We start from the raw sequence: 71,552 nt of genomic DNA on the forward strand, positions 1-71,552 counted from the left end.
TTTTCAAGAGCCATGCTATGCAGTTTTATTTGAACTAACCTGACTTAAACTGATCTACTATAGTTTCATCCAGAGCACAAACACAAAGCCAGACAGCGATATAGATTTTTTGGTGCTTCCAGTCAGAGCATAGATGATTCACTTCCTTAAATAAAAAAGAAAGCAACCATTTAACAAACCAAGAAATATTTTTGGATTGCAAAAGTGCCTTCTGCTGGATTGATGTAAGAACAAGGAGGTTGCGAGGGTGAGAGTCCTGGCAATAAGGACCACGTGTGGTCAGAGCAGGGTCAGCGGAGCCATGGAGGCCTTTGAAAGCTGTCATGGGGTCAGCCCAGCAAAATCCTCCCGAATTCCGTCCCCTGCCCCTAATTCTGCTCAGGTCAGATGTGATGCTCATCCCCCGTGTGCCCCGATGGCCCCTCTGCTTGAGGTGCAGAGCATCTTCTCTCCGCTCTCGATCAAAACACACCTTAAGTGGCAGGAGGGAGGCCGTGCCGTGATGCGCTTCACGTATGTTTATGTCTGAAAAAGAATAAAATGTCTGTACAGTGCCATTTAAGATGCTGAGAGCTGGCTGGCCTGTGTGACCTTGATGCACAAAATGCCATCTTCACTTTTCCATTTTCCTCCCTTAGTAGGGAATAATTACATTAGTGGGAGATTTCAATCCAAGAGCAACCCGCTCCACTGACATGAGCGGAAATATTCGGGTGGTTTCAGTGGCTTTCGGATCACACTTGGGAGTCCCGAATTCTGCATGATGCTGAGTACCCTTCACCGTGGTTAACTGGGGTTACGCTTCCCATGAGGAGTCTGGGAAGCTCCACAGCTCCTGGGACATCAGCCTCAGCAAAGGGCTGTGAGGGGGTGTTACAGGGGCAGGTGTGACTGCAATGCCGGTAGCCACATGCCTGACTGACCCACGAAAACACACCGGCACAGGTTTTCAGCTCTCTGTACATGCCACTGGTGTGTACTCAGCTGATCAGCGTAAACTGGAATCCTGGCTGTTCTCCCAAATCCGGTGAGACTGAGCAAAGCTAACGCGGCTGCATTTATCCATGCATGACCGTGCCTTTCCTCACGGTACAGACAGGTTTTAATTCTGTCATTTGCTGATGGTGTGGTCCCTAATCAGCACAGAAACAATCTTTATTTACTGGTCCTGCTGAAGTGATGCCTCATACTGATTTGTTAATTATAAGGTTTTTCTGGTGTATCAAGTTTAGTTGTATAAATTGCATAAAAGGGTTATGCAGCAGAAAAGGAGAAAGAAGGGACTGAAAATGCCATTGTTTCAATCCTGCCGCATTTCCAATATGAGCAGTATTTTACCTGGTAAGTGACTGTCTATTATGAACTGTGCTGCATACATTTGTCCCCTCTTAGTACCCATTCAACAAACTAAATGTCTTGCTGTGGGTTAAATACAATGTCTGATCATGCTGTCTCTTAAGAGAAATATATAAATGGGTGGTTATTTCACTGGAAAAAATGATGCACGTTCCCAGGCCATTAGGGAAATACCACCAGCAAAAGTTATATGGTACAAAAAATCTAGGAGCTGGGTTTGCAAGCCAGTGTTCAATCACTGTAGCCTTGAACAGCAGGTTAAAGTCAGGGAGGGCAGTAAATCCAGCCATGGCTCTTTAACCAGTAGAGCCAGAAGCATGGATCTTATGCCAAGAAATAATTTAAAGGTGAGGAAATTAATTTTCAAAGCTTATTCAAAGATAAATAGGAAAAAGACTACTGCAAGTAGAGGTTTCAGCCCTCACACGTTGACAGGGATGGATGTGGCTCTGAACAGGCTCTGGGACCTGTGTACGTGAGAGAGCTGTGCACTGTGCTGAGCACGCCGGCCATCATTCAGCATCCCAGCATGGCTCTGACTTCACACATCTTCATGAGCCTGGGGAGAGAGTCCATGGGAGAGAGATTTTTGGAAAGGGTAAATCTCTCCCATTCCCAAAACAACCCTTAGCCGAAGTAAGTGGGAATAAGCGACATGAAGGCTTCTTCCTCTTTAAAAAAAACCTCTACACTGAGTAAAAGAAGACCATAGGGAAAAGAGGAGTAAAGCAAAATTTAGCCCATCCGAACAGCTGACCCACACCCTGAGGGTTCTGTTCTTTGCTGAAGATAAAGCTTTAAGTTAGTTCTTCCCCTGTGTTTGGGGGGAGGACTTGCACCTTGCAGCCCTAGACAGCATAACACTGTTTGATTTTTTTTTAAAAAGAGCATTAATTGTGGCTGATCTTAAGCTTCAGAAAAGAAGTCCACCCTTGGTCCCACTCACTTCTCAGTTACTCCTGCAAGCTGCAGTTGCAGGTGATGTATAGCTTGGGGTTCAGTACAAGAGGGGAACAGAGGTGTATTTGCCCATAAAGAGCAAACCTAAAAATAAACACGGAGGAAAAGGACCTGGAGACCTGCTCCACTGTCGCTGGGTCATGTATGGAGCCCACAGAACCACAGAATGGCTCAGGTGGCAGGCACCTCTGAAGACCACCTTGTCCAAGCCCCTCTGCTCAAAGCACAGTCAGTGAGAGCAGGTTGCTGAGGGTCATCTCCAATCAAGGTTTTGAAAATTTCCAAGGATGGAGACTCTGCAACCTCTCTATCCCAATGTTTGACCACCCTCTTAGGAACGCAGGCCTGAAAATTACCTCCTGAATCATCACATCTGGTTCCCACATCATATAAGCTCCTTCATCGACTCATACACACAGAATTTGGCTTTGTACAGATCTATTTTTATTACCAAGCTGTTCCACTTCTTCTGATGGCAAGAAATCTTCTTGCTATTTCCAAGTTGAGTGTATTCATAGCCCCTCTGCTCTTGTGACAACGCTGTTGCTAGTTTAGGTAGCTCATCCTGCTCTCTGGTGCTTAACTCCATTGTGCAGCAAAGACCTGCCATGTCCCTCTGTCCCTCCTCCCTGCCCATACATCTGCATCTGACATCCCTTGCTTCCTCCAGCCCAGGAGGAGGACTGCTGGCCGTGGAGCCATTTAGAATGAGCTCCATGTTGGTCTATATGTCCTGGTGCACAGCCTTGTACCTGAGGGCACTGGTCACAGCAACACAAAATTGCCTCATCAAGGACAGTGTGTGTGGCTTTAGGCTAGACTATCTCCTCAGACTCCCTCCTGCCTCCCCGATGAGGATCGTAACTCCTGTAATCCTTGGTCGCAAAGGCTAAGGCCTTTATATATAATTTAATCAGAGTTTTTGCAAGTCCGCTTTGGTTCAAGTGTTTTTTTAAATTTTCTTTCTTTTAATGAGATATTTCCCCTTTTCTCCCAGCAGCTATGGCTATGCTGGAACCTCTTAAAACATCCCTTTGCAGTAAGTCTGAAGACTGGTGCTAGGTATGAATGAAGGCCTTTTGGAAAAGAAAAAAACAATTGATTTAGCTAAACCTCATCACAAGAATTAAGCTCAGTTCTAGCTTCATAAGCACGCACACAGAAAGTGTAATTATTCCTCTGGCAATACATGGAAAATCCTACAGACCTGCAACTGAAACGCAGTGCAAAGCCTGACCACAGAAACAAAGCCGGGGCTGCAATAACCACCGAAGACCAGCAAGGGGAGATGAGGCCACTCCAAATCCCTTTCCTACCGCTTTCCAACCGCTAACGAGTTCCGGATTTGCTTGCTCTTTTCTACAAAAACAAAACCTACGGGTTGCACAAAGACTCCGTCTTGCACAGGCATTTGACAACTAATAGCTAATAAGCAATTGTAAGTTTTGCATGCGGGAAACGCTCCTAGAGCACACAGCGGGTCTTATGTCTGCAATTCTCCTCTCCAAATGATATGGGGTTTTGGAACGTGTGTACGGCCGTACACAGCAGTGCAGGGGTGTGCCACCAAGACACTGTCCCTCCACGGGGAGCAGTCCCTTTGGACACTCGCAGTCACGGCCCCAGCCCCTGGCCCCACATCTCCTCAGCCTGCCCAGGGGTGCAGAAGAGGTTTGGCAGGTCCACGATCCCTTCCCTCATTAGTGCAAATCGCAGTCCCTCATACGCCTGAGCATGTGCATGAGACAAGCACAATAAGGCAAAGAAATACCCAACGAAACCTTTCAAACCTGTCATGAGCTCCTCTGGGTCAAGCAACACCAAAGTGGTGACTGGGCTGTGGGTCAGCTGTCATGGCACACTGCTGGGTGAGCCCGGTGTGAGACGTCACCTGCTAGTGACACATCTTCTCTGTAATTCTGAATGACACCGAGAACAAGCACATAGGCCAAAACCTCTTATGGGTTCAGCCTAGTCACAATTCACGCTGCTCTGTTTCACCCAACTGTGATACCACAAAACAAGCATTAGGGGTCCTACAGGAAAGATGGATGGGACTCTTTGTCAGGGATTGTAATGATAGGACAAGGGGTAACGGTTTCAAAGTGAAAGAGGGTAGGTTTAGAGTGGATATCAGGAAGAAATTCTTTACTGTGAGGGTGGTGAGACACTCGAATGGGTTGCCCAAGGAAGCTGTGGATGCCCCATCCCTGGAAGTGTTCAAGGCCAGGCTGGATGAGGCTTTGAGCAGCCTGGTCTGGTGGGAGGTGTCCCTGCCCATGGCAGAGGGGTTGGAACTAGATGATCTTTAAGGTCCCTTCCAACCCAAACCATTCTATGATTCTATGATTAACAAACCAGCTGTAGATATGATTGTGACCCCTCCATACAGTTTATTCTACCATAGTTGACTAAGGTCTTTGGTATTTTTGCCATCACTGATCACTTATGAGATCTTGCAGGCACTGAGGGGCCTGAATGACTTGATGACAGCCACACAGGAGGCTCGAAGCAGCATAAAGTCTTGAACACAGAGCCTCAACCTTTACGTGCTAATCAAAGGATCCAGATTTGGATCAATCCTTCATACCAGAATTGCACTGTAAAAACATCTAATTCCATGGCAGCTTCCACAATCTTTGTTGTTTGATCGGCACTGATTGTATACATTATTGCAAGACAAAAAAAAGCAATCAGTCAAGGCTATATCTTTGTTCTCTTGCTCACACTGGTATCATTTCATCTCTCTCTCTCAGTGCTTTCATGGCCCTCATAACAATAACATGCGAGCATCTCATAATCTTTAATGTACATGTCTTACAACAGTCCAGCGAGGTGTGACAATGTTATTATTCCCATTAGAAGACTAAGCACCAAGCAACAAATTTTTATATTCACCAAAACTGTTTAAAGCCTTACCCCCCGATAGCTAATTCCCAGGGATAACAAATAAAACACTGTCAGCAAAGTGACATCAGTGGGACTTAATTTCTCAAGCAGAAGTTAGGTGCCTGAATACACTTGTGGTTGTAGATAGACACGACTTCTCCAGGTCTCAGCATGAGGTCTCTGCAGGAGCCAGCACTCAGCCCAATGCCACGTTCCAGGTCAATGTCTTGTCCATAAAACCATTGTTGGGGAGCAGGGTTAGCAAAATGCTCCTGCGTGAAGGGGAGGAGAGGGGATGGGGGGCTTGATGTGCTTCTGGTGACACTCAGGGCTGGAGCCCCGATGAATGAATATTGAATGAATATTGCCAGTGATTTTAGTTAAATCAACTGAAGATCTCTTTTTGCCCAGCTGGCATTCCCACTTGTGTGAAATCTTTGGGGAGCAGAGGAAATGTCAGTATTATCAGCAGTTTTCACTGTTATTTTAAAAAGTCTCCTCCTGCTCTCCCCAGAGTCACACGCTGCCCTGCTGCGCTTGCCGTGTTGCCGCCTTGCTGCCTCACTCTTCTGAGACCATTTGGTTTCAGATGTGAAGCAATTATCCAGACGAAGCAACAGGGGAGGGAGGCACAGGGGGCAGGGAGTGGGTTCAGCACGTCAGACCCGAAACAGGAGTACACCTCCTCACAAATGAAAGGCAGCAGGGTATCCATCTAATGGGACACTAGAGCTACCTTAACCCCCCCCAGCTAAGCACTGTTGTCATGGTTTGCACAAAGTGGCATGGCAGGGTAGCCTGGTATCCGTCTCAATTATTTGTATGGCATCCATGGTAATAGTAACTGAGAAGCCTCATGATCTTTCATGTATTTGTCCATATAGCAGCCAAGGAAAGAGATCTTTATTATGCTCCTTTTTATAGGAAGGAGTACTGAGGATAAACGAGGTTAGGAGTATGTCCCCAGCAATAGATTCAGTACACAGGCAAGTTTGTATTTTCTAAATCAGACACTTATAACTATAATTTCAGGGGTCAGGGTTTTACTTACTGAAAACCTACCCAGTGCTCCAGGTGGAAAATACATTAAGATTTATGCTTGGATGTAATGCCAGTAATGCGAGAAGCATGGAAATACCTTAGTTGGGTAGAAGTTGGAAGAGTCTCCTTTCCAGCAGGCATGCTATTAGTAGAGCCTGTACCGCTACAGCCACCCAAAACACATTAAATCTATTTACACAACCCTAATCCACCTCTGGCTGAATGGAGACAGTAGCTTGCCCAGGACAGAAGTAAAATTTCCAATAAATTGGAGAATTTTTCCCAAAACTTCCAAAACACCCAGACACCTACTGCGTCTCAGCAGAACCAGAAAACCTCCCATCCGCTTGCAGTTGGAGATAAAAAGTCCAAAAGCGTTGCATCAGGTGTTTTGAATTCTCCTTGCTGAATGAAGGCAGATTCTTAGTTATTAAATATTTACTAGATATCTAGTGCAGATCACACATCTGGTCTGAACATTTCCCTTGAAGCTAACCTTGAAGATCGTAAAAATACTTAGGTCTCCTTGACTGAGCTATATTGTTTAAGGTGATAAAATGTGAGCAAAAGGTGTAATTAATGGGCTGGTTTGTTACATGAATATTCCTCCCTGAAATATTATGGTGACATTTCTTGTCTTAATGCCTGAGTGATTTTGTTGAAGTAGTTGACTATTGTCTTATGCATTAATTTGAGGCTGGAGGGGGGAAAAGAAATGTTAAAAAATAAATTTGATTTCCCATTCAGACTCCAAAAGCTTTCTGCAGCGACCTTACCTACTCTCTGAAGACTCTGCAATATGCTGAGGAAAAAACATTCAGTGGGAGTGTCTGGTTTAAATCCAGGCAGCATTCCACTGAGTTTCTAAAAGGTCTTACGAGGAGCAAAACAGATTATAAATAGGGACAGCAAAGTTCTGGATGAATATTTCACAACTATAGCTAATCAATTCTGCACACATAAGATACAAGCAGCTCACCAAGCTGGTGCATGTATAGAATCCAACCCTAATTAACAGTGTGTGAATTTTGGATTACTGAAAAACCATGTGTTGTTAATTTAATAAATCTTCATTAATGTTGCAGGTAGCAGCGACCACCACAAGAACCATTACAAATTGACCTTTTTCAAATCCTCATAATCCTGCACTGGAGAGATATACCTAATTGGGCTCATTAAAAGTAAACATTGATTGACGGGACCACTGGGATCCTTAAAAGGGCCGTGTGGTCAAGAAGAATTGCTGCATTGCTGATCTCCAGAGCAGCAGCCGGTTGTTTGCTGCTTCTGCCATGGTCCACAAAAACAGGAGAAAAACTGCTGATGGCAAGTAGCGCATAAGGCAGCAAGGAAGGTTGTGGGGTTACATTTGCAGGTAAAAGGCCTCTAAATATGGAACATTCCCACAGTCAGGTCACATTCACTTCCATGCGGCTGGTGGGGAAACTACACCGCAAATAAATACGGAGATAAGGGAATTAAGGACCTTTGAACTGTGATTGGCTCTTGTTAAGACTTTGGGGCTGGTTCTCCGATGTTTTATGTTTTGTAAGTCATTAGCACCTGTGTAGGAAAACAAGGGCAAATCAATAGCGCATTACATAGGCACCACTAATTAGATAGCAGTGGGGAATTGGGCCTTGGGAGTTTTCAATTATTTTCTGTTGCAAATGATGTTCAGACACCATTTGGGAAATCATGTTTTGGTCAAACACTATGTATTTTGTTCAGTGTAGGTCAGTGTTATGGAGGTAATCAAATAATATGGATCTTTCTGGGCTTAAAATAATCTATCAATCTCTAATTCTCCATTTTTGAGTCCAAGCCAAAAAAATTTTTCTTGGTTTATTAAATGGCTTGAACATCATCTGGCTGGAACACCCGTGTCATTGTGAATGCTCGGACATTTCCCTGGATATCTAATTCAATGCACGCTTTTCAGTGTGTAGTTTGCCTGCTTTTTAAAGTCAGTCTCCAACACTTTCTTCCATAGAACATGTAAACTTATTTAATCTTTCCGTATTCCAGAGCCACACAGACATGTGCTCTTTAATGACATCAAAAAACCCTACTGCACATCAGGGTAGTTTCATGAACAGTCTACGTAAATGTTCCTAATGTGCAAAAAATGGACAATAGTGTGATCTGGTGTAAATGTCTCAGAGCAGCATCAGGTCGGTTGGATTATCTCCCAGTGAGAGCACACATGAGTGGTTGCTCTGGACCTGCTGATGTGCAGTCACTTGGTCAACTGCCAGAGTTGCTGGTCTGAGCCCTTTGCTTCAGCTATTGCCTTTAGTTCTCCTGCATCAAAAATCTCTTGGGTGACTAGGAGCCCCAAGAGGTTGTCCCAGCTTGTTTCCCCACTGCTTGCTCTGGTTTGTCACAGATGCATGAAACCCAGATGCAGAGGCATTCTCATGCAAGGATTCAGCAGCTCTGCCTCCTCCAGGACAGAAGGCAAACACTCCTGAACAGGCTGCGGTAGAAGCCTGGGAGGCACTTCATGTTTCGTCACAGCTTGCATGCAGTAAAGAAGTGGAAGTGTCAAAAAAGATTAGTGTGTCAGTGGTTAAAATGATTGTGGCATGAAGGGACTGAGGGCTGCTGAAACCAAAATAACAAGAAAGTGCCTCTGAAGGCACTCCTGATGTGTCGTTTTGACAGATGTGCAGCTCCTCATTAACTGTGAGTAACAGGGAAGAGCAGGGTCCTCTGCAACAGCCTCCCTGGCCTGGGACTGGGAGTAGATTTGTATTCAAAAACAGCTGTCTTGGTCAGATCAAGATGCGTTTGTGGCAGTCTGCCACTGCATCATTGCAAACAAAAGGGATGGGGCTCAACGTGCAAACAACACATCTTTTGCAGCTGTAGACCTTAGCGGGACCCAGGCGGGCTGGATATCAGTGACCCTGTGGCCTTCAGCATGAGAATTCAGACTATCCCACTGTTAGAAGGTCTGCACTCTCACTGGAAAATTTCAAGGAGTATTCTCCTGCCAGGAGCTCACAGAGACCCACCGCAGGCACCCGCTGGAGGCCAATATTCTTTGGCTCCCTTTGCTGACGATGGAGAAGAAGAGATTTCTTCAGAAGACAGTTCAGTTCACCCTCTAAACTCAACCTTTTCCTCCCATGCTTGCATGAGGAGCAATAGGAGAAGAGATTTGCACCTTGAGCATGCAGATATACTCCTCTATTCCTGCTTTCTCCAGTCCACCACTCTCCCAAGGATCACGCTTCCAGCCAGCATCCACTTTGGACCAGACTTACCTCTTTCTACTGCTTAGTCTAAGAGCTGCGGGACTGTGAGCTTTTTTTGACAGGGACACCTCTGTATTTCTGTTGCACTTCTGACATGTGGTATACGTCCTTCTCCTGCTTTCCGTAACTCCACCTGCCTGGCAGGTGGGCTCCAGACCGTTCACCAAGAATGCAATAGCCTCGAATGCCAGCGGGGACAACTTCCATTGCTCAGACAAGGAATCTGTGGGAATCTGAAAAGGCAATAGTGCCAAAAAAAATCAAACACAAAGAGGTAAACGTAGTTTGTTATTATTTTCACTTGTGTTTCTGCCTGATTTCTTTGGAGTTAGTTTCCTGACAGAAATAGAGTGAAACCACTATGTTAGATGTGCAGCATAGCCTGTGCAGTGCCTGGACTGCCTGCTGCTTCATATTTATTAATTGAGAAATCCTTGGGCAAATTGCCACTTGAGCCACAACATTGTTGATAAATTCAGCAGTTGCTGGTACTGCAGCAGCATGCAAAGAAGCTGAACGAGACTGATTACACTGTGCAGCTACGTCTGCAGAACGTTGATTGTATGGTTTGCTTCCTAATTAAACATCTAAACATCCGTTTACTGAGGAAAGTGAAATTGAGGAATCATCATTTACAGCAGCCTTGTGTGGAATAAGAGAGCCAATGTGAAAATTCCGGAACCACAAAGACATTGTATTGCCCAAGTCCCCTCCAAAAAGCTGGTTGGAGCTCACATGCAGTTTGGCATAACAAACATATCCTGAACCTTGTCACTCTTACATGAGCAAAAGTGAAATGAAATCAGATGATGAAGAAGCAGTAAAGTGAGCTGCTGGTACAGACTGGGATGGAGCTGTGATGATGAGCAGGAGATGCCACAGCATCATGTCTGCTGGCATCATCACAGGGACTGCTCAGAAAGCAGCAGAGTGACTTTTTGAGATGATGCCTCAGTGGAATGAAAATCTCCATTCCAGTAATTACCCCAGTTGTTCCTGAAGAATTGAGCACAAGAAGCTCACCACTTAGAGGAGGAGAGGCAAGGGGGAGCGAGAATTTCTTTTGTAATGTCTTTTTTCTTGTTCCCTCGTTACCTTGTCGTTCCCTGACGCTGAATCAGATTTGCAAGCATACCCAAACACAGAAATTACCATATGCGCTCAGCAGGATATCTGGGAATGATTTTCCCCATCACAGCTACACAATAGGTTTCATCCTGATCTTCAGCATTTAACAGCATTATTTCTGATGTGAATAATTAAAAATCAAAGTAAAATGGCACTACAGTTTCTTCTGTGGAGGAGATGTGGAAGCTAAAGGGTGTTGCCATGAGAATAAATGACTATAAACTAGCCATCAATAAATTTAAACATAATGATTAGAAGAAGAAAAAGTCTGAAAAAGGTTTCTGATGGATGCTGAGTGCTGAGAGTTAGTAGGCTGTTGTTTCTGTGAGGGCTGCTGCATTTACAAACAAAATTGTATTACGCGATTGCTTGTAACAGGGAACTGGATTTAATGTCTAGTGCATGCTTTTGCTTCTAGGTTACCATTCAGCAGATCTCCAAATTAGTTTCCTCATCATTGATTTTAAGGACTGTCATTTTGAGACAACACAATGGGAGTGTAATGATAGGACAAGGGGTGATGGTTTCAAAGTGAAGGAGGGGAGATTTAGGTTGGATATCAGGAAGAAATTCTTTACTGTGAGGGTGGTGAGGCACTGGAACAGGTTGCCCAGAGAAGCTGTGGATGCCCCATCCCTGGAAGTGTTCAAGGCCAGGCTGGATGGGGCTTTGAGCAGCCTGGTCTGGTGGGAGGTGTCCCTGCCCACGGCAGGGGGGTTGGAACTAGATGATCTTTAAGGTCCCTTCCAACCCAAACCACTCTATGATTCTATGATTCTATGAATATCTGTGAATGCTGTTAATATCCTGTCCTGTCAAAAGGTACTAGGGAAAAAAAAAGTCATAAAAAGTTGGAAAACAAGAGCCAAAACAACCTTTTATTTCACTTTCATTTCACTTCAGTGGATCCCTGTCTTTTTGTTGTTGTTGTTGTTGTGGTTAGTCAACTCAGCTAAGTCACTTGGCACAAGCATGGTATGATTGACAGAAATGGGGTGAGTGAAGGGTTAATGGAGACGAAGGATAAGTAGGACCAACATCACTGATCCCAGGAGCGAGGGGAGACACATTATGGAAGTAGTCTGAGGATGAAGGAGATAGGTCCTGAAGGTGAAGGTGGCAGGTACAGTTAAGGTGAAAAACTGCTCTCCTGTGCCTTCCATCCCATTGGTTGCTGAATATATCAGAAAAGTCCTGAACCACTTAAAATAAAATATAAAAATGACCCAGAACAGACCAAACAAAACTTCAAATTACTTGATAACTTTCTTGGGTAACAGCCAGTTTCTTTGTTCGTTGTGCTCATGGCAAAGAGAGGAGGAGTGCCTTGGCTGGCTGCTGCGGCAGACTGTCATCGTCCCCACCAGCCATCAGAGGTCAGCTACTCATGCCATTCAAGTCCACATTTTAGCTGCATATTTAAAAGCCAGTTTTCCTCCTAGTCTTTCTGAGATCATATTTATTCCAGTCTGGACTAGTAACGGAAACTTTGCATGAGCCATTGTCATGGTTTAACCCCAGCTGGCAGCTAAGTCCCACCTCACTCACTCCCCTACAGTGGTACGGGGAGAAAATCAGAGAGTAAAAGTGAGAAAACGCGTGCGCTGACATAAAGACAGTTCAATAGGTAAAGAAAAAGCCATGCACACAAACAAAGCAAAACATGGGATTCATTCACCACTTCCCATCCTCAGGCAGGTGTTCAGCCATCTCCAGGAAAACAGGGCTCCATCACACGTAATGGTTACTTTGGAAGACAAAAGGCCATCACTCCGAACATCCCCCACTTCCTTCTTCTTCCCCCAGCTTTATATGCTCAGCATGACATCGCTTGGAATGGAATATCCCTTTGGTCAGTTGAGTCAACTGTCCCAGCTGTGTCCTCTCCCAGCTTCTTGTGCATCCTCAGACTACTTGCTGGCGGGGCGATGTGAGGAGCAGAAAAGGCCTTGACTCTGCGTAAGCATTGCTCAGCAGTAACTAAAACATCCCTGTATTATCATCAACACTGTTTCCGGCACAAATCCAAAACATAGTCCCATAGTAGCTACTACGAAGAAAATTAACTCTGTCCCAGCCAAAATCAGCACAGCCACTTCAAGAATAGGTTAGTAACCTCTAGCAGACAATGCCTTATTTAACCACAGAGAAGGAAAACTAGCTTTTCAGTTACACTTTTTTGAGTTGTGTGATTATTCTGTTTTATGTGTGTACTCAAGTTCACGTTTGGGCAAGTTGTTTAAATTAGCAGCTTTCATTGCATTTAACAGCTGAAGCCAGGTGAGGATCTACAGGATTGCTTCTCAAAAGTCCACCTCTTACTTCAGACAAACGATCTAACCTCCATTTTCCATATAGCTCTTCATTAGAAAAAAGGCCACCATATAAACAAGGCACATCATGACAGTGTGTGGTACAACAGACAGTATTTGCAAAATTAAGGGGATGATATAAGCACCAAATGATTAGGACAAGGCACAATCAACACACGGGAAATACATACAGTTTAGCTCCAAATTTAGTGGTGAGAAGAATCTATTGCACATCAGAGATGAAAAGAAATGACAAAAATAATGAAGCAAATTGCATAGTACTGGACTGTTAAATATTATTACACTACCAGGAGCTGAAATAATTAATATTAAAAGTTGATTATATGTGGCTTTCTGTAAATGAAAAGCACATGGTTTAAAGGATACCATAGTCACTTAAAGTTATCAAGTTTATGTAAATAAGGAAAACAGATACAATAGAGTCTCAAGAGCAAGTTTCTCTAAATAAAGCAGGCCACAAATGGTTCAGTAATTCCCAAGGAGCTGGTTGGGGCTGATTGTGCTATTTAAGTGATGTGTCTCATAGGTTACTAATGTGAGCAACAGTCTGCCTGCTGCATTTTAAATTACCAGCCACTGCCAGCCCATTGTTTTATGTGATTCCCCCTCTGAACAGATATATTTATTCATAAATAGCTGGCTGTTCAGTTAGTCTCCCTCTGCTTTGTGGAACTCATTAAACAGTACATTTCTTTAGTCAACCAGATGTGCCCTGTACAAGCTTCTGTGAGCTTCATTCAGACATTATCACCAGTGGGTCGCTATTGACCTGTGAAGCCTGAAAGAGGGGCAAAAATCAGTTGCTAAATGTTGCAGATGGTCACCAGACCTCTGTTAAGAGCAGAAGGGCTACAGGGTGTTTGAAGAAGCAGCAGGGGTAACGCTCCAGCTTGCAGCAGGGTCTTCTCCAGGTTGAGGGCTCTGGTTAAAAACTGCCCTTGGGGACATGGCTTGGTTTGCCATAGGCTAGTGTGTCACAGTGATGGCACCAGCACAGTCCAAAACTGACTGCATGCTGTAAAATGCCGTTATCTGAGGTAATTTCCTGCACTAGACGTCTCACTGACTTCTTAAAAAACGAAGACTTTCAGGAAATGAACACCCCCAGTGAAGGAACGGATGAGCTGCAGAGATGGTGGCTCTCCTCAAATGCCAACAGAGCTGAGCATATTTAAGCCAGCAACAAGTGACCTTGTTAATGTTGTAGCAGTGGTGTCAATGAAACAGAGATGTTGGAGCAGGGAATCTGACCATGGTCTTCCTCTCCGTGCAAGGGCAATAAGCAGTGTGCTGAGCCCATGGGCCGGGAGCAATGCCAGGGCACCCGAGAGTGAGAGGCCACCTCCCCACCAGGCAAGGGGATAAAGGGAGGAAGGAGGATCCATCCCTCTTTTAATAACAAGCATTAGAGGACTGGAAGGTGACGAAACAATCATAGTAGTGACGGGACGCTGCCAACTGATGTTTACGATGCTGTGACACTGCGTCCAAATCTGAAAACTTCATTGTGCAACACCACCCTCAGCCATGGGACCATACTAGGAGAAAAAGTTCAGATGAAGAACCTCACAGCCTGCACTGAAAAAACGGGCATATCACAGGGCTGGTAAGACTATGGAGTTATGCCTATTTTTTTCCTCTCTTTCAGTTGTGTCCTGCATTTGAAAAAGAGTTGATGAAGACTTCAGCATACAGTGAATTTCTGAGCAGAGTTATTACCTCTGGTGCCTGGAGCAAAAGCACCCCTTGGGATGTTTGACAGGATATAATGTCTGACTTGATGATGGAAACAAAAGAAGTCCTCTCCATGGCAGATTTAGTCTCTTGAATTTACTGATAATGCACTCTCCTCCAATAAATCAAAATTCCACTTCACCCACTCAGATGTCCTGTTCTGTATACTGCTGACATACACGGAAATCCGAACCTCCCATAAAAGTAAAAGACGATGTAAAATATGTTCTGGTAAACAAGGAGAGACTTCAGAAGAAGGGAAAGAGGCTTGGTTTACATTTTAAATGAACTCCCTGAAACACAGTTACAGAGAGCGAGAGAGATGTAAAGAGGTGTCAGTGCAGGGTAGTTCTGTGCCAGGACTTTGATGCGGGTGTTAGTTTGCCCTCTGGCAAATCCTCCTTGTCTTTCCCCTTGCAGCCCAACAAACTCAACATAGAGAACTCTCGTTCAGTGCAAGGTCACCCTGAAGACATCTCCCCCTTCCATGCCTCCCGGCAATATGTATTAAAATGTCATTCTGACCTTCAGGGAAAAAAATTTCTTTGCCTGAGCACAGGGTAGGTGTGATCCAGCTGCCTGGGTGGAGGCATCTGCGTCAGAACTAGTCCTTCTGGCTAAGGGGAGAGGAACAGGCACCTACAGGGCAGGACTCATCTGCCCCTGATGTAGACATTTAAATTAGGGTGGATGAATTGCCCTGAAAAGCACTTGTTTGTCTCCCTTGATTATAGTGGGAGTCTGGGGTGGTCTGAGGTGGGGCTATCTGCAGGGCAGCTGAATCCTGACTTTGTAGTTAGTTAGAGAAACTCTTTTTGGGGGGTGGGGGAAGAATCCTACACGGAGTGAAATCACTTGTGCCTATACTCCATCCAGATGAGCATGGATTTGCTGCTGACTTTTGCCAGTTGGCTGAAATGGAGTTGAAATGAAGCTGGACCTTCTGCAGCTTTTCCAGTTTAGTCTGGTGAGCGTGGGAAGGAGCAGGAGAGGGACGGAGGGAGGGGGTGCTGCATTTACAGCGTGATAGCCCACATGTGACAAGGATGGCGGGGAACAAAACAGAAGTCCTGCTCCATGCCCCCAGCTCCCCGTATGGCAAAGCACTTGAACCCCTGCAGCTTGCGGTTCCCAAGGCAGCCGAATCTGATGTTCACCCAGCAATGAAACCTTGGACGCTGGCTCCTTACACTAGCCCAGTCCCACTCAGAGGAGGACCCAGCCCATGTGCCTTCCCAGATGCATGCAACTCAGGTATCTCATCTAAGGTACCCACTGTGGCTACCTGGTACGCTCCCTGGAGAAACCCTGTCAGGGGGCTATTAGCTCATCTGCTTTATAGCCTGTAGGATGGGATATCTGCTCCCTGGGACTGCCTACACCTCTCCCGAGTGCCTATTCTCTCCATTTACTAAGGAGCATAACATTCCCTAAATGAAACTCAGCAAAAGACTAAGGGCAGCGTGAATCCCCCTAACTGTTCAAAGCGGATTGAGGGCAAATTTAGCCCATCAAGCCACAACACGGCAATCCTCGCTTGGCAGGGAAACCCTCTGTTCTTTCCTCTCATCCCAGCCCTTGTGGGGAGCCCGGGAGGTGCCAAGGGCTCCTCAGTGCTCAGTGAGGGGTTTCTGGAGCTGGAAGCCCAGACAAACAGCACAGATTGAAAGAAAACAGGCTGCCTTAATTTGTCGTGGGGTCTCAGCTCTCCCTAAATCTTCACTCTGTACAGCCGGCCACAGCCTGCCTGCACATTCGCGTAAATCAAACCCGAATGAAATGTTGACAGAAGAGCTGAGTTTCGCGCACTAATTCAAGAAGCAGCCTGGGTGAAGGGACGTCAAATTAAAGTGCTTCCTTCCTCCACCTCCCCAGCTCCCCCAGCTCCCCCATTCCAGCAGCACGCTGGAGCACAGCCGGCCTCCCATAACGCAGGGCAGGGTGTGCGGGAGCTGGGGCGATGTGTGGAGGAGCCAGGCTGCAGGCTGGGCACGCACAGCCGAAATGCCAACCCCCCCCTCTCCTCCACGCACTTGCTTTGCGTGGGTGTGCGTGCTTCTATCCTGCGTGACAGATGAGAACCGCGAAGCCGGCAGGTCAGCGCTGTGGCGAGGGTCAGTGCTATTTCAGTGGCCGCAAGATGCTCTAATTATAGTGTTGGGAAGGCTGAAAGCTGCCAGATTTGATACGGGAATCATGTGGCACGGGAGCTGCAGAGTCAAGACGCTTGTTTTGTTCTTGGTTGCTTAACTCAGGGACAAAGCCATTGAGGAAGGAAGAGCAAGTTTAAGGTCATAATTGAGCCCCAGGAATTCTGAACACATGTATAATTAGCCACAGAAAAAAAAAAAACTCAAGGCAGCCTCGTGTTTATTGCACTGGCTCTGTCGCCTGTGCTTTTGGCACCGTGGTTTTTCAGCTGAGCTTCAGCCAGTTGACTGGGCTGTCAAATATCCTTCACCAGGACAAAGAGCTGAGGAAGCCCCGTGGCTCACTCAAGCACGGTGCCTTTGGTGGGTGTTGCTCTCCGAGAGGGCTCAGGCAAATATATAACTCTGTATATACTGCAATATTCCTCTCTGCCACCTGCTCCATACTTTGCTCTGCCTCACTGCGAAACTTTTGCAGGATTGCTCTTTGGTGTTACAGGCTTTATAGCAGCATTGCACGCAGTTTTTATGCTCTGATTATTCTTGGCGTGTTCTCCCTGGATAGTTGTGAGTTACACAGCCTGCAGAAGCCTTCGGTGGAAGCATCTCAGAGCAGTCACCCGCCCCAGGTAGCGGGGTATTTTGTAGGAGGTGGGATGAGCAGTCACACTACCCCAGCACTCAGCTCTGCTGCTGGCTTGCTGAGTGGCCTTGGGCGAGTCACTTTGCAACCTGGTGCCTCAGTTTCCCCTTCTGACAGCTGGGAAAAGCAGCACAGAGCCAGCTGGGTGAAACACTCTCAGAAACTTTGATAAACACAGCAGTCAGCAATGGGAAATGGATTCCTTGCTATCACTGATGATCCACCTCCTGGGACTGCTGCCCATTCCTTGCCTGCACCAGCTTTCCCCATGCCTTACTGCCCCGGGGTCTCCCTAACTGCTTAGAGATCCCTGTGCCCCACGTCATACCTCCACCTCTCCTGTGCTTCAGCAGCTTCTCCTCCAAGTATCTTTTTCAGAAGCTCAGTGGGGCGTGTTACCTTCATTTTGTTACCTTCATTTTCTTTCTTTTTTCCCCTAGAGGTTTCTTCCCCCCTTAAAAACTGGCTGCTGTTTTCGGTTTGGGCGGCCTGGCACTCTCTGTCCCCGCCTCGCCAGTGCCCACCGAGCGGTGAGGGCACTGTCTGCTCCTCCTGGGCAGCTCTGAGCCCAGCGGTACCAAAGGGCTGGCTGGACCGTGAGTGCATCAAGTGTCAGATCCACCAGTGATTTTCCCCAGCTATTCCTGCCTAAGAGAGAGGGTGTTTATTGCTCATCTTTTTTCTGTAGTTATGCAAACATTCACACCATGCACTTTGATGATTTTTTTTTTTTTTTTTAAATTTGAGAAATAAGAAAGAGCTGGGAACCGGTAACCGATATAATGCCAGAGCACTGGCGAAGCATTAAGAACCCATTTTGATCTATTTGCTCTGACACTATTCCTCAATCACAGAACATCAGAGATGCAGTAAAGAAAATACTGTAAATACAGCTAAAATCAAATACACTGGTACCCTATAATTTTATCCAAGACTGGGTTTAGTCAAATCCAGGCCAAATTTATCCCAGATGTAATTCCAGTAACAGCAGTAAACATTGCACCAGCGCAGAACTCAGTCCATTTTCTCTTCCTTACTGACAAAAGATTTATGGAAACTGCAAAACTGCTTATGCAAGCACAAGTACAGGAGAGGGTGCAAACGCACAGCAATCCCCCCTCCGTGGTCACCATGGCTATGGCGCTTTGTTCCACTCTATTTACAAATTATTAAACATATTGACCACAGCTTCATGTTTTGAAATCAAGAAGAAAAAAGAATCCATTTTTATTACTTTATTAACCTTTTTTATTTAACCTGGTAATAAAACTACTCAGCTGTGTGGTGAAATCTCGATTAAAATCTGCCTTAGCTCCAGGAGCCACGCAGGCAAATGCTCCAGTAGTTCTCTAAGTTGGTTTCCCGGTAAAAGCTTTGCTCTGCTATCGGATTCTGTTATGCGGTACATAGATCCTTGCTTTACAGCCAGCATCATTTCAGGAGGTAGTTTGAAAGCTTTTGGGCTCTCCCAGTGATTGCTTTGCTTTTCTTTCACAGCAATTACAGTCCCTTCATTTAATTTCAATGGAAACCTTAGTGTTTTAGACCTTGCCCATGTCGCTGAATGCTCATCTCTGGATCTTATTTCCAGTCCTCTGGAGGACCGGTTTTGATGACCTAGTCTGATTACAGCATCTTTGACAGCTTTAAAGAAATTTGCTCCGGGGAAGGAGACAGCTGCTGCTCTGATGAAGGATTTTTCTGAGCAGGCCTCCCAAGCTAGACGTGTCAGGATGAGATTCTGCCTATGTTTTTCATCGTGACCAACAGGTACGTCTAAAAAAGGTTTTGTGTTTCTTGCCTGCATGGGCCAGAGTGGAGGGGGCCTCTGTCATAAAACTGCTTAACCTGCTTCTGTCAGAACGCTGTGGCTTCTTGGCTTCTTTTCCCTTAAGCTGTATACTCAGCCCCTCTGGAAACTGTGGGCCAAACCTTTAGTCTGCTGTAAACTGGCATTGCTCCTTCAGTTCATACAGACTCCAGGGCAGGAACAGTCTCTTTACCAGTATCTGTAGCTCTTATGCAGCCCTCCTCTTAAACAAGATTTATGAAAACGGGCGTATTATTTATGATCAATGATAACCATTACTAGGGGCTGCAATAAAATCTCTTAGCAGCCTTTTTAGAATTGAATCAGTATAAAGGCAACATGGCAACCTGTCCTTCTAGAGACTATTTTGCCATTAATGTTGAAAACAAGGTAGGCAGCATTTCAGATCCCCAACAACACACTTTACCTCTGGAAAGGAGGTCTGACCTGCTTAACTTTGTGTGGATCAGGAATGCTCTATGTTCCCTTCCTAATGCAGTTCCCAAACCCAGGAATTAACCTCCACTTTGCCTATATAAAGCTCCTAGAGTGATTGGGTCATTCAGACAGGTATGCTTTGCAATAGAAAGTTTTGACAAGTATCTGAATTTACAAAGTTTTGTCTATCCTGGAGCAGCTACTTTACTTTTTGGGGTGCAAATAAAGCAAAGATTTCATATCTTTGGGGGTCTGGTTGCACATGCCTAGGGCCAGAGCTACTACTGCATGGACTGTTGTCCAGAGCCAAGGTTTGGGGGAATTCATCCCCAAGACATCGCCAGCCTTGGCTTTCTACAAAGAGATTCCTGTGTAAGCAGGTGACTTGAAGGACTGAGAGCTGCTTGGTACACTGGAGCACTAGCTTCTCCTCTCCAGGGCCAGCCTATTTCCCCCATTACACACTGACCCCAAAACCAACTCTGGACTGACAAGTAAAGGTGACAACGACCAGTGCCACCTGCTCCAAATCCTCCAAATTCCCTTTCTTTTTTCTCCTCTATATTCCTTATTTGTGTTGCACATCCCCAGGAAAAAGGAGCCATTGCTATTTTGCTACCTTGGTTTCTATTTGATAAACGCAAAGGAGCTGAAGGTGACCTTTCTGAAATAGCAGTGGGGAGCACAGAATAGATAGTGTACCATGGCCATGCAAACCCACCAGTCTTGATTAGCCTGGCGCTTACTTGGTCCTTCTCCAACACTGATGCTCGTTCACACCAGCTCCTCCTGAGAGACATGACAGAGTGGTGGCTCCAGGAGCCACTTTCCTATGGGTTAGTTTGAGGAAATCCTCTCCTCTTCTAGTCTCAAATGTGCTTTTTGTACATGCTTTAGCCAAGGGAGATGTTTTGCACCTAAGGAAAACATGGAGGCTTCAAGAAAGCATGTCTGTCTTCTTATACCCACCTATCTATCTGAAACAGGGGAGGCCCTCAGCACCTGGTTCACCCATCACTCTCTTGTAGCAGGCTGCAGACAGGTCTGCAGCGTTTGCTGCCACCATGACAAACACCAGGTAAAGTCACCCAGTGCAGCCTGAAGGAACCCAGGCTGGAGGAGCAGGTGAGGAGTAGGCTGGCTACTGAGCTCAGAATGTGTGCAGACATGGGTGGATATGAGAAAAATTCATTGAAAGAGAAGGAAGTGTGAAGCAGACAGATACTTCCTTCACTCGTGTACTGCAAGCAGAGTATATTATTCAGAAGACTACACGGTGTGTCAGTGCATCGGGAGTGCCAAAATGCTGGAAATTCACCAGTGTAATAAGCTAGTGATAGCAGACTAGACAGTGGGAATGTGACAGATGAAATTACTTGGCTTTTTGGCAGAAGCCAGTAGAGTCATAGCTCAAGAGAGCAGAGTGCCCACCTTACAGTGAGATTGTGACCCTCATAGTAACGTTACTTCAACCAGAGGAGAAAAGAAATTATTGCTCTGGTCAAACAAGAAAGTTGATGTCTGTGTTTTGGGATCAACAATATTTTGTCCCCATCTCTGTGTTTCATATTACTTCATTTAAGCAAAGAGCAAATGCCATTACACGTGCACTAACAAATTTCCATTCACTGCCATATTCTTTCAGAGGTGCAAGTAGAAAGGCAGCTTGACCCAAAATGCCCTAACAGAGATAAGTTTTGCTCATCTAATGGAGATCTATGAGTCCCATAGATGTATCAGAGTTGAGAACCTGCCTGGATTCCACATGCAGAACTATTCACTGGAGTCAGTGGCATCCCTGATCGTGGAGGGGGGAACCACCAGGTGGCCTTTTACTTTCTTTTAGAAATATTGCACAAAAAAACACTTGTAAAGAAAATATGTCAGTCAAACGGAAGGCAACTTTTCTGTAAAGAAGTCTTATAGCATCCCTTGCTAATAAAGTTTTGATTTGGACTGTCAAATATGTCCATCGAAGAAGTTAACACTATTTCCCAGCTCTGGCACTATCCATGCAGCAAGTGACGTACCTTGACAAAACCAGGAGTGTCAGGAAAAAGGTGTTCCAGTTCTACAGCCTCAGAGGAGTCACAGAAGCAGGAGAGTCTTACGTGGAGGAGAAGTGCTGGCATCACCTTTCCATCATTTTCACTGTAGAGCTGGAAACAGCCTTTTGGCCCAGTGTGGCCCAAAAGGGATCTAATTTTTCCCAGCTCTCCAATGCACAGGGAGAAATGCCAACATTAAGTACAGAGCAGAAGAGTACGCCAGTCTCAATATTCCTCCCAGAAATGCTTGCTGCAGCAGGTATAATGCATGAGAGAGAATGCAAGACACTGAACCAGCTCTCTGTACCCAGAGGTTTTGCCTCTGTCAGGGAACAGCCATATAGCCAGAAATATAATAACCAACCAAGAGCTCGGTTTCAACTCTCCTCCCTTCAGACCCTATTACTTCACCATCTCCATAGCTGTCCTGTGAAGCTTATTCCTTGCCTTTGCATTTGTCTAGCTTTAGAAGAAAAGGCAATGTAATTTCCATTGTTTCATTGAGGAGACTGATTGAAAGGCTCATACATTTGAGATGATGAAAAATATGCTGATGAAAGTGCTCCACATCAGAAAAAGCGCATTTGTTGGAGCACAGATGATTCTGACCAACATATTAATTTAAGCTGAGAGGTTTCCTGGTCCCGGACCAAATTTCCGATAAGAATGAAGGAGAGAGAAGGAGGGAAAAAAGAAAAAAAGGGGGCTGTAAGTGTTATAAGGCTGTAACAAGCTGCCTCCTTATGGGGCATTGCATTTTAAAGATCTGATCCAAACCTGCCAGGGATCAGAGCTGGACCCTAGTTCCACGCTCTCCAGTAAAAGCCCATCCTGCTCTCAACTACCTCATTGTAAGACACAAATTTTCTTGGTGCAAGCAGGACCCTCCAACACTCCTGCAGGCATGCCAAAGGATGCTCAGCTTTGGAATGAAAATGTTAACTTAAATCTTCAGCTTGCCTGTGCAAAACATAACTGGCTTTCAACCTGGCTTATCTGTATATCCTGATGTCCACAAGCATTCTTTGATGTGCTGCCTGGATTTTCCCTTGCTTCATTTGCTCGCCTCAGCTTAAATTGAGATGCAATTGAATATAGGCTCCAGAAGCACTTGGCCAGTTTTGGAAATTGTACAAATTACACTTTTTTAAACCTACTTGTTTCACTCTGAAAACACCAGCCTCCAGGGCCTGGAGAGGTGGAGGAGAGAGACTTACATACTAATTACATGAAATTAAATCCAGAACAAGTATGGGCATTAATAGACTTAAAGTGTCTGTCAACAACAGCAGGATTTGCCGCTTGCTTTTTATATTCTTCATCATCCAGTATCACCATCCAAACTCTTTCCAATTCATGCATATTTTACTCATTTAGGCTTTTCTCACACTTCAATCTGCTTTTTTTCTCCATTTTTCTGTTCTTCTTTCATGTCATTAATCTAATCCAATCCTCTTCCAAGGTGACACTGCAAATGGAGCTCAAGAGCATTTACATCAGTGCCTTCAAATCATCTTAGGCAGCGATGCCTGCATCTAGGCGCTTTACGATTCCCCTGGCTTCTTCCCTTCCCATTGCCATCAGTCCCACTTGCTGCCCTTCTCGGGACCCATTTGGCATTAATGACTACCAGGATTCTAACATCCATCGAGGACAGACAGCGGCTCACAGAACTCAAGAGGAGCCTTTTGATATCTGGGTTTTAGAAAAGACTGCTAATCCCAGCCTGAATTCTGCTCAGGGCTAAACTCAACCGGGGAAATGAGGAATCGTTACAGAAAGACCCAGAACACAACAGAGAGCACAAAGTGATTACTGCTAAAATGTAATTCCTGAAGATAATTCTGGTTTGGCTGTTTCTGAGGGCTTTTCTTTTCATGCCTTTTTTGCCTCCTTTCCTGTTCTACGCCAGCTCAGCCATCCTCTTGCTGGCAGTGGGTTAATCCTTCTCATTCGTCTCGTGGCTGGTGGCAGCCCTGCCATCACCTGTAGCCTTTAAGCAGAGGTTCCAGTTCCAGTCCTTTTTGTTCCTAAAATACAATGAGCGTGTGACAAAAGTTGACTCAGAATGACATCATTCACTCCAGCCCCGTCCATCTCCCACATCCCACATCAACAGGACTGGCTGATGTGGAAACAGCGAGCCAACAGCAGATATTAGCATTTGGTTACTTGGTAACTCTTATTCAATCAATACATGCTTTACATTTTAGATCCCAGTGGCAGGATGAACAGAACGAATTAGAAAACCTCAGGTGGAATAAACCTAATGGCTTGTGGGACATTTCCAAAATAAAAATGCATGTTGAATCACAAATAATAGCTTGGCTGTAGTCTCAGGAGTCTAATTATGAAATGGATGTGGAATCATTCTGTAATTATTTAGAAAGTTCATTTCAGCAGCCCAGAAATTCTCTCTGTGTTTACTATATCATGACAAGTACTCTGTGGTTATTTGTAACATCTACTGGAAAGGCGCATGAATAAGAGAAGTAATTTTAAGAAATGGAGATGGATCCATGCCTTTTATAAGTCAATGGATTCGTGCCAGGGATGAATTGAGACCAGGTTCCTCAGCAGAGTTAAATCACTTCTAGCCAGTCCCAATGGGGCAGAAATCACTCTGCCCTGCAGCGGGGATGTTCTTACCACAATGTAAAACCCTACTACGCATTCTGCTCAGTCTTTATGTCTTTGCCTTAGAGAAGAGCTCAGTTCAAAACCAGTGCAAACCCTTGCACGCTATGGATTTGAAACTGGTGCCGCAGCTGCAGGAAGATGGTTGTCACTCAGATGATGCTATACCCACAAATAAAGCCAGGGCTTTGCCTTCAGAAACAGATTCTGTTGTGCTGGATCAGATGGCTGCATGTGATATTACCATGCCTAATCTAATTTTTGCAAAAGTAGAAATCCAGGCCTGCAGTTCCTGGATGGATAGCCCCAGGTCTGCCTATCTGCATCAAAGGGAAGTTAAGGAATTGTGTGATCCTGAAAACTTCCAGCACAGGGTAGTAATATATAAAGGGTGAAGAGAAGATCTCACTGGGAGGAGAACCTCGTGCATCCTTCGTGGAGCACCACAGGGACTGTCGATGTTGCGCTTTCCACTGACCACAATGCCCTTCCTTGGGGGCAAACGGACCTGGGTACCCAGGTCTCTGGGCGTCACAGGAATTAACGAATATACAGAAAGGAAAACTGATTGCTTTCAGTGAAAACTGATTGCTAGCTGGCTAGACATGCCAAGTCTTATCAGACCACCTGCCCATTCATTACTCTGTCTCTGTTATGCTTTGTTGTTGATTTTTTTTCCCAACTCCACAAAAATGCCCCATTTTGGAGTGACCATCAGACGAGAGATTAACCGTGACCCTTCTGGTCGTGCAACACACATGGAAATGCACAGTCCAAAGGGCTGATTTTTATCTTGAGGTTGGGATTTATGCAGTGCTTTCCTCCCTGGAAGGTCTGAGGAGCAGAAACGGTGCCATACAACACCTCATGGGTGTCCCGCACCTTTCAGCCATAAATCTGTTTCTCCAGAGGCAGAAAAAGAAAGAAGGCACACAGCTAATTATGCTCTGTGGGGCGATTTGCCTTTGTATTTCTTGATGTATTCCCTGACTGGTGGAAAATCACTCTTGGCAAACACAAAACTTACCTTGCTGCCAAAAGGTGCATCTCTAAATTATTAATCAAGAGCACACAGAACCACGAAAGGTGGAATATTGAACAAAGGCTCAATTGACACTCTGGAAGTTGAAGAAGATATGGAAGACTCCCTTCTAATTTATTTATTCCTTTTCTGTTCTGTTATCCTGATACACTGCTTCCAGTTACCACTGCACCCCACACTGTATGGTATTACGTGATTTTGTTTTCAGATTGTTGGAGATAAAGTTACTTCATTATTAATATATATGCACTGTGCATATCCATGAATATTGAATGTATACGCGTGTGTAAACCTGCTGGAAGTGTTAATAGTTAAGATAAACTAAGTCCATTATCGCGATGAGTGACTATTTCTATGACCCTATTTGCAATAAACCCAGATTCAATGATATGAGAATATTGCTAGGTTTCAAAATAATTGAACAAGGCCAGATGAATCCCCACAAAGGCATCATTTACAAAGTACTTTGCTTGTCTAAAGTATTTATTCCCGCAGAAGGAAATGGAAAAAGAGTTCATATGGTTACACAGCTATCCTCTGAGCGTAAAATTGTTTTATCGTGTTAAGTTTATTTCCTAGACATCTTCCGTTGGGGTATTGCAGGAAAATACTGGCTGTGCAGCTAGTTCCTTTGTGTGGATCGTTCCTATTTATTCACTGGGAAGTCAATCATGTTTTGTTCAGGCTTGTTTTGTTTTTCTGCTGAGCAAACACTTAAGCAACGCTTTTCTTGGAAAAACTTATTTGCATATACAATGTGCACCATTCGAAGTCGGCACCACACAGATAGTTGAGATTCTTTGCTTTCGCTCCTATGTACCATGGGAAGTAGTGGAATTCTTCCTGAAAACACCGGTGTTGCTCATTAAGACTGCAGTATATTCTTCATGCTTAAGGACTCCATCAGTAGTTACAGATATTTTTACTTTGTCTTGTATTGAAAGCCTGGATAGATTTTTACTATTAAATGCTCACAGTGTAATGCTTCCAAGCAATCTACAGACAAAGAATTACTCCCAGCAATTATCCGCTGAATAAATCTGAATAATGAATACGTTCACAAAAGTCACTATCTATTTGTGAACAATTAGCTGAAAGAAATAGAGGTGACACTCATCAGCTGAATAATTCATTTATGAATTCTTTGTCCAGCTTTGCTTCTGACATATGTTGCATGAAATGAGATCAAAGCTTAGATGAAAAATTACTTTAAAAAGAAGGGCAACGTTAAAGGAAATTTTTCCAGCTTCCACAGCAGAAATTATCCCACTGTTGTAACTATTATTTATTACCGGTGATTTCAGAGGCCAGTAAAGTTATTTTCCTGGAATCTTTCACTTCATGCATTAAGCTGTGTTTTATTCCTAATGTGTATCCAATTTTAGGTTGTTAGACTGCAATCAAAAGCACTTAGTAGGAATGGATCTGTCCCTGTTATGAGATTTGAACTGACATCTTTATCCACTGGAACTTGAGTGCCCAGGTAACTCCTAATTATTCAAGCATTTGCTACCATTACTATCAATGTAATTAACACGTTGTGGGATAAAAGTGAGACTGGCACTATGAAATGATCATTCCTAGCATTTGGACAGCATTCTTTCATGAAAACATTTATAAGCTGTCGAATTATTTTTCAATCAAATGAACAGAAAAATTGTTTACATTTAAGGGGAATCTCCAGAACTGAAAGGAAATGGTTTCTGGCATCAAAAATGATAAATGTTGTCTCCGTATGTCTATTTCTTGAATACAACAAACCCCCTCGACTTTTCTGCAGGGTTTTTTAAAAGAAAATACCAAAAAGGTTCTGATCAATTTTTAGAAAAAATGTGAGACCTTTCTTTCAATAAAACTAGATTCAGTGACAGAGACAGGAACAAGGTTTTTCATTCAGGTCTAAAAGCTCACGAGCTCACTGCCACTCTCTGCAGGAATAAGAGGCTGCACAAGACCTTTTTGTGTACCTTGCTGGATGACACTTGTAAAAATAAATAAGACAATTCACATGGAGAAGTCAAAGCTAGATGAAGACTAGAGTTTGACCTCCTTCTTCTCACCTCCATCAGTTTTGCTGGCCAAAGTAGGCAGGTAAATTCCTTCTTATATTAATTAGTAGCAAGTGGACAACAATAGGAGGAAGGAGGAACCAGAGGAGAAGCCAGGGACCACTGTTTGAAAGGCTTTGTCACCTTTCCGTCTAGGATCTACTATGAACACAATTTTGAAGCATTACTTTTCCCAACAAAAGCTCAGCTTAGATATCCCAAAATAACTGCTGTGAAACACTTGCAGGACACACCAGAGAGGGGATTTTGAGAGCGTTTCACAAGGCCTGCAGCTGCGAGCCGGTTGCAGCATGAGGAAAAGCCCTCCATCACCCCAATGTACAGGCAAGAGAAGGTAAGATGACTCTCTCAGGCGGCTTTTAGATATGGTGCATTCAGTGAAGAGCTCCAGGCCATCAATATGTGTCCTTCTCCATGTTGCTTCTGCTTTCGCTGCTGGAAAGGGAAGGGCTTGAGGACAACAGCCCTTGCAAGCCACGAGGGCAGTGAGGCTCAAAGGGAGCTGCTGGCCCCACATCAGCTGTGGATGCCTCCCCTTTTGTGCCGGCCCAGTTTTCTCTGGGGGAGATTCCTGACCCTTTGCATCTACTCACTCACTTCCCCAGTCCCCAAGAAGAAGGTTAAAACAGCGAAGCCCACAGAGCTGCTGTGCCCTCTGGTTCCTAGAGGCAATGTAAGCATCTTGCAACCCTCGCTCCCCTGGGTTGGTGCAAAATGAGCACCAGTTTGAGCATGCCGTGGGAGAATCCATCCAACCACCTGGAAAATGACACAAAACGGGAGTACTTTAGACATGCCACAGCAAATAAATACCTCCTGGAAAAGAACAACAAAAAAAGATCAAGCTTGTGCTTGTAGAGACAGTAAACCACCGTATTTCAGCAGTCATGGCAGATATTTCTGACTGGAAATTGTATATTTGATGGTCACCAGCCTTCAGCATTTGACAAAGGGCTGTTAAAGCCTCTTGAACAGTAAATCACCTCTCTTCCTATCAATAATCTTATTATAATATCTGTAGAAGTGGCTAATGTTAAACCCCACTTTATTACTATAATAATGGATCTAATTTGTAAAACATATAAAGTGAGGCCATAACTGTACTGGAGAGAGATATATGTGATCCCACTATATCTATGTAATTTTCTGATGGCTTTACCCACATATTTTGAATGGAAGAAGGATTGAAAGCAATCCCACTTGCAGAATTTTTGAGATTGGGAAAGTTTTCTGGAAAGGAGATCAACATGGTCATGGAAACACAGCAATCATGATAAAAAGAACAGCCTCAACTCCATGTTTATGTGTATAAATACATGGGTGTTTATCTGTGATTTGCTCTATTCAGCCCCTTTCCAGTTGCCAGGAAAGCCATGCTTCCCAGCTGCACAATCAGTATTATCACTATGTGCTATTTTTGGCTACCGACTGCATTTCAAGTAACGTCATCCTTCCCAAGCCAACGCTGGTATGAAGGGCGGAAACCCTTCTTTCCACTCCTCTGCCATTTGCTGCCGGTCCCATCTGCCCGGGGCACTGCCTGCTCAGTCCTCGCTGCAGAGGGATCTCCAGACACTCTCCCCTGGTCCTTCCCATTTTCTTGAGCAAGTGGCTTTCCAACCGAAGCTTCGTGTGGGAGGCTTCATGTTGGCATCCAGAGTACATGTCCCAAATATGTCCAGCCCCACCTTCTGATCCTAGTGCAGAGGAGCTGCCGGTAAGTAATCTCTTGATGAGTGATAGAGTCCTTGTGTCCAAAACCCAAAGCTTTTCACAAATGGGTTGTTCTTAAGGGCATTTAATTTCCTCACTAGCATTTTGGTAGGTTTCCAACTCTTGTCACAGTATGTTAACACCGGGTTTCTGTCTGAGGGAAAAATGCGTCATTTTTTTCTGACGCTGTGTAGCTTTGATTTCCACAGGTTGTTAAAGCCTAGTAAATGTTGTAAATGCCATTTCCTTTTTAAGGTTGCCTTTGGCGAGGTGCTACCCAACCAGCTAGCTGTTTACTGTTTTTCTCTTCTGATGTGTTGCAACTGTTAGGTGTTTGGAAGAGCTCATACTGACAAGACCCGCACTTGGACTTAAAAATCTCTTCAAATATAAGGTTCAGTTTCCTTGGCAGTGCCATGGGAGAAGTCCTTCTAGCTAAAGCTAGAACCACTGTCAGTGTGAGCTGGGCATCTTCTGCTGTGTCTCCCTAAACCTGTTTCACTTTACAAGAGTAATTAAATATTCATCATGCCAGAAAGAGTGTGTGTGCGTGTGTGGCTATAGCAGAGCGATTAGGGTACTCACCTGGTAGAAGAGAGACCAAGTTCCCAGTGACTGCTCCGATGAATATTTAAGTATTTCATATTAAGTATTCATTGGAGCAAGGGTAGGAGCAGGCTTCTCCCACCCCCAAGCGAGCATCCAAACGCCAGGCTGTAAAGTCATTCTTTCGTTCTTTCTTTCTTTAGCTCAATGAATATTTAATTATTCAAGGCCAAACAAGACGGCTTCAGTGGCAGAGTCTGAGATTCCCTGCTCCCGCGTGCGCACCATAGATCTGATGATGAGGGCATGCAAATAAGAGATGTGGGTTTATATTCCCTTGGTCTTAGAAAGAAGTTGAATCCAGGTTTCCCATACCCTGGATGGGTCTTCTAGCTTCTGAGCTGTTGAATGAAAAACACAGAGCTCCAACACACACTGTCCCTGGTCATGAGACAGAGGGGGTATGGATGCTTCTGTGACGCCAAGCTCAGAGAAATCATCTTTATCAGTGATAAATAAAGCCGAAATCTGGTTTATAAATTGCTCAGGAGAAGGTATCAAAGCTGAAGATGTTCCTCACTCCGTGGCAGTTCCTGCTGGCTATGTCATATGCTTTTCTGAGATTATCCAGAGTGTGATGCATAGGGAAAGTCCTCTGTACTCCAGGGTCTCACACCCCCAGACTGTAGGTAATGGGACTTAATCCTGCTTCTGCAGCCCAAGGAGTGTGTGTGTGAAATGGTGAGTGTGGGGAAAGCATCTGAAGAGAAAAGGTGTAGGGCAGGGGTATTTGAGCCTAAAAATGGGCAAAAGTAGTGGGCACTGAGGAGCAGAAAGATTAAAGCAGGAAGAAAAACATGGAGGAAGAAGTCGGCAATCACTGAGTGAGAAAATGACACGCAAGGGAAAAAAAAAGAGCAGGGACAGTGACCAGAAGGACCAAACAAACCATCTAAGAAATAATACCCTTTACCCAGCAGAGGAAGTGAAGGAAGGGGAGGAAAGGAGTAGAGACTTTGATCTTACAGTACAAATAAAAAGTGGAGAATCTCTGTCACCCACTTAGGTCTTTGAAAAGTTGAAAATTTGCCATGTGCTCTCCACTTTCAGAGGACAGTAGGTGTCTCTGAACCAAAATGCTTTGGATTCATTCTTGTGGGTTGACTGTGTGAGCATTCCTACACAGAGGGATGTATTACTATTATTGCAGCTCTGTTTCTTGTCATTTGGCTGAATCTACAGCAGTCTGATTCTGTTATCAAAGACTGAGTATGGCTTCCAAGCCAAAAAAAGAGCAGCAACATAATGGTGATATTAAAGTGCAAACAAATTACTTTCTTGTACATAACAGAATAGTGTCCAAACCCAAGACTGCTGCATAGTCTCAGTTGTTGAAATAGCAACGCTGCATTCAGAACAGAGCTGCTTAGCTCAGAAGACCATTTCAAAGGTGTTCTCAATGATATGGTTCATATATTTCATATTACATTTATGTCCCTCTACCCCAGGGCAGTTGAGCAGCCACCTTCAATAACTGTTCGCTCCAATTTAGAGAAATCCTTTCTGAACACTTTTCTGTCTCTTACTTTAGCCAGCCTTTTTCCTGAGAAGACAGCTTTAGAGTACCGAAGATCTATGACAATGAAGGAATATCCACATTGTCTTGCTATAAATATTACAGTGGTCTGACTATAAATGTCAAAACAGATGTGTTTCATATCATATCCTTCGGGGGACATGCTAACATAGCCACAAAAGCTCAAAGCTTCACCCAGATGTATTACTCCAGTTTGAATGGCCATGTGTTTTGTGTTTTGATCAACTCTTTAGACAGATGACAGTAGCTATCCTCCTTCAATACTGAGGAAAAGGCCACCTGTGGACCAAGCTGTGGGGGAAAAAAGGAAAGCAGAGAGAAGGGTTCGGTTTCGTGAGCCAGAAGAAGTCATTGAACATGGTACGCTCAAGCTATTAAGCCTTTGGCATGACCTTTCTAGCTTTTAACATTCACCCTGTCTGTCCACATTAGCTTCCCCCTCTGATAATGTTATGTGTGATTTTGAGCTCAGCACGGAGCAGAGGACAGACAATTTTTGCTCTGTGCCCTGCAGAACTGTATCTGGTCCATTTGCCTGCCTGCCCTGGGAGAAGACAGGCTCCTGCATCACATCAGAGCAGCCTCAGGGCTGTTCTCGTGGTGAACTCCTGAGTCAGCCCCCACAGCCACTGTGGGTTTGGCTGAGCCCCAGGTCTACCCCAGAACAATGCTTCTACTCATAGAAAAGGATCTCAACCCACATTTAAACACACTTATGTCATTCTGGGTAACTAGGATGTAATGGCAGGGAGGGAGCCAGCCCTTTCATGTTTCTGAGCAGCATGCACGCCATGGGATATAACAGTAAAGGTCTGAGCCTGGATGGCCCACTGGGGTTAAAAGCAGCCGGGATGTAACCATTTCTGCCAACGGGGGCACCCAGGGAATGATACAGCTAGCATAACCTCCGGTCTTTCATTCACGAGCCAGAGTAACAGGTTGCAGGTAGGTCAGCTGGGAGTGACCTTCGGGAGAGGTCTAGCGTAAGGATCCAGTTTGCACTTATGCACGTGCTATATACAATTCATAAACAAATAAGAACCGTTACTTCATTCTGACCTTTACAAACTGACACAACTAAGAAAAATTGTATTTATTGTTAGGGAACTAAAACTGAGTGGTTTTGATACATCAGTCAGTAAAAACACAGGTGACAGAATGGTAATTTCGATGTCGGCCACCTGCTTGGGCTGGTACTCAGCTTCTAAAAACAAAGCCTGGCAGCCACTACTGTGTTTGTACACAGACCTTGCATTGGTTTTGCAACATGTTGTTTCTGTTGCCTCCTAACGCATGAGTGAAAAGCTGTTTCTTGATAAGGTTGTTGACACAGCCCGGGCTTTCCCATCAAAACTGAACTCCGGGGAAGACTCAGTGAGTCAGCCCTAAATTCTCCAAAGGTCATCGGGCTGCTCAAGAGTAGGATTTTGATGAGATGTAACACCTCCTTCAGCTCCCTGCCAGAGTCCGTGCCCCCACAACAGCAGTGGTAATCCTGCCGTCAGTCCAGCGCAGGAGACCTGGTTCATCTCGCACCCGCTCTGAATTCAGCACATCCACGCTTGAGCGCTGGGGAGCTGCAAAGACAGAGAAGACTCTGACTCTTTTCCATGAAGACATGAGAAATGTCCCAACCCATAATTAGTATTCTGTGTTGCAAACAGCCTGTGATTTAGACGATTTGTTGTTTGTCCATGCAATGTTATGAATTGGTTGGTTGGTATATGAATAGAGGTTGGTAAGACGAAGGTTGCTGGCACCACCAAAATTTTTCCATTCTCTGGATTTTTCATCCTGGATTGTATCTGGGTCCCAGCTGCCAAGCAGAGGCAGGTCCAGGATATTGTTGGATGAAAGTTGCATCTGGCAGTGGGCTTTGCTTTCTTAACTTTCATTCTTCTCTCAGTCTGCTGGTCTATCTCCTCCCCATTCTAAAAATGATGTGGAACAAGGAGGTCTTTTTTGCAAGAGCTGACTCCTGACCTCCCTGCAACAGCAGCAATCTCTGTCTCTGAAAGCCCCCAAACAATAATTTTTTCTGACTTTTCTTGAAGTGCACCTACATCAGCATGTTTGCATGGTTTGGGTAGATCCTAATCTGGCGTAAATCTGTACAGACAAAAGCAGTGTGAGAGGTAGCCCAGTGTCTATAAGGCAACAGGCAATTTCAGAGACACCGCTTGGTGCTTGCTTTCTTGTTCATCTGCTGCAACAAGGCCTTTCCAGGCGTGTAAGAACATTTTCCTTCTGTTTTCTAGCCATTTCCTGCTATGACTACGTAGTGGGTAAGTCAAAGTTTCACATTATAACTGTGAGCCACCCATGGCACTAACCTGAGTTTGCTTTGTGGCTGCTGGGATGCACTGAGCAAATATATCCTCCCTATGCAAAGCGTTTCATACTGTCAGTGGTTGTTGCTTTTTCTTCTCAGCGTGAAAAGTACAAGGTGTTGACGAGGTCTGGTGCAGTATTTTAAACAAGACATCTAGTAAGACAAATAGTGGAAACAAAAATGAAATCCCTGAAGCTATTTTTAATTTAAATATAATTAATATATTTTATGGCAGTAGAATAGGTACAGGATTTTCGCTAAGATATGCAGGGAAAGCACCCCAAGCGAAACAATAGTTCTCCCTGCTGACTTTCGTATGTGGGGAAGAGACAATTCATTTATATGCTGGCAGCAGGGTAGAAATAATAAAAATAATCTGTTTTTTTTTTTCTTTTTTTGTTTGCAAGGATGTTTGAGGCCAGCCAGCCTCACAGACCCTGAAGCAAATGTGTGTATCTGTGATGTTCTTATGATGGTGATCATTTCTAGAGGCCCTGGCCAACATCCAGCCCCTGCTGTATGCCATGCAGTAAGGGGAGAGATGTACATATAGACCTGTCTGTATACACACACACACAGAGCCATAGTCTTGGGAGGCCAAAAGGAAGCAAATGTCCCCACACCCCTAGCTGTTGCCGTTGCCGAGGAAGAGGGGTTGTACGCTCCTGCCAATGGCAATATCAGCTAAGGCAGTTATTGGGCTAGGAACAAGGTACCATAGGCAGGAAAGGGCCAGGTGGAAAAGGAAAGGCCAAATATCCCTCAAATGACAGTGGATATGTGTGTCCAAGGCAGGAACCGAACCAAAATCTCCGGTATCCCAATCCAGTGCTTTTCTCAAATGAGCTGCCCTTTTTTTAGGTTGGGCACATGGCTGGGGCTGAGTGTGCTTGTTCCAACAAACAAGTCGACTAACAAATTTAAGAATTAATTTTCTATTTGTAATCTAGAAAAGAGCAAACTTACATTTAAGCACATAATTGCAGTGATGTGCAGAAGCTGTTGTGATCATAGCTCAGCATAGCTTTTGTGGGTGGGATTATTCTTCCACGTTATTTTTTTTCTGTTCCTGGATCGAACGTACTCCCTAATTGAGAGGAGATAAGAAAAAGCCAAGTTTGCATTTGAGATCATCCAGAAATTTCACACGGCAAGTAACTTTCGCAAGATTGCAAAAGCTTATAAGCACTTCACAGGAAAGGGCTGATGTGAAAAGATATTTGGCTTTCACAGAAAAATTTCACTATTACCAGGTACGCTCGTCAGCCAGGCTCCGTGCTTGGAAAGGCAGGTAGTCACCCAGTCGAGAACTGTATGTTATGGTCTGGGAGGTCACACAAGGGAAACACCAACTTCCATATCGCAAATTTCTGCAAAAGCAGAAAGTGGGGAGTAATTCCTTGGCTAAACACCTTCATATAAACCGGTCATAGAATAATGCCAAATAAACAAATTTATAAAAGTTGAAGTTTGATCATGGATAATTTGCAAACAGAAAGAAGGGCTAAATTCAAATGAATAAATTATTTGCTGCAAATAATTCATTCAGATCTATTATGGGACATTGATTTGGTTTCTGGTTAGCTATAAAATAACTGCCTATTAACATTTTACCTTTTCCCCACACACTTTTTGATACATTATTATGTGTTTCTTGCTCGGTTTTACGACTTTTACCTTCCTCTCTGTACGTCTGTATGACAGTTTAATTGACTGCTGTGTATTCCAGGGCTCGTAGCAGAAGCTAATTTAAATATGTTACAGATAATATTGGCCCTTTACCCATAATAATACACACCACATTTTTATCTCCTTATTGATTATGTGCATGTGGGAGGAAAATAGCTGCACACTACGGGTTTTTATGCAGGCATGAATTTGACTTTATACCGCATGTTTAATACTCAAAGTGCTTTATAAAAGAATACTGTTTGTGCAGTGGCCATGCAGTCAGACAGAGCAGCCACATCTGAACCAAACTGGATCCCCAAGGCCCGTGGATGGATACACACATGCAAGAGCTGAGGCACGGATGTCAGCGAGCTAAATGTAGCCCGTTGATTTCCACATGTGTACTGTGCCTGGCCTATGGCACTTTCAACATCCTTGAACTATATTTCAAAGGCAAAACAAAAGTTTACAGTGTCCTCCTGCTTAAGAGCAAGTGTTGAGGATGTTCCAGTGTAATTAGCACACCTAGCACTTAGAGAGAGATTAAACGTGCCAGAGCTTTCTAAATCTGCCTCTCGGTTAATGGAGCCACGTCTCAGTTCTTACTGTAATTAGCAGGACCCCCAAACAAACTGAGTTACCAGTGAAAAGGACAGAAATCTAGATCTTCTCTCTTTATGGAATATTCGTGAGCGTTAAATAATTAGACGAGGTAGCTTAATATTGTCCTAGTATTCAACCTAACATTTAACTTAAAGGCATAAAAAAATAATTGCTGGAGGGAAATTTGAGATCATGCATTAGCTATGGTAATCCTGTTCTTATTGTATATAATTAAACTCTTTAAATGCTCCGTTAGATGAGATCTTTTATACTCACCACCCTCCATCGGGAGGTGTGACTCACTATCGCTTAACTCATGCCTACGGAAGTACTCACAACCAGAGCCCTGTGTACCCCGCTGTTCCCAGAAAAGTGGGACAAAGGCATCAGCAGGGAGTCAAATTTGGGAAGTGTTTCAAGATGACACTAAAATAACGCTGCTTTCTTTTTTCTCCTCATCACCGTTCAGTAGATGACAGGTCATCATCTGGATTGCCTGTGCTCCTGTGGCTCGCATTTTGTGCTGTGCTGATCCTCGCTGTGAGTCTCTGCTACACCAGCATGAAGCAAGATGTCAAAGTCCTGGAGGAATTTCAATCCCGACTTGTTATCTTCTGTCTTCAGATTAGACACGTTGCTCAGAAATGCTGGACTTGGTTTATGAGGCAGTAGCAATGGCCTCTGGCCTGGCAGACGTCTCGGAGCACTGATAACCAGCATGCGGCAGTGCAAAGCTCCCAGTCTATGCCAGCCACACGCAGGGAACACATGAGCACCCACCTCGAAGAGCAAGAAAACCACCCTTGTTGTGCACTGTCCAGCAGCCACTTGTCCTCCTTTCTTTTTGCTTTTTTGTTGGGTTTTTTTTCACATTAATGGGTGGTCACATTAGCGCCCTGAGGCCCCACCAAACTCATGCTCCATCATCCTGAATAGCAAATCTGAATTTTGTGCCCCAAAGAGCTTAAAAACTGATGAAATGAGAAGCAGAAGTGAGAGAGAAATACGCCGATCGGTACAGGCAGCAGCAAGCTCTGAATAAAAGTCTCCTGAGTCTCAGGTCAAGACTTTAAATATCAAACCATCTTTCTCCTCAAGTCTCCTAAGAGCTATTCTGTAAAAGTTAAAATAAAGCTGAGCTATTGCACAAACACTGCTCTGGTGGCCAAAGGCTTGGCAAGCTGCTATATTTATACACCTGAAATGATTATTAGTAAAATCTTCGCAAATGGCTTTCTTGTTTCCCTTCATCCATTTTTTTCCTCCATGAGCAAAAGCTGTTTCTTAATGTTTCACTTGACTCCCAGGTGTGGAAAAACCCATGAAAACTCATTTAAACGGTAAACATTTTATTTGCCTAACATAATAAATAGCAGCATTGAATCCCAGGTTAATTATCAAATCAGTATTTTTACTCCTCTGGGTTTGATTCAGTCCATAAACTCCATGAGCTGAGCTTACAGGATTTATGACAGTGTTTGTATTCAGCCAGCGGTTACGCATTTATGCCCGGGTGTTCAAGGCCTTGTATAATGGTAATACGACCTGTTTATGAAGGTGTGGGAGGCAAAGCCCCTTTATCCCTCCATTGTCCCACCATAGTATGCACCTCTCTGAAGGGAATCCTTTTAATGGAGATTGTACAATAAATGTGAAATGGTGCTCTTGGTGTCTGAGAGAAGTCAGTGCAAGCTTATGAGCTTCATCTATGTTTTCTTCCTAGACAGAACCGGCACAATTGGCTTTTTAGGACTTAGGTTGTTGTCAAATAGCACCTGATGTGTGCTTGGGTTTATTTGGTATGATAAGATTTACATCAGAACAAGAGCCGAAGAAAAGGAAAAACTAAAAAAAAAAGATAACACTGCAGAGATGGAAGAGACGCCTGCAAGATCTGAGCTCGAATTCCCCTGCCACTGCAACCCATCAAAAATTAAAATCAGCGCTTTATTTTTAATTGATTTGTTTAAAAAAAAGAGGGCCATAACTCTCTGCCCGAACAACCTTCTTTCAAGCAGCCCAAGGACTTTAACCAGGCAGAGGATAAACAGAAACACGTTATGCAGCCTTCTCTCAAGAGGACAGTGGGCAGCAACTCAATTGAGAACGAGTCAAAAAAATCGCAGTCAGAGACAGAGAGACGTGACTTTGGTGGCTATTCTCATGCTCCTCCTAAGATGTCGAAGGCTAGAGCAATTGTGTTCGACAGGCTGCCGGTCTAGGAAGCAGAGGTTGCCGCAGGAGGAGTGTTGAGCTCAGGGGCTCTTCGTGCAAATCACTCGCGTACCCCAGCCCAGAGGGTAAGTTTCACCACTGCCTCCCTTCCCTCTACCCCGTCTCAGCCCTGATATTTAGGTAATAAAGCAGAAAGGTTTTAAACCTGCGCGATGGTGACTCTGATGAAAAGGTTTGGATTGGAACATGCAATTGCAATACTTGCAATTGGGGCAAGGGGGTCATTACAACTTCTGTTTTCATTTTTTCATGTTTACGATCTTTTCAATGTTGAAACTCCTTGGCAAATCAGTGGCATTCCTTCTCTGTCTCTGGACTGACAAGTCCTCCCAGCACGTAGCAACTAGACCCCTCAAAACAGGAGCCTCTTCTGAAGGCATGATTCCCTCACTGCAAGTTGTGACACACTGCAACAAGAAAGCAAAGTCTGAGCTGACAAGAGCAGAGCAGTATTGTGAACCCTTCCAGTATGTTAGCGACCTATTTTCGGTAACTTTAAAACACGCCAAAGTGTTAAGGTAAAACAGGCACTCCTCCTAGGACTGTGAGGGAAGACACAGAGGCAGGGTGAAGCCCACACACGTGCCCATCTCCCTGCATGGCTCCTCAGGAGATGGACCTGGGACCACCTTTCCCCCGGGTGTGCTTTAAAAGGAAAATTACCATGTTCTCCCTGCTGGGGCCCAGCTTTATTGCTGTGAGCGACAACGGCTATCGCAGCTGGGCTGTCAGGGAAATTAAGCAGAGGAACAGCTATTCTTGGCTTCTGCCCAGGCTCTGGTTGGGACAATTTTGGACATGGGCAAAGACAGCACTTGAGTTGTCTGTTGAGATCTTGCCATGGCATTGCAAGGCCTCCCGGGTCAGGATTGTTTACTGCAGTCAGTCAGAAACGTGGCAGGCTGCAGAAAGCCAAAACAAATTCGCTACAAAGCCATTTATTTATTTGACATAAATAAAAGCTAGACCCCATCCCTGGGAGAGTGGTGGCATTTTGCGGGTGAAGAAACGTGGGCTGAGAAAACCAGTGCATCTGTGCGAGTGAATGCAGCAGGTCAATAAGGCTGGGAATAGGAGCAAAAATCCCAGCTCCTAGGCCTGCATTTAATTTCTGCTGCACAGCTTCACTGCGGACTTACCTGTTTTGTTTCCTTCTCAGACTGAAGCTCTCTTCCCATTCACGCGTCCTGCTTACACACACACACCCACACCCACTTTTCCCCCTCTTTCTGTTCTTTATCCATCACAGATCTACCCTGACTGCCGTGAGCTGGATGGGATTTCTCCTTGTTCAATTCTGGTTTTCTAGGTGTGATGTCTTTGTGAATCCATGAGTTTGGAAGAGCTGACAGGAGCTCTGAAGTTACCCAAAATCAGCTATGTTGGGTAATATTTCCCTTGCTGGGTAGCCAGAGAATTGCTCACAAAGAGGTAAAAAAAGAGAAGGACTACATAATTTCTTACAAACAGTTGAGATGCTCACCTGAATTCTCGCTGGGTGCCAGTGTGGTGAATTGCTTTAGAAGTCAAGAGTCTCGCAGCCAACCAGCTCTGAGCAATTATTTAATCCAGCTTGGAAATGGTCATGTTTTAGCTTTAACGGACTGAGAGAGGGAGTGATGGAGGACAGGACTCTTGCAGCAATTTTTGAAGCAGCCAGCGAGTAGGTGGGCTTCCCAGGAGCAGTGTCTAGGGTGGCAGGAGTCAAAGGGCCAGAAGAGAGTAGAAGGAGGACTATGCATGAAAATGGCCTATTGGCAGGGCCTAAGGGTAGAAATGCTGACGAATATCCCTTATGCAATGAGTACAAAATTAATGCGCGAAAGAAATCAGCAGACCACAACCGTACAGCGTTAAGTGTTGTTCTGACAGCGTTCAATAAATTCCTGCAGCGGGAACAGAGGGCAGCTGCCAACAGCCTCTTCAGGCAGGGCCTCACCACATCAACGACACCTGATTGCACTAGCAGGCGTAGCCATACCCATACGATTAGAGGAGATAGAAAAGGACACAGTGAGATGACACTAGATTTTTTTTGCATTAACCTTTTAATGCACTCAGTATTAGCCCTGGAAAAAGGCAGCCCCGAAGACTGCCTCTAGTCCCACTCCCTCCCTTCATCTCTCTGAACCTGTTAGTCTGGAAACAAGTTAATGGAGCAGGAGAAGCCCACAGCAGCAATTCTAATTGTCATTTCTGCCTTTTGCCGCTTCAAAACAAACAGAAGGCCTGGCAGCATGCGACTGGAAAAGGGTATTACCCGCTGCCCTCAAGGAATAACTCAAGAACCTCTAAGATAATAGTGTGGACTTGTTTCTTATTAATTCCTCGCTCCAAGCTAGCTGTTGGGAATCTTTAGGCCCACGTCTTAAGAGAAAGGCTGATGCTACTTGAAGAAAATTAACCAGCTGGCATTTAGAGAATGAACCTGCCCATGCAGCCTGTGGTCCCTCTTTACATTTGGTAACAAGCCGCCTTTCAGCTGCATGCTGACGTGGGAGCACCTTCTCCTTGCCTCCTATGGCATTAGGGTTCACTGCTGGACGATGGTACCAAAAGGGTTCAGGCAGCTTCAGGTAGTTGGCCGTATCTGTGACTATGCAAGCTGTGGCATGGAGATGCTGGGGAATGAGTACACAAACTAGGATGTTAACACTGATTTTGAGAAAAAAATTCTGTCTTACATTGTAACAATTTAAATTCACCTTCAAAAACCAGACACAGAATATATTGACTTTTCAAATAATTTATTCAGATATATCACCAAATCATAAAAAGCCAATGCACTGTCCAGCAAAAAGCATCGATATATAAAACACGTTAACTCATTATCAGTAACACTAGAGTGTATCACTTATATTGAACCCAGTCTACCTCCTAATAAAGCCAAAGAAAATTTTGTCAGTGACTCCGTTAGCAGGAGGATTGGACTCAGGATTTTTATTTGCTAGGTGTTTACAAAGGGCTATATTAAAATGCTAGTAAAAAGCTTCCCTTTTGAGACTGTATCAAAACAATAATAAACCTCACTCCAATTCTGTTTCTGTCAAATGCATGCAATTAAAGCTCCAAATCAGCAGTCATTACACTGCAAAAGACCATACAAATCAAAAGAGATGATATATTCAAAGCAGAATAGGCTCTGCCCTCAGCTTGTGTGGACTGGCATGGCTCCAGCGTGGCTCACAAAGCTAAGCTATATACACCAGCGAAGGATCTGCCCCTCTACTGCTTTCAACGGTTAAACAAATTATGAAAAAGTGTTCGGTTTTGTCCCCAAATACCCATGATGCGGGGATCTCTTTAGCAGCATAACACAATGGTTAATCTAGACTCATATAAAGCTTTTCCCACACGGCTATAAGTAGAGACAGTATCTCATGAATACGTAAGCCACAGGACACACATTTCAGAGAGGCTGAAATGCTTTCAGGCTTTGCACTTGACTTATAAAGATCAGCTTCAGACCTTTGCAGGCGGTACCACATGAAAAAACCCAAAGCTTTTAAATCTACGGGTGTTAATGAGCTCCTTTCCAAAACGTCAGGTCTACAGAGATTTTTAAACAGCCCTTTCCTTCCCCACACAAGCTGCACAGGGCAAAGGGCCAGCTGTAGGGTATTTGGGTCTGCCAATGTGGAAAGAAGAGGTTTCCAAAGCAGCCCCTCCAAACCTGGTGGCAATGCCAGCGCCTTTACACTAGATATCTGCACACCTGACACAGGTAGCTCTCTCCAGAAGCCGAGTTTAGGCAACCACATGCTTCGAGGAGATGCTCTGCAGTTTGTGAAGCCACATCAGCAGGTTGGGGCTGAAATTGGTGTCAGCGCTGCCAGTGTAGGCACTGCCATGCTGGGTCCCTCACATCACAGCCTGAAAGTCAAAATCCCTCGTAGCAAATGCAGTAATGGTTCTCCCCACTACCTATTTCTATTCTGATTTATGTCACTCTCCTGTCCCTCTCAGCAGTCCTTGTCCCCAATAGGAAGAGAAATGAGAAATAAGGCCTGATCAGCTTGATGGCAATAAAACCCTCTGTGACATTTGAAGGAATATTTTTGGAGATTAAAGGATCCAGGGAAAGCAGATGTCAGTGGAACTGTTGATTTTTTTGTTGTTGTTGGTTTGTTTTGTTTGTAAACCTTCAAAAATTTCTTAGAAGTGTACTTCAGATCACAATATATTGATTTCTCAGTTGTGTAGCTTGGGCTGAAAAATAGCAATAGTTTTATTCAGAGAGTGTTTGACCAGAATTGCTCTCATGCCATCATTCTGTGCTGTCTGTAGACCCCAATGCAGTGGTCCTCCCCCTGGGAGGATGCTGTTCAGCACGGAGCTTCTTGGCATCATGTAGCAGAAGGACTGCTGGCAACTCCAGAAGTCTGTGGTTTAATGAGGCTATTGGCACCTTTTGAAGTCAAATGTTGAACACTGTTTTAACAATGATGGTTACAACTGTTGCAGCAGCCTGGAAACTGGAAAGGGTTAACTGAGAAAATCAAGATCCAGTGTGCTGCGGGAAGATGTGCTGTATTTCAGACACAAACTATTGGACTTCACAGTGTTAACAGGGAAAAATAATTCCCTCTGTTGCCCGAGTGAGTTGGGGAAGAGTTCTGGACTGTGTTATATGGCATACCATGACAGATGATTTTCAAATGTTTCCCCGCCTTAAAATCTATGGTTTAAGATAGCTCTCATCTAAATCCACCAGCTTCCTCAAGGGACTGGTGGCATCAGCCTTGGGAACCTCCTAGAGTAACATGTCATTCAAATCAGGCCTGGCACATGTAAAGGGAAGGATTTGATGTCACACCTCAGAGAGCACAAGTGAGAAGAGGGAAAATCTGCCACATTTTTTCTTGCTTTTTGACAAAAGGTGAAGTTTGCCATAGGAACTCCAATTTTTCTCACAAGCATAAATACTCTTCAGAATCTATATACAAACTGGAGTCAAACTTGCCCAAATGTGAGGGGAAACAAGGGGAAAATAAAGTAGATAAAGAGTAGTTTTGTCACACAACTGTTTGTTCACTTGTGTGAGAAATCACCCAGGAGGTCAACAGCAACGGTGACTCTTCATTCCCACCTCTGGCAGGTAGTCTCAACCCTCACTTTACAACATAATCAAGTGGAAAAGGGGAACAAAAGCTTCTCAAATTGGGTTTCCACCATATATAAATAATTGAAGCTATTTCAGTGAGCAGCTCTTCCTGCCAAGTACTTTGTCTCCTTCATAAACACCAGAACCACCAGGCTAAAACATTGTTACTTAGGAATTTCAAGCCATGTAGAAAATCTCCAGCAGGAGGATTTGAGGGGAATCCAGGACAACACCATGGTGGGAGCATTCTGTCTCCCAAGGCAGAGGGGGACCTGTGCCTTGTGGTTGCCTGCCAGCAGGGAGGGCTGGGGAATGACCATTACAGGTGTAGAATCGTAGAATCACAGAATGTGTTGGGTTGGAAGGGACCTTTAAAGATCATCTAGTCCAACCCCCCTGCAGTAAGCATTTTAAGAAGGAGCTCATTGCTTCCTGCTCCCCACGTAAAATGCAGATTTTCAGGTAACATATAACCTTCCATGTCTAACAAATCACAGCTGCGGGCTTTTTGTTTTGGTGAGAAAAAGAAATAGGAAAAAAACCAACCCAAACCAAAATAAAATCATTATTTGACTAATCAAAAGCACTATTCATACAGCACTTCTTGGGTGCCTATGCCCGATTTTTAGGGACAAGAACCTAACAGGAAGCTGATAAGAGTCAAATCCTAAATCTTTTAGCTATCTATGAAAATAGGATTTAGACTCTTACATGGATTCAGTTCTTTTGATTATTGTGTGCAATACCAGTTCAAGCAGTTCGAGCAGTTAGAGCAGCTATGAGAGGTAGAAAAGTTTAAGCGCTCAGGTGAACACATTCACGTTTATCTATGTTTGCAATAGCAATTCAATTACACTCTTTGGCATGGACAAGAGAAACTAAAGAGAAAGCATTGCTGTGTAAATACTCTTCCCAATAACAGAATGGAAAGACGCTCTCAATTATGTGCCTGCACTGAAACAAGCAGTACTTGCTATATATTAAGTAAATTACTGTCTAACCTCTCAGAAACAAATGTTAGGTTTTCTGAGAGAGTGCAGTTGTGTTTTTCCCTTCTACATCAGGAGTACATCAAAGCGCTGTCTTCCATGCAGCTCTTATCTTCATAAATTATTGCGTATAATTTTGTCATTTCGAAAAATTTTTTAAAAATTTTAGATGTGTGTCTGAGAATACTAAAATAGAGCTCGGGTTAGTTTTCCTCTTTCTTACAGAGGACAAAAATAGAAACATGCACTTCAAGACATTAGGACCATGAACAGAAATAATTCTAAAACAATTTCAGTGCACATGACAGCATATGAGCATGCAGGTGTGGAAACTAGCCAGGCAAAATCTGCCTCTCTTCCCAGATTGCCTAAACATAAGGAAAGGACATTCATGGTCTCCAAAGCAAACATTCCACTGAGATAAAAATGGGCTATTTCCATCAGCAAAGGAAATGGTCTGAGGCACAAATTTAGGATCTGGATACAGACAGGATTCCCATTAGCTCAAGGATGTTCACACCCAGGCCATTGATTTGGAAGAAAAGACAAAAGTGTTGTGAAAATCCACATTGCCTTGTCACAAAATGCCCTAAGTCTTGCCAGTATGAATGACTGTCTGGAGTTTTGTTAAATTTATCATTTAAATAGTAAATGTGATTTTACATGCAATATGTTTGAGGTGGGGGGCTTTGGAGAAAGGAGATGATAAAAGCTACATTCACCCAAACACCAGGTTTACGTGTACTTTCTTGCACATGCAGCCAACATCCATTCTGAATTTTGGTCTCCAACCATCAGCCTAAGGGCTAAGTTGTATGAGGTGCAAACAATTGAGATTGGACCAATAAGCAACAAAGACAAAAAGATTCTGGAGGACAAATGCAGGTGAAGCACGGCTTTGTATCTCACTGATGAGAGCCTTCAGGTGTCGAGGGCAATCCTGTGTGTCCTCCCTCAACTATTCATGCATTTCACGTGCAACAACCTTTGCACTTAGAAACTGCAAAGTCCTCAAACCAGGAATCAGTTTGTCCAGTCTAGCTCTCCATTTCAGGGAATGACACAGCCTAGGGATTTCTAACCCACTATTTACATTGGGGATTTAGAAGAAAAGAAAATACAGGACAAGTGCATGTTTTACTAAGTAAGATGACTTTTCAGGTTGCTTTAAATACAAAGGGTTAGATTCTCAGACACCATAAATCAGCTTAGCCCTTCTGTCCCTCAAGAGCTACACACTAACTTGCTGCACCAAAGATCTGCTTGAGCTTCTCCAACAATTAAGACAATACATAAGTTTTCAAACGAATTCTCACATCTAAACTCCTGTTACTAAATAACTGTATTCTAAATACATCTTTTTTACCCTTTGTCACCTGACCTTTTCTAAAAGGAAATAAATTACTGTTTACAAAAAGACATGCTGGCGGTTTAGAGCCAAAATACTGTACTGTGTTGCAGAAGACAATCAAAGGATTGACACTCCTATCAAAGTATGTTGTGTTTCTCGCCTTCATGTCTGTATTTTAAGTGAACTAATAACAGGAACATGTGCATGCCAGGGTCACCGGTCATTTAGGAGTCCATGGTGCAGAATTCCTGAATCAGGGGAAAAGTACCCCTTGCTCATGCAATATAACTGTAAAGTGTGTGCTTCTGTTCCTTTCAGCTCTGCGTCCATCCTGAATGCTACATAGGTTAAATCAACAGCGTTTGCTGTTGACGAGGGAAGGCCTTGAAGGGAAATGTGACTCTCTGTTCCCAACAGGACTAATACAGGCTAACATCAGGACATCAACCAGGGACAGGGGAGAAGTTAAAACATGTGCAAACCCCCATTAGAAACCCATCTCAGCCCTTGGGAAACTGTGCACTGGCCAGTGCCTTCCTACTCCGCTCACATCACATCCATATCTACCTCTGGCTATCATAACCTCTGTATCATTGCACAGATCCTAATATTAAGTAAGAAAAAGGCAGTGTAGAAAGTTAAGGCAACCTAACAACCACTCCGACCTGAGCTGCCTGTTAAAAGCATATATCCATATATATATTCATGGAAGAGCAGTGGAATTATTTCTGGCATATATCTGCGTACATCGTACATACACACATACACCACCTCCCTGACACCGAGTACTTTCATGACAAGGTCTATATACTCCCGTATCCATCACTAGTTATTAAAACAAACAGTTTTCTAAGGGACCAGAGACACATTGCCATAGTATGCACATGTCCTTCAGCTTTTAAAGTAAATCATCATGTTCTTATTTTTATGATTACTATTGAAAGTTCACAGCTGAAAGATGCCTCATGAGTGTATGGAATAAGAAGTTATGAGCATTTGTGCCCTCATGAGGAAATTTTATGCCAAAAAAATGGCTTAAATTTTTTCTCCATTATAAAATAATGGAGAATATAAAATAATAATAAACACCGTTGATCTAAAAGCTCAGGTGACACTTGTTAGCTCAGACTTTTCTAACCCAATGTGGACTGCTGGCAGGGAATTGGCAGGGAAATTAATCACGGATGGTAGCCAGGATGCGGGGAATATATTCGATATAGCAGAATAATTGTGTGGTGACACCCTGGTGCCTCAGAAAGGAACATCCAGTTGCATCCGACCAAGTAAGTCTCTCCCTGTGTTACTAGCAATTTTCACAGGCCAAAACCTTTTGATTGTGGTTTTAGCATCACTGGGAACATGGTGCCTAAACAACTGCATCTCACATTCTCCCCCAGAATGGCTCACAGCTTTGCGACGGGCAGCAGCCGGAGGGGCCGCATGGGCAAAGGCCACAAAGCTTTTTCACCTTTCACCCTGTAACAATAAATAAATACACGTATAAATACCACACAGGCTTCTAGTTCTTTGAATAAAACTCTTGCTGGAGTGTTCCTAGAGGCCTGCTTTTGAAGATGGCAAATTGAAGAAGGCATTGAAATACAGCAGAAATGCAACATTTGACTCAGAGAAACTCCTACTGCAGCCACGCTGCACTGGTTGGCAATGGATGACTAAAAGCAGTGGTCAGAAAAGTACAAAAGAGAGATGCATGTGAGAGAAAGCACAGGTATGTATGTAGGTATGTGTGTATAAATAATACCACTATTTTAGCACATTTTCAGCCCGGCATCACCAGCTTGGCCTGAGTGTCCAAGCTCTAGGAGAAGAGGTTGCAGAAAGCTAAACGCAAACAAAAAAGCACAACTGGTTCCAATAACCGGGTGTTGCACGATACCCTTCCTCCCCTTGAGTCAGCCAGCGAGCTTCTCACTATATCCTTTGCCTTCTCACCTGCCCAGGGGCTTCCTTCAAAATTAGTTTTGCTTCTAAGCATCACTGATGTTTGCAAGCTGGGTGACAGCCTCACCCCACCTGGTCAAGTGAGGGTGGCTGAGGAAAAGAGACTGGGATGTGTGTGGGACTCAAAGAAGAGCCTCAGCTTCTTTTCAGTTTACATGCCAACTCCAACAGCCAAGATGCTTGCGTTCATGGGCACTGAAATGCAACTGGGATTAGAAGGATTCACCCAGGTAGATGAATTAGAGAGGCTAAGCTCTTATGCCAAAGTTAATGAGTGAGTCTGCACATGTACTTGTGTTGGGATGGACTTTCCAAAGGCTGAAGTATTTTGTTCCTATTGGCTTTTACTTGGAGGAGGGATCTTGGCTGCCCCAGGTGCTTTAAAGATCCCACTTTTTGTCTATTGAGCTGCAGAGCAATAAAGATAGTGTCAGGGAGATGGTCAGGGAGACAAATGCCAGTGAAAGTACTAACCACAAACGTCAACAAGAGTAGAAACCCCAGGACCAGTGTTTGCCACTTCTTATGGAAGTGGAAAGGAGGAAAAGACTCCAAGACAGGAGAAAAGAGAGGTAGAAGAGAGTATCAGCTCCAGACAACCTCACCGAAGTGCAGCATCTTCTTCCTCCTCAGAACCAGAGACAAGGCTTGAGCCCTCGTATCTCAGAGCAAGGTTGAGGAGGAGACACTTGTTATCTTCTGCCCCCCTGGTTCTCCAAAGCCCCAGGCAAGACCAGGAACAGTGGTCCCAACCCACATGTTACTTCAGCCTAAGCCTGATCTGGCACATACATAAAATATATTATATAAAGCAGCAGCATGGTTCCACGTGAGGAGTAAGGCATGCACTGAAGTAGTTTGTGGGAAGAGACATGATTGCTGAATCTTAAATTCAAAGTGAGAGTAGAAGGAGAAGTAGTGTCTTTTGTAGTTGGAGAAACAACTGGGGAAATATAGGAAGCAGGCTAGCTTTCAGCACCCAAGCCCTTCTTCAGGGTATGAAGAGGAAGGTCGTGCCCTGGAAAAGGGCTTAGTTACCTGCAAGAGTGTATCTCTTATTAGACCAAACAAACAAAAAAATGCACTCCAACAGTCCTGATCTCTGAGTTTTAAGTTGGTATTAACTAACTCGATCTCCAATTCCCCCTTCAGGAACTCCTTCTTTGATGTCAATTCACAATTGCAAAAAAAAGCCACCGCTGTAAAGCTTTCAGGGGAATTGCATTCCCTTGTGGGCAGAAATCATGCTGAAAAACGAGATCTCTCTACAGATAGCTGTGGCCAGCTGGGTCTATAAACAATGTTCACAGGACCAGCTCACTGCTTACAGCCCATGGAGGGTTTTTTCCCCTAAACCTATGGGAATTTGGCTATTAAATGTAACGTCAGATTTTATGCCCTAAATGCTTACAAATTCAGGGATTTGTTCTGCCTTCAAATTCTGTTTCAACCAAACGCTTAAGCAGGTACTTAACTTCAAGAACCAGCTCATCCCCAGAAGACAACAGTAAATCTGGCTGTGCTAGCTGCAGGCTTGAGCTCTGAAGCCTGCTCTCTTCTCTCCCCAGCCGCCTTATTTACCAGGCAATATAGATATGCATGGTTTGCACTCATGCTGCAATAATTTGAGTCTCAACTCAAAAACAGCTGCCACGGGCACTGTCTGTAATCACAAACATTCTTTTTCAAACTAAACTGAACTTCTTGCTGAAGTTTTCTGCTGAATTGGGATCTTCTGTGTAATGTGTGCCCAGGGATAGCTGCTTGGTTGTAGTACAACTTTACTTCTCTGCCATGCACATCCCACACTCATCAGAGCGACCCTCCTTAATTACCGGATCCACTCATCTCAACCATCCACCTTATTAGATGAAGCACTAGCCAAGCAAAACGGAACGCAACAATGAAGTCATTAGTGAGCTTTATGAAAATAACAGTTCTCCCTTTTCACAGCAAAATTTGTCAGCCTTGGAACTCCTGCCCATGACTGGGGAGAACAGACCCATTCAACACTGAACTGCCTATAAAATAACTCAGCTGTTCAAGCTCCTTGCTATGTTCATAGATATATAGAGATACCTACAATGCAAATGTTTACAGTAATTTTCCACACCCTATATGAAATAAATATCACAAGTAAATTCTAATACTCAAAACTGAATAGTATGCAGTGTTAGGGACCAAGTTACATTTTATAAATGCACAAGCATTAATACTACCTACTGAGCCTAATTTCTTAGAATGCAAGCCTCAGCAATTGCTAGCTACACTACACTTCAGTAGTCATAATAACTATTGGTCATGCCAAAATCTAGAAAAAAAACAAAACCACAAAAATCCTCCACCATCTTTCCAAATGATAAACAGTTTTTGACAGGTAATGTAATAATTTCGTGGTTTCATGAAATTCATTAACACGTCCAATATTATATATCAAGTCTGGAACACAGGTCTCTATGTTCTACATGAAATCAGAATCAGAGCAGGAGCAGCAGGTTTGTCAGCACTGTGTCCACACATAGCAAAAGCAGAGACAGCAAGAGCCTGTACCTGGACCAGAGCTGCAATTACCCAGAATGAAGTGAGAATAGACGCGGCTTTACTGGGAAAAGGGAGGAGAGGGAAAGGAGAGGGACTGGACCCACCCCCAGTTACAACCGTTGTTGCAGAATAGTTTGAAGAAATAGCCTTAGCTCTGTAGCCTGGTCTTGCCAGCACAAGTCCGCAAAAACAACACCCTTCCCCAAAAGCCAGTGACAGCACGTAGGAGCTCATCTGGCAAGAGCAGGTTACAGATTGTGCCTGGGCAGGACAGAAAGTTTACTGTGCCAACGGCACATGGGGCCATTCGTTCTCTGTATCCTAATAAAAGTATTTCTACCAACAATTTCTCATGGAGGAAGTGGGTGATTCACAAGTACATCTCCCTTCAGGAAAGAAAAGATCTCACACACTCAATACCCTGACTCAATTTCAGCTCACGCTACTGAATAATAAAATCTAGATCCTGCCCTGGAAATTTGCTTACACTTTAGATCATGCCACTTTTCTCATCTTGCAAAGAGGTTCGTGAAGAGGATCTTCCTAGTAACAGCTCCTTCTCATGGATCAGGCTATCTAGCAGGTCCTCCTGTCTGTAGTTGTGATAAACCTTCAGGAAAGCCAGAATGGTAATTCCCAGCCAAGTCAGCCAGGCAGCCCAGAGACCAAACTAGAGAAGAAAGAAATTATAAAGAGGTTAGTACTGTATTGTAAAAACAAAGTCAACCGTCCAGGTGAATGTCAAAATCTCAGCTGGACCAAAACCCATGAAGTCACACCAAATCATACCCGGTGAAATCCTGGCCCTACTGTTCCTCAACTCTGTCAAGCTATTCCTGGCTGAAAAGGAAAAACTCTTTATGTATTAGAAAAACTGAAGCAAAAATGCACTAAGCACAGTAACGAAAAAAAACAAATCTGTAAAATACAGGTGCATTCGTTGAACTTTCCATATCTGACATTCTGGCCAGCCCAAAATTCTTTGTTTACTTTAGTACTGCAATATGTTTTAAGACATTTTGGAAAACTTCCTTCCCAAGTCCTTTGGGCTTCCCACTGCCCCTGGAGAAGTACAAATTTTAAGGTATTTCTATTCAAAATGCAGTTGATAAAATCTTACTGATTGAATGTTACACTCTGTGGTAACTGGTTCACATTAGAATGAACACAGAGAGCAAGAGAAATCTACTCCAATCCATTCAAGTTACTGGTGGCTCATTTACACCTGGCATGAGATACCTGGGTTTAAAGTCTCAGATTACATGCTCAGATTACACTAATTTAACTTAATAGTTATGTTAACTTCATAGAAATAATTACACTTTGATTCATACAGGTACTTGAACATTGGCCTCCCCATCTCAGAGGACACTCATTTGTAGTAAGGCTTTCTGGCAGAAATTCCATTTTAATTCTATGATGCCTTTAGCAAAGAAACATTAATAGAATCCCTGTATTTCATTTTTGACATACTGCATTTTTTATTAAAAATACACAATTTAATCACTTTCAGACAGTAATACAGCTGTTTACTCTAATAGCCAATTTAGATAAGAAAGGACTAGCATTTTTTTAAGGGAATTTATGTGCCTATCCCTATCTAAATGAAAGCAATCTTTAACTATTTTCAATGGTCCAATATTTACACAGGCTCAGGTGATCTCAGACAAATTCATGGAAATCAAACCTAACAGCCCCATGACCCGGTGGAAGTCAGACATTATTCTGAACAGCAATGAAGGGCTCCAGGACACCAGGGAATTGCAACATTTGCACAGGTCATCCTTTGGAGAAACTATATATTTTCCACCATGAGTAACCACATCAGTGGCAGAGTTAGGTTTTGACATGTCCACATTCAAAACTATCTATTTTGAATTTAAAATGCAAATGTGCCCATCACTATTATTCTGATTCAGCACTTGCTGAAGTCAGTGGAAACATTCCCATTGATTTCAGAGGATGGTAGTTCAGATCCAGCAATCCCAGATCAATGAGCAAATGGCAAATGAACTGGAATAGAACCATGACCTAGTGCAACCTACCTGTGCAATAGCAAACTGGTCGTAGAAAGCAGAGTTTTCTAAGTTCAGTTCAAGATCTATATCCTGTAACTCTTCACAGCTACCCAAGGAAGGCATTTGTAGGGGAAAAAAAAATATTATTTCAGAGATTCCAAACAGGCAAACCAAACACAAAGTGAAGCAATATCTTAAATGTGTTTCATACAGTCACAACGGCATGTTCTATCAAAAGATATTTAAGCTATTGCAGTAACGAGGTTGCTTGACAATCTTCTCTAAAACTAGGCTAAAAGAGGCATGTGATTACTTTTTAAAAAAAAAAAAAAGTATAATTATGTAAGTGATAATACCAATCTTCCATAAGTAGAACCATAATAGTGATTATGAAAACAGTATACTTAAAACCCTCTTCTCCCGCTGCCCCCAAGCCTCCCACATACACGCATCTGGCATCACCCCAGGTCGGTTGCTTCACCCCTCAACGAAACAAAGTGTATGAGCCTCTGTTACCTTTTGACTTCATCAGGGAAAGCCTCAGAAGAAGGGATTGTGTGGGTGTTTTTGTTTCGGATGCTCCAGCAAGGAGATGAGACTCTGATGGTAAGATAGAGGCTGCCTACAGATTTTACAAATAACTTGGACTTTTACTGGTGTGAAAAAAATCCCAGGATTTTGAGGTTGTCTTTCTATCTCTTGGTTGATTTCTGCAGCCTCTTCTCTCTCCTTTTCAGTGCTGTCGGTCATCTTGGGTTCTTATCCGAATATTCGATTAGACGTTTTTTTGTAACTGAATTTTTAACCGAATATTCGAATAATTCGATTAATCGTTGCAGCCCTAAACAGAACATGTACTATGGCATTTTACAACATATGACAATGTGCAACATAAATGTATGCTTTAAGTAGTACGTTTATTCAATATCATATGACATAAAATGTCAACTTTTCTTCTCTCTTCATTTTTATTTCTTTGATAGGGAAAAATCTGCCTCAACTTATCATGTTTCCTGTAAGGAGCATAAGCATTGTGGGATACAGTTGTAGACCATTTTAGGAGCTCTACATTTTGTGCGCTGTAAGGAAGTATCAGCCGTCTGTACTTTGCGCTTACAAAGTATTTTTCATTCTGCGGCTCTCAGGGCATCCACAGTACCGCTATGAGGCCAGCATCTCTATACCAAATTTTGGATGACGTCGCGGCACAGGCAGGATGAGTGACTTGCCTGGTGTCACACAGTGGGACGGTGGCAGAGCCAGGACAGCAAGCCAGGAGCCCTGACTCCCAGTCCCCTGCCCTGCTCACAAGACCACACTCCCCCCATTCTCAGAGCATTTCCAAATCTAGCTCTCCTTTGGAAATAAAAACTTTTAAACTAATGGATTTCTTTTGCATATGATCGTGATGCATGATCTCTTAAAGAGACCATGAAACACCATGGAAAAGTAATTTTCTTTGTGGGGTACTGAATGCAAAAAAAAAGTTTGATTTGCTTTTTTTTGTTCCAGAGGAAAAAAGTCTGGATTTCCACATTACAAACGCTTTCTCCCCCTTGCTCACCTTGCGTGTAATAACTACAGATTGTTATACCGTTGTTCATTTGTGCATGTATAAAAAAAAAAAGGAAGAAAATGTATTTTTCAATACTAACCTATTTGGCATGCTTCCTTTTTCAGTAATTGCATCACACCACATGTTAAATCCTACACTCACTATAGTGCTAGCAATAAACGTGATAAACACCACAAAGACGCTGATCAGCAGATTCAGGAAGGCATAAAAGAAAGAGCTGCAATAAAAGGGAAGAAAAATGTAACTCATAAACAGCTGAAACACAACATCAGCAATCTCTCTAAGCAGCACACACTGGGCACAAAGATATCACTTTCCATTTGAAACACATCTGCTTTAATTAAGAACACCTAATACATTGAAAAACTATGGATTATGATTTTGAGTCACATTATCTTCATTTGTGATTGCTTTTGGGTTTGGTTTTGCTTTTTTTTTTTTTTTTCACCATAAGAGGATGGCGCTTTAAATCATAAATACTAAGTGGTGATTGTTCATACACAGCATGACTTTCATTAGCTGTAATGATGAAAATCACCATTGTTAAAATAAATGTCATTAGCTCAAATTATATAGTAACTGGAGCTAAAATTATTTCATGACTAAAGTGATAATTGGGACAAAAATTGCCTGGGAGAGGGAAACTAAAAATAAAACAACACAGTACTGATAGCCATAATCATTTTAAGCAATGTAACACAAGGTACTGCCACCACAGGACACGAATCTCAGTTTTATGGGTAATTTGCAGAGCAGGCCAGCTTCTCCTGGGATTTCTCTGACTTTGGTGTCAGTATGTTATTTCTGCCCGATGAACGTCTATTTACCTCAGCCCCATTAAGTCTACCCAAACAGAGCCAGCCCTAGGCACATGCTGTGTTTGGAGTGGGATGGGGTGGGATCCTTACAGAGGTGCCATAAGGCTAAGGAATCGTCCACTCATCTTCCAGCCTCACTGCTTAACTCTCCCCCATAGTTCTAGTTAGTAAAAACTTTCTATTCCTTTTCTCATTCATCTGACCAAGTCCTTTGCTATGTGAAACTCTTCCAGGCAGCACTTAGAAAGTCTCATTATCTAAAAACTGAACTTCTACTCTAGGTTGGAGAAAGACTGGCAGCTCCAGGAGACAGGTCATCCTATTCAGGCTAGGTGGTAAGGATGAATATGACAAATTGCCAACCTTCATTATGCTGGGGATAGAAGGAGTGTACTCATGCCAAAGAACAAAAAACAGTAGTTTCTTTTCTCTGGTACTCATTGAATGAAAAACCAAGAGGTTTTTTTGAGTCGGTATTTGAATTCTGTTCTGGACTGGTCAATCCTAATTTGTACAGTTTATTCATCGTGAGACATATGTAACCTTGGGAGGGTTTCTTTAAAATGTGATGAGGAAACAATTACTGGTGGGCTTAGGATGTTTATTCCTGGGTTGATGTGGCTTTAGAGGGGCTGTCTAGGTTCTCTCCAAAGTGACATTCATCCCATTCCAACACTGATAGAAAAGAAGTGAAATAAACCACCTTCCAGAAGTGCCCTTACAGACTGTAGTGGGAGCTGGATGCCAGGACATCTTACTTCTAGATGAACATTGAGATGAATCCTATTCCTGTCGTTTGGCTTCGCAGGACTTGGTGGACACAGAGTGGTGGGGTCACCGTATAGCAAAGGGAGCTAGTATGAGCACACGACGGTTTTGGAGGTTCACTGTCCCTGACCTGACTTCAAATCTAGCCTGGATTTCATTTCAAGTGTCGCCAGACCCATATCCCCTGTGTGCACCAGTGCATGGTATGCTGGCCTGAGAGGCAGAAAAGACTTGAGCTATCCACTGAATAAAAAAAAAAAGTTGACACCAGATTTAGTAATACCTATGAAAAGGAACAGCTTGGTGGAGCATTCAGTGGATCATCACCAGCCCAGAACCTCTAGTCCTCCCTCTATTTCCTACCTTGCAGCACAAGGTGCAAAATCAGGCCTCAGTGTTGCACTTGATTTGCCCTGGGCAAGCAGTAACCATCACTGTGTGGTGGAGGTTCCTCAGGCCAGGGCATCCTGGTACAGAACTGTGCTGTACAGAACTCTCACCTATTTTTCTCCTTAGATCAGTATTTCAAGCTACACGTTCCAGATTGAGTGGATGCCCTGTAGCAATAAATGCGTGCACTCAAAGTAGAAGTCACTTTGCAGTCCTAGCGGTGAAGTATCCGAGCTGGATCTCTACCTTTCAGCTGAGCTGAACAGTCCCGGGCCCAGAGCACGGCTGGCAGCCAGCGCTCGCTTTTCCTACTCCTGCAGGCAACTCGAGCTCCGTTTGTCCCTGAGGCAATGGGCGATGAGACCCTTTTAAGAAGGATTTTTAGTAGTCCTAACTACCTGACAGCAATCATCCAAAGCCGTTGCACATGAAGACTGGCCACCTTGCTAGGAGGCACAGGGTGCTAACTCTGACTGCCTCAGGCCAACTCCTCCAGAGCTGGCCCAGCAGCGGTGGCCCTGCTCAATGAGGATCAGCAGCGATGTCGTTCTGGTTCTTCCTCAGTTGCCTCTAATCAGAAATGGGCAGTAGCATTTATGGTGAGGAGCTTGCATTTATCTCTCCAGGCAAACAGACCTTTTTTCACGCCCATCTGAAATGTTAACAAATAGCTGACTAAAATCAGAACAGCGGTAGGTCTGGTACAGGATGGACCTTCCTTCTTTAGGAAACTGCTGGTTTCCAGCAGCTTCCCTCTCGTCCCGTTTTACCCTTCTGTGATGCTCTACGGCTGTCTCATCCTGCCAACTCGCTCTGTCCTTCCTCCCCACCACCCCCCAGCCTTCTGCCTCCTTTGGTGCCTGGAATGATTGTGAACAGTGTTATACAACTGCTAACGCTCAGCCCAAAGGAGACTGCACGCCACTCTTAAAAGGACAGTTTTCAGGGGCCTGCCCAAAAAGTTTTGAACTAAAAAGGCACTTTTGGAAGCAGGCCAAACATCTGATCCAATTTTCACTATTACAAGGTTTTTTACTGCTGGTTTCTTCCAAAAGTTAACTAGTTCTGAACTGCAAAACCGGAAAAAGCATCTAGATTCAACTAATCCTCTATAGATATTTGATCACCTGAGGAAGACGCGTTCAAATGTATTAAGTACATGGGTATGTTTAGAACTTGTAAGGTAAGTTCTAAGATGGAAATGAGTTTCTAGTCTGTACTTACTATAGCATGGTTTAGTATTGGACAGCTTGAGAGTGGTTGGAAAGAGCCAGAGAGACAACACGCTATCCAGTGCCCAATGTTAACAACATCAGGGTGTTGTACAAGCCCAAATGTGCCTAACAGCCACTGACCCAAGAAACCTCAAGTCCAAATAGACATGGAAATGAGTGATTTACCCTTGGCGTGGTCCCTAAACGTGGGAAAATGGCCTTCCTAGTCTAGCCAACAACAAAGGTGTGCTCCTGCCTGCCCACCTCTGTGCAGCTGGATGCTTGGAGGGCCCTGGCCCCATGGCACCCCCTGGCTGGGTTACCTGTGCCAGGGGCTCTACCCAAGGTGGCAGAACAGGCCACCAGAGAGCCAAGCACAATGCTCCCGAGCTGCTGCCTGGACCACCTGGGTCCTGGCAGAGCTGGGCTGTTCCTGCTGGGCTCTGATGGCCCTGGGTTTGTCTGCGCACAGTAACCAGCTGCCAGTGCAGCCCTGTGGCTGCTGCAGGGACCGCTCGGCGCTGCTCTCATGTCGTAACCAAGCAATAGTTGTTCTCCGCAATAGTTGCCATGTCCATCAAGAAAGCAGGATAAAAATAGAGGGGGACCACCAACTGCTCCCTTCTGCCCCCTCCCACACACAGCTGTGTTGTTTCAAGGTTTTTGACATCCCCAGCGCACATCTGGGGAAGGCCCCCCTTTGCAGGGGCACGTAGTGGGACCATGGTCAGGAGGCACCTGCGAGCCCCAGCCTCCAGCATCGCCCCATGGTCCCCAGCACCCCCCGTGCCCACCACAGCAGAGATGTGGGCAGATGCTGCTCCCAGATTGCCAAAGGGCAGCAGGCGCACAGCAGTGAGTCTGGCCCCCCACCCCAAACCCCCGCAGGGGGGCATCCTCCAGAGAGGGCCCTGGGCACAGGTGGGGGTGTACATGGTGTGTGTGCAGACAGACACAGGCAATACACCGCCTCACCCCAAACCCCTCCGGGGGGAACAGGATGATCTGGATGGTGCAAAGCCCAATGCTTCACCCCCAGGCTGCTGTCACTTGCCCCAGCATGCAGAAGGGATGGGCACCCCCTGCCCAGCCCAGGGGTACTTACTCCTCGTGCCCTTTGCAGAGGAAGAAGAGGGTCCTCCAGGCCTGCACCGTGGCCAGCAGCAGGGAGAGGAGCCCGGTGAAGATGCTGAAGCGGCAGGCAGCCTCGGGCCCCCACTCCTGCACGGTGAAGCGCTGCTTCTCCACCGTCAGGTTGGCGTTGAGCCACATGCCCTCCGTGAAGAGCAGGCACCGGCCGTGGAAGTCGTTGCCATTCTCGGAGAGTGGCACCACCACGATGAAGCTGAAGAGGAAGGCCAGGAAGTAGCAGATGCACTGAGCGAAGAGGAAATTGCTGAGCGCCATGTCCGCGGCTCTGTGCAGGCAGAGGGAGGGAAGGAGGGAGGGATGGAGGGAGGGATGCAGGAGGGAGGGATGCAGGAGGGAGAGATGCAGGAGGCAAGGATGCAGGAGGGAGGGATGCGGAGTGGGAGGTGGGGGAGGATGGAGGGATGAAGGGAGGAAGCCTGCAGCAGCAGGGGGTGGGGAGGGAGGATGCGCAGTGCAATGCAATGCAATGCAAAGCCTCCTCCAGACACGGCTGCTGCCTCTCCCGCGGCCCGAGCTGCCCCCGCCAATGGCTTCAGGGCTTGACGGGGGGAGCGGAGAGGAAAAGCTGGTGCCGGGGATCGCTCTTCTTTGGGAAAATCCGGCCGCTGATACACCCTGGTGTCCAGGGGGTTAAATCAGTCCACGCTTCCCCAGCAGGGCTGGGTACCACAGCTCTCAGTGGGGTATCCCCCTAATGAGACAGGACACTGATGTCACACTGGTGTTGGTGGCTATGACATGCCCCGCCTCCACAGAAAAAAAAACAAACAAAAAAACCAGCTTCATCTTGGCTGCTGGATCACAGCAAGTTTTGGCCCCATAGTCTAAAAATCTGGCCACCAACCTCAGGCGGTGGCAATAAGCGAGGCGGTGCGCAGCCACCCTGGGACCTGCAGACCGAGTGGGTTTGTTTCTAGTCCAGCTGGTCACCCCCCGACACACACAAGATACTGCAAGTGGCAGCAAGGGCTCACCAGAAGTGGAATAACTTTTGTTGAACCTTGGTGTCAACTGCCCGGGGTTGGGATCACCCGCATTGTGCCCTGGCTGGCAGATGGAGTAGGGGTGAAAGAAAATAACCCTGAGCTCCAGCTGGACACTGAGCTGAGAACGGACCAGCACAGCAATGGCACGTGAACAGCAGCGACAGTCACCGCTCACTCGATTCCCAGGGGTGGGCATCAGCCCTGCTCTGCGCTGCCAGCCACCAGTCCCCTGCTCCGCACCGCTCTTGGAAAGGCATCAGAGCATCCCCTCAGCTTTAGGGCCCAAAATTGTATGGCCAAGATGCAAGAAAGCAAAAGGCATCAGAAAGAAGGGAGTGACTTGAGCTCACCCACTTGTGCTGCTGCCTTGTGAAATCTCCGTTCTCCCCTAGCTCAAAAATTCAAACTAAACTGACCCCAAATTAAAGTTTCCCCTCAATCGCAATTTCATTTTTCCATTGAAACATGAATCCCCTTTCCAACACAAGACACCACGGTTCATCTCCAGTTCCAGGTAAAGTCATTTCCTAATCCAATTTCCTACCCATGTCCAGTCTTAGATCAACTGCAAGTCTCAGATGACTTCTTGATTCCAGGGTTGTTTCTGCTCATTTTAGGCACCGTGCTACTTCCCGCGTAGTGTTTAGAAGAGCAGACGAGGGACTGGGACCCCAGATATACTGCACATGGGATTTCAGGCTTGTGTTTCCATTGGACAGCAAAACAATTATTTTTCTATGCTCTTAAGAGGTTACAGATACAGTCCTGAGGCAGGCGCTGGGGGGATTCTCAGAGAAGACATTAATTCAGCTTCATTGTAAATCATTCCGAATGCATATTATCTTGAAATCTTGCTCTACCCATACAGGGAAAGTATTTTTTGTGCAGATCCTGCTTCTTGAATAAAAACTTTTGTCAGTATAGATGAAATGTGTCAGGTCATTTTTCTGATCCTCACCCAATTCTGATCATCAAAAATTGTATTTCAATTTTGCAAGATGAATTATAGAGCACTGGCCTGACCCTGTGGGGACAGATGTGCACTCCTAACAGAAAAGATTTTTCTGATATTTCAGTCTAGTAGTAAGGAGGAAAGTTTATTGCTCTTAACCTTGCTTCCAATAAGTGCTAGGTTCCCAAAGGGTTTTGTCCTTTATCTGGAAGGAAATCAGACCTGGATGGAGCTGGAAAACTCTTTTCTTTGAAACCTGACACATCAGATTTGCCAGATAATGTTTTCTGAAGTTAACTTGGGAGGTCAACAGCGACATAAAAGCTCAGTTATTGCTTACACTGGAGCCCACAGAAGGGGCCAGCAGATGCCACGGGCGTTTTGCCTCGGGCAAGCCCCGTGCTCAGATCTTACCACCAGCAACCACAGGGCTCAGCTGCAGGAGGGTCATCGCAGTGGTGAAACGTGAGGGTCGCTTGTAGAGCATATAAAGTTGTCTTTGCTGATGAACAAAGTCGAGCGAGCATTTATCGGGGAGTTTTAGAAAATACAGTCAGGCATCTGAAAATGTTAACAGACATGTAAAATAGCTGCACTTAGGAGGCTGACAGCTACTGAAACACAGTGCTTGGTCGGATGGAGCAACCACACACCGGAGTGAGCAAAGAGGTAGAAATCAAACCGGTCAGACATCATTCGTTTGGCAGCAGCCTGGATTTCTCATACTTTTCTCTCATGTACATCCTAAAAAAAATAAATAAAATACACTAGTCAGGAACTTAGTTTATGAAATACACAGCTGTTTTAGTGGAACAAATGTGATGGTGTTTTACAAAGAAGTCTTAAACAGGCTCATTTTCCTTAAAATGGAGCAACTGGGGAGAAAGGCACAAGGCAAGGTGAAGGATTATTCATTCTTTCTCCTATCACAGACAATCAGATATACAGATCAGGCAGAAATTTTAAAACAGAGGAAAAGATGGACATATTTCACACAGCACATAATTATTCTGTGGCACTCATCACAGGACACTGCAGAGGCCAAAAAAATAGATACCGGTTCAAAAAGAGATTAGAGAAACTAATGAGAAAAAAGCACATCAGGGGCTGCTAAACACGGAGCTGGGGAAGTAACCTTCAGCTCAGGAAGTCCCTGAACGGCAGGTTGCTGGGAAGGTAGAGCCACAAAATGATCACTCTGCATTTGCCAGAACCCTCCATTCTTCCCTAAACCAGGCATCTGCTGTCTGTCTGTCACTGGAGATGGGATCCCAGGCGAGACGGTCCTTCAAACTGACCCACTATGGCCATTTCGGGTTCTCATTGTAAGAGCTGACATTACTAGCCCGCTGTCTCAGCTTTGTCATTCAAGCAGGGACAGCTGTTCCTCCAAAGCATCCCCCCACGCCTTGCCTTCTGTAAAGGTCTTTAGGAGGGAGTTACCACTGGAGCAGACGTGTCACTGTGGAGGAAGCCGGTGGGGTAGTGCGTGCTATTGCCCAGGACAGGGAGGAGAGACGGATGTGTGCTGAGAGGAGGCTGCACATTCCCCCAGCGCTGGTGGTGCCAGCACAAGGAGCAGAGCACCGATGTTGCAGCCCCGTCACGAGCGACAGCATCTCAAACGCAACATCCCAGACCTCCTGCTCAGAGGGGGCTTGCTCACTCCAGGGCACCCACCTGGGCTTCTTGGGCGGGAACCGAACTCCCACCTCTGTAGGGAAGAAACCAAGGGGACCATGTGCTGACATGGGATTGAAGGTGGTTCGCTCAGCATCAGGGAGGTTGATATCGAAAGTTTGTAAATTCTATTTATCTGGGGGAAAAAAGCCACAAAAATAAAACAGGCTGCAGGATCAACTGCCATTGCACCTCAGTGATAAGCAGAAAACCAACCTGGATAAATCAAGATCAGATGTACCGTATTTGCCTGTATTCCCTTCAGCCCCATATCTCCTTCTAGTCGCCTGGCTAATCCTCTGTAGATCAAATAACACTGTGTGAGTTGGACTGATGTGGAATGACTGATGGGGACTGTGGTTTTGGCTGCGCTGCTCCACGCTCCCTCTCAAGTCATTAATTACGCCATCTGACATGAGCAGTGCTCTCAAGTTGATATTTGTGAGGTAAGTGATGAATTTCCTCTCCTCTTGATAGCTCATTAGGACATGTTTTATTATGGGAAAATTTGCTGAGGAATTAATTATTCAGGCAAAAACATTTCTGTGAGCAACTTTATTTTTTTATACATCTATTTTACCTTGGATATAGCATTTCTGTGGTCCAAGAAAAATCATGGCTGCATATCTAGAAAGTGGCTACCATCTTGATAACAGTAACCTGCTGTTTATTTCTGGAGAGGAGGCACAAAGTCATAGCAGTATCTCTGCAGAAGGATGTCCAGGGAGCAATATGTCTGTATTCCAGGCAGACAAAACCAGTCCAAATGGCTGCTTTTGAGCCAGCCTTTCAGTCACCCAAAGGCAACTTCTCCCTGATTTACTTCTACTCAAACAGCTGCCTCAGCCCATTTTACCAAATGGTTTAGCAAATGCAGTTTGCCCGTTTAATGCAGCAAATCAGCTCCGGGCTCTGGAGTCTATTTTATTCAGACCCTCTGGTCTGTTTTATTATTATATTAATCCACTATTATTAATCCACAAGTCTTGAGCTACAGTATTGGCCCTCTGAAACTAATAGCAAGGATCCAGGCATCCCGCATATCACCTTACGGTAGTTACTGCAAGTACCATGTTTGGGGAGAGGCTTCTCATGGTAATCACTGTCTTTGAGAAGGTGTCTGCCAATAGTTCAGAGGCATTACAGACGAAGTACGTAACTGTCAGCCACCTGTCACATCTGCATTTCTTCACAGCTACTACTGGGTCATGAATCTCTCAGGGCATCTCATCTGGGAACATCTTGACATTTTGCCTTTTTTTTTTTTTTTGTGCAAGCGTTGTTTTTTTAAGTATCTCCATTCTGCCAGGAAAGCTGTCTTGTCTGCAAGGAGGTTATGGGCAGAGAAGGTGCCAGGCTGACAGACGTTAATGGAGCAGTTATCAGGAAGCAACTGAATGTCATTAATATGTCCAGATACAATAACCTTTGTATTTTAATACCCAAAGAAAAACAAACATATACGAACTTATTCACATCCTGAACTGAACAAGGCCAGGCTGTGGCTAAAATATAAATTTTAAAAAAGGAAAAAAAAAAAAGGATGCTTGAGATTTTCAGAGCATCATTAACCCTAAGCTCTGAGTGACTAGTGCATCTCAGACTCCACACAGCACCTTACAGTCTGGCAGAGCTACTATAACAGCTAGGAGGGACACGGTCCCAAAATGTCACATTATTGCTCGCCTGCCACTCCTGTCCTCTTTCAAGGAGGACAGAGGTAATGACAAGGGTAGGACAAACTCTAGCAAGGCTCTGATCCCAGGTTCTGCACAGGTGAAGAGTGCATCGAGAAAACAAGCTTCAGGAGCAAATGGATATTTTCTTCTGACACCAAAAAGCTGTTAGAAAAGCATGGGAGAGTTGGAGACTGCTTAAAAGAACAAAAGGAATGAAAGGGGGAGAAAAAAAGATGACAGAAGAAAGAACACTGAATTAGGAACCCACAGAGTCCGAGCAATCAAAACCCAGCCTGAGGAAAAACGTAAGTCTGCCCCGCTTTTGATTAAATGGGGTCATTACATATTACATCAATATTTTACATCTGCAGCTTAACCTGTGACTACCAAAGGCTGCAATATCGCCAGATCCAGAAGTCAAGCAGTCACTGAGGTCTTGTGCTTTGAAACAGCGCTGGATCTGCTCAAAACTCCGCACTTCAGAGCCTGTGCTTTTTGCACTTACAGATACTCAGCATCCAAAAGCCCTTGCATCCATATAACAAAGTTTGTCTCAGTGTTCCGCTCTATTTCAACTGCTTTATTCTACCCGGACAATTACTGGGAGGCACTGTTTCCTTTGATAAAATGTCTGTCATCTGCCTCTCTCTAATGCCCCTGCCTGCTCTGTAGCACGAGAGGCACCAAGCAGAAGCTGCAGGTGAGGCTTGGCCTCACCAGACACACAGCAGCACAGTCCACATCCCCTTCTCTCTTTCTACCTCTTACAGGAAGGCGTGTTTAACAGGGGCAATTATTACGACACGCAGAAATCTAGCAGCAATTTTGGGGAAGACCTCTGGACTTTCTTATCCTTAGGACAAAACTGCCTTTAGTGGCGACTGACCATTTGCAGAAGTGAGTCTGGTGCCCAGCTCTCGTAACGCTGACACTTCCACTCTGAGCCTTCTGAAAATCATGCTCAGTTTTCTTTCCGTAAGATCACTCAAATGTTTCCCAGCCTTAATATGGCTTTGGAAAAGAACTTCAGCCTTTGCCTTTTTTTTTTTTTTTTTCATTTTCTTTATAAAACCATTTTTATGTGCACCCAGTAACTAATTTTTATCTTAAGATCCAGTCATTCCCCTGGGGAATTCTGAAGGTCAGTAATCAACAACGCACCACAAAGACAGCTGAAAAGAAAAAAAAAAAAAAAACCCAAACCAAAAAAGTCCCCCTGTAAACCACATAATGGTTTTAAATGAGTTATCATTGTGATTAAAAAGGTTTTAGGTTGCAGGGGGACACGTATCACAGAGTGTCTTTGCTGTTCATTCTAATTAAACACAAGTTGAATCACATTTTAGAAAAAAAAAAAAAAAAAGCATCTCAAATTCTTCTCCAAGTAACTGGGTGCTACAAATCAGCATATCTCAATTACCTCCAATGCTGCTGTGCTATTTTACACCAAAGGAGATTCTGACCCACCTGTCTTCATCAGTTTCTATTCCACTCACACAGACATATATACTAAGAGCAGCTAATGGGTAGCGTGCCGATTAATAGCATGTAGTTGCTTTATGTGTGACATATTGTACCATGCATTGATTTTTAATCTGCTCAAACTAGCATTTGTCATGCAGGGTGAAAGTCTGATGTGAGAAATAGCCTCTTCATTTTCCCCGACAGCAATTAACCCTGAGCTAGTCTCCACTGCTCGTGCCGCAGGCAACTGCTCCTGCCAAAAATAAATGCAAAGACTGAGGAGAGAGACGGTTTGCAAAATTAAACTCTGTCTCAAAAGTGAATAAATCAGGACAGAGAAGCACATCCTTAATTCCTGGAGACAGGAGGGACTTCACGGTGACTGTTTACCTCTGATGAGGCAGTGAGCAAAAAAGAACCCAAAAACATTAAGATGGGGCTTTGCCACTGCCTGTGGATGGGACGACACAGATGCAATGAGCAAAAGTGGACTTAAACTGCTTCTGGAGCCACAGATTAACGGTAAAGTACAAGGGTCTTGTGGCTTGTACAGCACATAACCATGTCACAGCCCACACTCAGCATCCTAAAGACTGTCAACCTGAGTAAAGTCCCACCACTAAAATTGCACATTGGGCAAGTAGCTGTGAAAGTGAGAGCCAGCCCCAATAAAACAAAGACTGAGAGGGAAATGAGGTGACTGTAGCCCTCAAATATCTCCGAAGCGTATTGTGGCCTCATTAGTCACATTGCTCATATGTGAGATAGAGACAAATGTTCCCCAGCTCGGCTCCTCAGCTGAAGGCGCTGGTACTAACCTAATTACAGCCATCAGGAGGTCTGACCTGGTACATCATCTCTTGAGGCTACTGAGAAAGAAGTAGAAATAAATAAAAAAAAGAGCCCGAGATTGTCATATTCCTGGCTTGCTGCGGTTTTCAACTCAGCAGATGATACTGCATAAACCCAGGCGGTTTTGCAGAGCTCCATTTCCATATTTCAGTCCAAGCCAAAGGCACCTGCCAGCTAACGCCCACCGGCTGGCCCCAGCTTATCCCGTACACGGATGTTGGGTATGCATCAGTTGCTGTCACTGGGTTTAGTTATTGGTAATCAACAGGAAATTGGATAGACCTATTTGGTTTTGAAAACAATAAACCCATGGGCTTTCTGAAGGTCAGAGGACTCCCAAATGTTTCATGTCATTTTTGCTCTCTTATCATTAGCCTCTCTTGTCATGCTACGAGGTGTTTGCAAAATATAGTCCCTCTGAGGCTTTCAAAACACTAAAGCTTCAACTATTTATTCCCCTCCTCATTAGGGTGTTATTTGTTTGTAATGTACAGGGATCGGTTATAAAATGATGTGGTGGACTTTGAATTTAAAGGTCTGTACGGGGAGGATAACAACCACTGCTTGGGTAAACCATGAGGCGCCCAGGAGTTAGTGCGTAGCTGAGACGCAGCTCTAGTAGGCAGAATTATTGCCAAGGGCCTCAAAGGTTCTGTAGGATGCGATCAAAAAAAACAAAAAAAAAATCAAAAAAGAATAAGAAAAGGGTAAATAAAAATAGAGAAAAATAATGATTAGCAAATCAGAGATTCACATGTAAGCTCAAAATTAACTACTTTGTAGGTTCAAACAGAGGTCCCACCTCGTGTCGGGGACACATGCATTTTACATTTGATCAAAGCAGAGCTTTGAATGCTTGACATAGGAGATGAAATATAGATCTGTGATTTGCAAAGTAAAAAGACAACAGCAGCAATAATGAGACATCAAAATAGATCTGAATGTCACACTCCTGGGTGCAACCATAGTGATACCGTATCTTGTGGTGGAGATGAAAAGACAGGGAATACAAGCTCATTACTGTAACAATTACTTTAATAAGCAGGTAAAAAGGGGATTTGGTGGGGTTTCTGCTCTTTCTTGTCATATTTGGTATTCTTTCTCCTTGTGATTGATCAACAATCGACAAATAATGCCTTTTACTAAAATGCACAGTATAAGCAAGATTTTCAGCGGTGCCTTGTGATGTTTGAACGTCCCACCAGCACCGTCCCCACACAGACAGCAACAGGCAGACCCATTCGACTCTGTACTCTGAGCTTGCCACAACTAGGAAAAATTTAGCTAATATGTTGATTTGAGAGTCTCCTGCGAAGAGACGCAGGACCTACTAGCCAGGACACGTTGTTACATGGCTCGTAGAGCAGAGGTGGACTGTGTCCAGCCTGCTTGGCAGGGGAAATCCTGTCTGTCCGCATCCTTCTCCGCTGCTATACCCTAACGCCTGGCCCTCTTCAGAATGGGCAACTGAACAATCTCCAAAAAGAACCCCTTCTAGGAAATGCAGATTGAGAATGGAAAAACGCAACACTCCAAAAATCAGTAATTTTGCCCTAAAGGTTTCTCTCCACTCTTTCAATAGCACAACGCAACTTCTGTGGGACGTCCGATCCCTGCCACTCCCCAAATGCACGTGTCATGGTCTAAATGACAAAACAGCAGCAAAGGAAACGCAACAAACAGAACAACCATTGGTGACGGTGCTGAAGGAGGTCTAAAAAATTCACCTAGCATCAATTTCTCCTGCTGCAAAGGCCAGAAATGTCCATTGACAATAGCTGGCTGAACTCACGGGGCTATTCTTTTCCTGACCAGCTCCCGTGTAAATTCTTATTGTTTAAGAAAATGTTCCGTACCCCCAATAAGTACAAAATTTGTCTCCTAATTAGGAAGGTTCTATATTCTGAAACAAATGCTATATAAATGTGAAATATTTTTATTAACATTTAATGGAGAATTGAGTGCTATATTGACACTAGAAAATGGACTGTATTAGTTTTTTACTGCAATATGCAAATATACTCATTGTTATTGCAGATTAGGAGACTGAATTTGCTAATGTTTTTTAATAATGTTTATTATATTTCTCTGACAAAAATACCCATTAAAATACCACTTAAAGAGCATGAAGGCTGCAGACATCTGAAATTAATTCTGACATATTTTTTTTTAAAAAGCAAGTTTTAAAAATTCAAATCTGCATTTTTCTGGTTTTACAAATAGCCCACCAAATCAATATTTCAGGAGAGTGAATCAATATTTCAGCACACTGTGATATGAAGTAAAAAAAAATTGGTCTATTAACATCTTTTTATTAGAGTGTCAATTGCAGTGCACAAAATTTGCACATATGGGTAAAGAAATTGTTTCCTGAAAATGTGCAAATTGCTACTTCACTGAATGTAAATGAAGTGCTAATTGCTCTTTGCAAACAATATTTATGCAAATTATGCCCTACTATTACACAGTAGTGTGGAGTTTACATTTACATTTGTTGCATTTTTTTCTCCATCCATTTGACAGTGCCTGGACATGAGGACTCAGGCTATTACTCACTTTCTTTTCAAGACATTTTATGGAGACGTGAATGGGTGAAGAATGGGAAAGGACCTGCAGACAGTAATATATCATGACCTAGAGGGGCAGAAGATCTAAATCTGTTCTGTTATTCCGGTTCATCGTTCACTAAGCAAAGTATTTGCAATAAATGATTTATATCAAATTTGCCTTTTATTCTGTTTGCCTTTTGACCTACGATATGTTGATAAATTCTCTAGAAAAGCCATTTTAAAAAAACCTCTGCCCTCTAAAATATACAGAAAACAACTTAAAGTAGCAGACACCATCAGACTAAACACTGAATTCAAGTGGATATTTTTGGATTTTGGGGTGTTTTTTGTCTGATATTAACCTAGTTTTACGAGTTTGTTCCTTTCCTTTTTTTTCCCATTAATGTATCAATAATTTGGACAAGTCAACACACCTTGTCTAGAATTTCCCAGTCATAAGAAGAGCCTTTAATCACTTAACGAATATCCGTTTGGTAACAGTCATGAACATCGACTGGAAATTTTCATCTTGAAACCATGAAAATTCCTTGTACACTTATCAATATTGTATTTCCTGAGGTGAAATCCTTCTACACTTGATATTATTAGTTTTCCCACCAACTTCTGTGGCATTCAGATTAGCCTTTCATAGTTTAGTTTCCTAAAATTTATTCTCTGATATAAAATATGTCTTTTTTTCTTTTTAAACCTTTTTTTATTGGTTACCAGAACTTCAAGATCTCAAGGCTTCAAACCCCGCTGGCAACATGCTCCCAAAAACCAGAAGACAAAAATTCAGCGGAAGGGGTTGGTTTTTACTTCTTTCCAGGTTGAACATATGGGACACATCACGCTACCACTGAGGAGTCAGACACAATGCAATTTTAAAATAAATATTGCTGGATGAAGGGAACAAACAAGCCTGAACAAGCTGGCCAGGACTCTCACAAATAACATGGATTAGCTTTTATTGCTCTCCAGAAGCAGGCGAGTTGCCTTCCCTGGGCACTGACCAGTGGCCTGGGTTACCCTTTCTGGCTCCACTGCTATTCCTAGCTCTGAGAGCGGCCGTATCACTCATGTCCACAGGATAAAATGTCAAATCCTTCCCCTTTTGTAGCACTGAGAGGTCGCGCTGCATCTTGTGGCCATAGGGTTCACCCTAGCCCAGCCAGACTTCGGGGAGCCACTTTCTCGGCAATGTCATGAAACTCTGTCTCACAGGACAAAAGGAAACGAGAAACAGAAAAAACACTGCAAAACCTCAAAGCCAGCCTTGAGTTTGCTTTTAATTTTGGAAGAATTCTTCAAAACAGAGAGGATGTGTCAGGCACAACACAACACAAGTGGTGGAGCTCCAGGCTTGGAGCAGAGAGTAGAATAAAGGCAAGTGGGGGGCATCAGAGCATGGGGGCATGGCTGCGCAGTGACCAAGGGGCAGAGTACACCTATTTCTAATCCCAGGGCAAAATATGCCCTCAGCAGATGTGAAGATAAACACACGACTCAAGAGGAAAGCATACAACAAGCAAGTTACACCAGTTCACTGAAACAGGTTGTGCTGGTGGGAGCTCTCACGTCTTTTCATTTTGGAGCATCTCTGAAGGCTTCTCGCTTTGAAAGCTCTCCCTCTGTGAGTGCTTTCATACCCAGTCACTTCGTTCTCTCAGGAAAGATGGGAAACAGCAATCTTCCTTTTTCATAGAGCTTTCCAGGATGGGATACATGAACTTTTCTAAGGAGATAGTATATCTTTTTCTATATTGCTGGTAGACGGAGTCTGTGAAATACAGCTCTCGTAAGAGAAGCATGAATCCTTTTCCTCCAGTCTTAGGGGTTGCTTCTCCATCTCCAGGGCTATCCAGTCCTTGGGTGCTTCCCAGGGAAGTTACCAAACATCCCTCCAATTCAGCTGTAGATCAGCAATTGGAATTTCTTAGGGCTTGGAATCATAACTGAGTTCCTGCGGCTCAGTGAGTTACCTCACCCCAGCTGAGCCGCAGCAGCTGCTTCTGTCCACACCATGAAATGTCTTAATTCAAACACCCTAAAATGTTTTAATTAAAACTTTCTTGAGAGAGCTTTAAGCTAATGTGGTTTACGCTAAACAAGTCTCCTTTCTTATTCCCAGTGCCCTCCTTTCCGATGCTGAACGCAAACTGCCACGCTTTTATCTGCATTTGGGACCACAGGAAGATGCTTGCCTCTTTAGCACGGGCTTGACTTCAATTTTCCATAGCAGAACCAATCTGCACAAGTTCTTCGTAGTGACAAAGTATACACAGACTTCCTTGCATCTCATCAAAAATATCTTGCATGAATATGAAAGAAGGAGTTAAAATGCTGCAGTTTTAACTCATGCTTGGAAGGGGCTCAGCAGCCCCCAAAGAGTTTTCCAATTCCTATTTCCCTAATTTTCTCCAAAGATCCTGCCCTGCTGCTGGAGGTGCATCCCCTGGTAACACATTCTACCTTCAATGAGTTCAGACTATGTTTGTGATCACATTTTTAATTACTCCAGAGAACATATGTTAATGCTCATTCATCTTCAGATCGAGGAACATTGTGAGAGTCAGGAGCCATATGGCTTCCATCTACAGAGAGGGAAAAGGTGTGTCAAATTCCTCACTCTGTTAGCTCCCGACAAGATTAAATTTACATCCCCGGCTGGGCACAGCTTTGGTGCCAGCAAGACGAGGGCCGGGACAGGCAGCCAGCACAGCGTGTGCATCCCTCCGAGCTGCACAGCTCTCCGAGCGCACATCCGAGCTGCAGGGCACCAGGAGCCCCGTCTGCAACCCCTGGCGTCGCAAGCACAGCCCTGCCTGCCCGTAGGACCCCTTTCAAGTAGCGCTTTAATTTGAGTACGTCATGCATCAGACGCTTAAGCACTCTGTATAATCAGGGTTAACAATAGCTTGTTTTCTGCATGGGTATGTCCTTTGGGTTTAAAGTCCTTGGGTTTAAAGTCCTCAGGTTTAAAGCCATGGCTTAGAGGCTTCAGAGTTAGTTTCCTCTACTCCCCATACCTAAAAGTGACATGTCAGGGACAGTAGCAGCAACATCAGACTTTGACATTTGTCAGTCCAGGTGCACATCTTGTCCGCAAAGGCAAAATCAACACCTTCGCAACAGATGAATAATACTGATGCAATATTACATCGAGTAACAGTGAGGTAATACTACATGTAATCACCCCCCCATCCCTTCCAGTTTAAAAGCAATTGTTTCACTCGTGTTTTTCTTTCGCTGTCTAGAAAGATGTAACA

The 71,552-nt window shown here is 44.2% G+C and overlaps 2 protein-coding genes and 1 long non-coding RNA gene across 3 annotated transcripts; 2 read left to right on the forward strand and 1 right to left on the reverse strand.

The window, feature by feature from the left end:
• The first annotated feature begins 19,062 nt into the window (after positions 1–19,062).
• Positions 19,063–27,875, forward strand: LOC134514344 (uncharacterized). Its single transcript, XR_010070704.1, has 3 exons — positions 19,063–19,267; positions 26,858–26,955; positions 27,768–27,875. It is a non-coding gene; the product is annotated as an uncharacterized LOC134514344 (long non-coding RNA).
• Positions 27,876–29,028: 1,153 nt separating this feature from the next.
• Positions 29,029–37,236, forward strand: C4H14orf180 (chromosome 4 C14orf180 homolog). The gene is made up of 4 exons (XM_063333304.1): positions 29,029–29,258; positions 31,631–31,757; positions 33,656–33,682; positions 36,473–37,236. The coding sequence occupies exons 1-4, from the start codon at positions 29,205–29,207 to the stop codon at positions 36,673–36,675; spliced, it is 411 nt and encodes a 136-aa protein (XP_063189374.1). The 5' UTR covers positions 29,029–29,204; the 3' UTR covers positions 36,676–37,236.
• Positions 37,237–39,492: 2,256 nt separating this feature from the next.
• Positions 39,493–58,547, reverse strand: TMEM179 (transmembrane protein 179). Its single transcript, XM_063333303.1, has 4 exons — positions 58,075–58,547; positions 53,859–53,996; positions 52,231–52,309; positions 39,493–50,855 (listed from the first exon to the last, which is right to left on the reverse strand). The coding sequence occupies exons 1-4, from the start codon at positions 58,374–58,376 to the stop codon at positions 50,676–50,678; spliced, it is 699 nt and encodes a 232-aa protein (XP_063189373.1). The 5' UTR covers positions 58,377–58,547; the 3' UTR covers positions 39,493–50,675.
• Between the last annotated feature and the right edge of the window lie 13,005 nt (positions 58,548–71,552).

Source organism: Chroicocephalus ridibundus, chromosome 4 (assembly GCF_963924245.1).
Source record: "Chroicocephalus ridibundus chromosome 4, bChrRid1.1, whole genome shotgun sequence".
NCBI classification, from domain to species: Eukaryota; Metazoa; Chordata; class Aves; order Charadriiformes; family Laridae; genus Chroicocephalus; species Chroicocephalus ridibundus.

What these genes read in the sequence shown, in the direction of transcription:
- TMEM179 (XM_063333303.1), bottom strand. Translation starts at nt 58,376, where the DNA reads ATGGCGCTCAGCAATTTCCTCTTCGCTCAGTGCATCTGCTACTTCCTG. An exon ending in CTCTGCAAAGGGCACGAGGA is followed by an intron (nt 53,997 to 58,074) that starts GTAAGTACCCCT and finishes CTTTTATTGCAG; the next exon opens with CTCTTTCTTTTATGCCTTCC. An exon ending in ACCAGTTTGCTATTGCACAG is followed by an intron (nt 50,856 to 52,230) that starts GTAGGTTGCACT and finishes TTTCTTCTCTAG; the next exon opens with TTTGGTCTCTGGGCTGCCTG.
- C4H14orf180 (XM_063333304.1), top strand. Translation starts at nt 29,205, where the DNA reads ATGTCCCAAATATGTCCAGCCCCACCTTCTGATCCTAGTGCAGAGGAG. An exon ending in CTAGTGCAGAGGAGCTGCCG is followed by an intron (nt 29,259 to 31,630) that starts GTAAGTAATCTC and finishes TCAACTCTTTAG; the next exon opens with ACAGATGACAGTAGCTATCC. An exon ending in AGAAGAAGTCATTGAACATG is followed by an intron (nt 31,758 to 33,655) that starts GTACGCTCAAGC and finishes TCTGTTTTCTAG; the next exon opens with CCATTTCCTGCTATGACTAC.